The 72,089-nt window shown below is 44.1% G+C and overlaps 1 pseudogene; it reads left to right on the forward strand.

Annotated features, from left to right (window-relative positions):
- Positions 1-26,248: 26,248 nt before the first annotated feature.
- Positions 26,249-55,254, forward strand: LOC146188423 (uncharacterized; annotated as a pseudogene).
- The last annotated feature ends 16,835 nt before the right edge of the window (positions 55,255-72,089 follow it).

Consider the following 72,089-nt stretch of genomic DNA (forward strand, 5'->3'; position numbering starts at 1 on the left):
CTACTGTATCTGTACACATTGTTTCCAAGAATACTAAGCAAGGGTTGAGGGTGAGCCTCAGTCCAGAAGCCAACATTTCAATAAAAGTACTTGTCCTCATCTTGGCAAGTGTGGTCATCAATTGTGGAGCTTCCATATGCTTTTGTTTTACAAAAAGAAGGCAGAGGAGTGAAGGAGAATAAAGCTAAGGGTTAAGAGAATGTTATCGTAAATAGCTTTCACTGAGCTGGGCTAAAGCAGCAGCAGCAGAGTACTTTTGAAAGCTTACCGGAGGTGGCGAATTATATACCAGCGTTAGGTGTTCAGAAATGTAGTGATAAAAAAAGAGTTATATGTCGCACGTGAATAGTGAAAAATTATCAAGAAGCAAAAATATAAAGACAGTACTTTGGGTAAACACATGGAGTCTTGCATTGGAAAAAGTATTCATTACCTACTGTCTAGATAAACAAACATTGGAGAAACGGGGCAATGAATGAGCATCACATGAAATAATCGTCAAGCAGGCACAATCAAAACCTTCCTGAATGCAGTCTATAGCCTTTAAATGAGATTTTTTGATGAAATTAGGGTGTTTATCTCGAGTCAACTTTAATTCTACAAAAACCAAATATAGGGAACCATTTCTAATCCATGAATTTAGAGCAGTGGAAAATAAATATCCCGAAAGGAACATTTTAATCCCTTAAATACAATCCCCCCGCACCATAAGTAGTTGGCAAGGCAGTCACATGCACCATGAATGGTGCAATTTATTTATAGTAAGTGTACCTCCAGTAGCATAAGCTCAACGTGTTTAGTAAACATTTCCTCTTTATCACTGGTGATTTTGTTTACCCCTTGAATCTTTTCCGTCTGATAATGCCTTTTGTGGCAGGTACGGCTTAAAAGTGTATCCTTATAGAAGGGTGCAACAATTGCACCCTCTAAAATTTTAAGCTGGGCACCCTTCTTTAAGGGTGCGGTATCTGCACCCTATTTTTTGCACCCTTTAGGTAAGAAAGGGTGAGCGTCTGGGGACAAGCCAGTTTGCACCCTTTGCAGATACCGCACCTTTAAAGAAGGGTGCGCAGCTTAAAATTTTAGAGGGTGAAATTGTTGCACCCTTCTCTAAGGGTGCACTTTTTTCTTTGCACCCTTACGAAATAGGTGGTAAAGGGTGCACCGCATAGATTTCCTCTGAAGCAGTAGCCTGGGACTGATATGCGCAGGAATTGTAAGTATAAATAAGTTAAATTGGTTCACAGGAAGGGAAAAGGCGCAGTAACTGTCACACTTGCTCTGTGGACACCCGAACCGCGCCGTAAGGGAAGGGAGGAAGGTGGGAATGAAAGTGGAAAGAGAGAAAGAGGAGCCGTAGTGGAGGGCTACGGAGTAATTTCGACCACCTGGGGATCTTTAACGTGCGCTGACATCGCACAGCACACGACGCCTCTTCGTTTCGCCTCCATCGAAACGCAGCCGCCGTGGTCGGGTTCGAACCCGGGAACTCCGGCACAGTAGTCGGGCGTCTTACCACTGCACCACCCCGGCGGGGCGGAATTGTAAGTATAAATATAGAACTCTGTCAGCCCATATTCTTAGTTTGCATCGTTTTCGCTGTCAACAGATTGGTACAAACACAGGGAATCCTTGTCAATGCTGACTGGCAACCCAACAGACATCTTTGAAATGCTTTAACTATTGCAAGAGAAAGTGAAAATGACACTTCGGACAGGTCAAGGGTGCATGAAAACTCATATTCAAAAGGTTTCATGCACTCGTGATCTGTCCGAAGTGTCATTTTCACTTGCTCCTGCACTGGTTAAAGCATTGCAGAGAAGTCTGCTCGGTTGCTAGTCAGCATTGACGAGGAGTTCCTGTGTTTCTATCAATACGTTGAGGGCAAAAACAATGCAACTAAGAATATGGGGCCACAGAATTCTATATTTTTGCATGCATTTCCTGCCACACATCAATCCCAGGCTTCTGCTTCAGGGCGAGTCTATGAAGAACATCTTATAAGCATCTAACAAAAATACTTTCCATGTTTAGGCATATGTAATTTTGATGAGACATGTATACAGCTCGATTTGAAGGTCTATCTGTGCATGTCACGGAGATGCTTGGCAACTGTTCAGACAAGTATGCTGAGCAAAAACATACCAAAAATAGGGCATGGAGATTCTTGAAACAATAATGGGAAAAAGTGTGTGCTGCAAAGTTACTCAGTGGCAGCTTTACAATCATATACAAGTGACACCTACAGTTTTGGTAGCAAAGTTTATTCACACTATCAGCAAATTATTTGGCTGGTTTATAGGGTTGGACAACTCAAAATTACTTAGGCTTGAGGAATGTCTACAATTTATTACAGTGTAGTGTCACATCATAATGACAAGTTAGAACAAGAGCAAAATATTGCATCACTTATTTAGTGCATGGCATCCTCTCCTACACAAATGGCTAAGAAATGTGCAGATATACATAAAAATTCGTGTATATTTATGACAAGACAGCAGAACATACAACTCCTAGCACATGAAAATTGAGATACTTTAGGTGACTGTTCAAGAACTTGGCAGCCACCACTCTAGGTACAATGCATAATGAAAGAAGAGTCACCTAGAACATGTGTTGAATAGCTTGCGGTCATACTGAATGTTGAAGACCATGTTGGCGGACAGAGCCGCTTCCAGTCACTCCACCCACTTGTCGCAGAGAACAGCTTTTCACGGTCCACGTGGATGCGCAGCAGGTCGACATCTTCAATATTTTCCCCAGAGTATATGCTGACAGGAGTAGCTGGTACACAAGTCCTGCAGCGGCAATAAAATATTGCACCAGTGCCGATTGCTGAAGAGGTATTCTTGCAACACAAGTTGAAAGTGCACAGGAAGACACACTTGAGTAAAGACGACACAGGACACGCACAGTCCCGTGTGTTCTGTGTCGTCTTCTCTTGGGTTTGTTTCTTTCTGTGCGCTTTTACCTTTCGCCAAGTTGCAATGCATCATCTAGCCTATCTTCAAGATTTGATAAAGTATTTCTTCAAAACCAATTCTTTTATAGCTACTCAAATGCTACAAATTATCTCACTATAATACAAAGAATGTTAACAATACAAACGGCTTGTTTGATATTTATGTACACAAAAGTTGCTTAAGCCAAATGTAAGTTTGTGGCCAAAGGCCAGCAAACCTACAGTGTCTCAATTGGCAACTTTCGTTCTTTTGTAATTATTCCAAATTTACGCATGTCAATATGTTTGTAATTCAATTAAACACTGATGAAAATACACACGACACAATTTCTTTGCCAACTGTAATATGCAAGTTATTTACAGATGTCATAAAAATTCGTTATGAAACAGATAAAAAGTGGCACGAGTGCAGGTGGAATGCTGACAATAAGTATGTGCGTGAAGACTGCACATTTTAAAATTTAGCCTTTAGTTGAAAGCAGCATTTGTTTTTTTTTTTGTTTTTCATGTTCTATGATTGGGAAACTGCTCTACGTGAAGATAAAATTTGCCACCTGCTCTTGCTCACAGTTCTAGGGCTTTTTGATGCTTCTGATGCTATTTACCGTCATAGCTCTAAAGGAATTATTTTTTTCTCAACAATACAATTTTAAATGTTACATGGTAAAGCTTATAACAAATCCTGAAGACAGTAAGCTATGGAATCAAAATGACATTCAGCAGCTCTTCATAATATTGTTACGGGGCACGTCGAAATGTTAGGAGGCGATGGTACGTCGTAGCCGCAACAGTTCACCGTCAGGGACACACTCACAGGAGAACCAGACGTAGCTGCAGCGTCGTCTTTCTCCACTAGCCCAGCACTTCGTCATCGTCTCTATCACGGCGTACCGTGACAATACCCCTCCCCCCCCCTGCGGAAGAAGCACAGTCCCGGTGCGTAGACTACACAGGTGAGCGCGAGATATAAGGTATGAGACGGGCGACATGCACGACTTCTGGATGATGGTTTGCAGGAGAGTGGCGGTTCACAGGGATAATCTCGTACGTGACGTCGGTACGTTGCTGCAAGACCTGGTAAGGGCCCACGTAGCGGGGCAGAAGTTTCTCGCACATGCCTACACGCCGAGCAGGGAGCTAGAGGAGTACGAGGGAGCCAGGAGGGTAGTAGGCGTCACGGTGCTGGAGATCATAACGGTCCTTTTGAGAACGCTGGGACGCACGAAGCCGGTCTCGAGCAATATGACGGGCGGCATCAGCGCGGGCGATGGCATCAGAAGCGTAACTGCAGGAGGAATCATCAAGATGCAGTAAGGTGTCGAAGGGAAGTAGAGGGTCGCGGCCGAAGAGTAGATAAAAGGGAGAGTTTCCGGCGGTATCATGCCGTGAGGAGTTATAAGCGAATGTTATGAGAGGTAAAGAGATGTCCCAGTCACGGTGATGGTCAGAAACATACATTGACATCATATCGGTCAGGGTACGATTAAGGCGCTCAGTAAGACCGTTCGTTTGTGGATGGTAGGCCGTTGTGAAGTTTTGGCGCGTAGCGCATGAGCGCAGAAGGTCATTAACAACTTTAGAAATGAAGCAGCGACCGCGATCGGTGAGCAGTTGACGAGGAGCACCAAGAAGCAGGGTGACGTCATGCAAAAGAAAGTCTGCAACGTCGGAGGCACAGCTGGTGGGGATAGCTCTGGTTATGGCATACAGGGTGGCGTAATCGGTCGCTACAGCAATCCATTTGTTCGCTGAAGTGGATGTGGGAAATGGCCCAAGCAGGTCGAGACCAACTCGAGAAAAGGGCTCAGTTGAAACGGCGAGTGGTCGCAGGGGCCCACTAGGGTGAAGAGACGGGGTCTTCCTGCGCTGGCACAGCTCACAGGCGGTGACGTAGCGACGAACAGAGTGGTAGAGGCCAGGCCAGTAGAATCGCCGTCGAACATTGTCGTATGTGCGGGACACTCCTAGGTGCCCTGCTGTAGGAGCATCATGAAGGTGCGCAAGAACAGCAGAGCGTAGATGTGTCGGGACAACAAGCAAAAGGTATACACCATCTGGACGCATATTGCATCGGTATAATGTGTTATTAAGCAGCACAAACATGCTGATGGGCGGATCGGTGCTGTCGTTGCGCAGGTGACCAATAATGGGGCGCAGGGAAGGATCATGACTCTGTTCGACGCCAATGTGGAGAAAGTTCGAAATGGACAAAGCGCTGTCGTCAGCAGTATTGTCGGGAAGTTCAGGAGGATCAACGGGGTGGCGGGACAAGCAGTCGGCGTCTTGATGTAGGCGGCCTGACTTGTACACAACAATAAACGTGTATTCTTGTAATCGCAAGGCCCAGCGACCTAAGCGGCCAGTAGGGTCCTTAAGTGATGACAACCAACACAAGGCATGATGGTCCGTCACTACGCTGAAGGGCCGCCCAAACAAATAAGGGCGGAATTTGGTCAACGCCTAAACAAGCGCAAGGCATTCGTGCTCCGTAATGGAATAATTGCGCTCGGACTGAGATAGAAGGCGGCTGGTATAGGCAAACACACGAGAGTGGCCGTGCTGGTACTGGGCAAGGATGGCGTCATTACCATGTCCGCTAGCGTCGGTGCGCAGTTCTGCAGGCGCAGACGGGTCGAAGTGTGCCAGTACAGAAGGCGCGGTGAGCGCGGAAATGAGCGTTGTGAAAGCCTGAGCTTGTTCACGGCTCCACAAGAAATTTACGTTTTTCTGCAAAAGGGAGTAAGGGGACGTACTAGATCAGCGAAGTACCGAATGAAGTGACGGAAGTAGGAGCAGAGCCCGAGAAAACTTCGCACATCACTTGTATTACGTGGTGTAGGGAACTCGCGGACTGCACGAACTTTATCAGGGTCGGGCTGCACACCATTTTCGTCAAGCAAATGTCACAGGATTTTGATCTGGCGGCGGCCGAAGCAGCATTTTTTTGCGTTGAGTTGAAGACCGGCGCGGCGAAAGACTGCCAGTATCGTAGAAAGCCGTTGAAGGTGACTCGTGAACGTGGGAGAGAAAACGACAACGTCATCTAAGTAGCATAAGCACGTTGTCCACTTGAAGCCACGGAGAAGCGAGTCCATCATGCGCTCGAAGGTCGCAGGAACGTTACAGAGGCCAAATGACATGACCTTGAATTGGTATAGTCCGTCAGGGGTGACAGATGCGGTTTTCTTTCGATCCCGTTTGTCGACAGCTCTTTGCCAGTATCCGGAACGCATGTCGATCGAGGAAAAATAGCTGGCACCATGCAAGCAGTCGAGGGCGTCGTCAATTCTCGGGAGCGGATAAACGTCTTTTTTAGTGATCTGATTGAGGTGGCGGTAATCTACACAGTTTCTCCAAGTTTGATCTTTCTTTTTGACTAAAACGACAGGAGACGCCCAGGGACTGCAGGCAGGCTCAATAATAATATTTGTCAACATCTTGTCGACCTCCTTTTGTATCACATGGCGCTCAGCAAGAGAGACTCGATACGGCATTCTGTGAATAGGGCTGGCATCACCAGTATTGATGCGATGGGTAACGATAGATGTCTGGGCCAAAGGTCGGTCGCCAAAATCAAAAATATCACTGTACGAAAACAAAAGGTCGGAGAGAGCACTGGCTTACTGAGGTGTCGAATCCGGTGGTATCATGGGAGTACAAAGGGTCGAACGAGAACTGATACGGGGGGTTCAGACAGAGGCACAGGCTTGAGGGCAGAAACTGCGCAGTCAGCCAACGGAAGCAAGTCAGCGAGTGCAATGCCATGGGGCAAAACTTGGTCAGAGCGGCTAAAGTTAAGGACGGGAAAATAGGTTCTGTTATCCGTGACGGTCAGGACAGTGCGAGGGAGTATGACGTTACGGTGGATAACAACATCGGTGATTGGACAAGTGACGTATTTACCATCAGGAATAGCAGGAAACGGGGCCAAAGGAATATGGCAGCTTCGGGCGGTAGGCGAACAAACTCGACGTAGCAGAGGCGTGGCTTGGTATCTGTGCGGTCGGGGCAGAAAGGCAGGTCTAAGCGACGGAGGCCACTTGAATAATCAATCAGGGCAGAGTGCGCCGTTAAAAAGTCGATGCCGAGGATCACATCGTGAGGGCAGCGGACGATTACAGTGAAGAGCACAGGGGTAGTTCGACCACAAATGCTCACGGGCGCAGTGCGAAGTCCCACGACGGCAGCGACACCTCCATCGGCGACACGAACGGCTGATGAAGAGGCGGGTGTGACAGCTTTTTTGAGTCGGCGGCGAAACGAAGAGCTGAGGACGGAAATTTGGGCACCAGTGTCAATGAAGGCGGTAACAGGCACACCATCTACACAGATATCTAGAAGATTGCGGCGATGAGCGAGGGTCAGCAGAGGATTTTCGGGCCGGCTCGTCAATGCAGCTTCACCTCCGGGTGCTGCATTGATCAGTTTTCCGGAAGTGGGCCAGATAAGTGAGATAGCGGCGAGCGGTAAGGTAGGGGCGAGCGGGAACGGCGGGTCTGGGGAGACGGCGATCGGTTGGACATGCGCGGGGATGGCGAGTTAAAGTCACGAGAGGGCGTATCACGGAGAGAGGTTGGGTGTGGTCCGTAGGCGGTGCTGGGATCATGATAGTACGAGGTCGAGGTGGCGGAACCCAACGGCTGCGGCAATGGCGAGAAATGTGGCCGGCACGTGAGGAGTTGAAGCAGATGGGTCGGTTGTCCAAGGTCCGCCATTCTTCTGGGTTGCGGTAGCGTCGGGTAGGTTCGGGGTATCGCGTCGGGAAGGGCGCAGTCGGAGCCGCAGCAACTACCACCGGAACGGTGGGCTGGACAAATGGCTGTGCGGATGGCTGACCAGAGCTTAGGCTTGCGCTCACATTAGGGCCCACGTTCGCGAATTCTTGGCGAACGACAGCTTGGATCAGTGCTATAGTAGCATCCGCTGGCTGAGGTGTGAATGCGACGGGGGCCATTGCCTGCAGCTCTCTGCGAAAGATCCTGGTCAAGTTTGGCTCATGGGACGGTTGCTGCAGTGTTGGAAGATCGCACGAAGACGTAGCAACTGTGTTTGGCAAGCGGTCGAAGCGGGGAGCAATACGACGATGTTTAGCTTGCTCAAACCGTCGGAATACCTCGAGGACAGAGTTGACCGTCGTACAATCTCTACAAAATAGAAGGTTAAAAGCGTCGTCAGCAATGCCCTTTAAGATGTGGCCCACCTTGTCACACTCGGGCATGGCGCTGTTCACTTTGCGGCATAGAGCTAGTACGTCTTGCATGTACGACAGATATGATTCGGTCGACGACTGTGCTCGCGATGCCAGGTCCCTTTTAGCGCCGAGCTTGCGTCCAATCGGCTTGCCAAAGAGATCCCGAAGCATCTCTTTTCCAGGATGTTAGATCTTCGTGCGTCTCGAACCAGACGCGCTGTACCAGGCAGGTAGAAAATGACATTTGCAAGCATCAACGTTGCGTCCCATCAGGTTGTGCTCACTGACTCGCTCGTACATAGGGAGCCAGTCTTCGACGTCGATGTCATCGGTGCCGCAAAATGTTCCCGGATCACGAGGCTGTGCAACGACGACAGTGGGCACTGGTTGTGCCGCTGTAGAGGTAGCTGCGTCGGACTGCATAGTGCTAGCATCACGTTGGCGGCCACTACGGAGATCCAGCTTGTGGCATTGGTGTCTTACCCAGCAGCTCCACCAAGATGTTACGAGGCACGTCGAGATGTTAGGAGGCGGTGGTACGTCGTAGCCGCAACAGTTTACCTTCACGGAACACTCACAGGAGAACCAGACGTAGCTGCAGCGTCGTCTTTCTCCACTAGCCCAGCACTTCGTCATCGTCTCTTTCACCGCGTACCGTAACAATATGTTTTTAGGCCTTTAGATCACCTTTTATTTATGGTTTTACTTTGCATGTAGATTGACAGGACTACTGTTAGTCTTTCAGATTATAGACTCCCTTTTGGGCGGTAGAGGCCCATAGAAGTGTGGCCATTACCTGCACATAAACATACTACTTGTTATAAAATGATCCAGGATAGAACAAGAGCAAGGTGACTACATAGCATAAAAGAGAATTGAAGGGTAGCAGAAAAGCTTCAGTTTGCAAGCCAAGCCAAAAGTTTTAAAAGGCGCTTGTCTAGCTGGGCACCATGGGCATCACTGGCAGGGAAGAACCTTTTACTTGCCAAGAAGACAACTGAGAAAGGGAGGGAGGGGGAGAAAGAGGGGCAGAGCGAGAAGTGAAATTATGTTTGCCGGAGTATTAACTTCTATGACTTTGGTCTGGGTGGTCGATCACGAGAAAAACAAAATAAAAAGATGGAAGTAGCAGGGAAACCTACAGTATGGGGTAGAAAAGTCAGCATCTAAAGCAAGCTCAACACTGGCACGTGTTTCTTGAAAGGAACAGGCAATGCAGCTGCAGTTAAATAGTTGTTAAGAGCTATTTGGAAATGGTTAAGTACTAGCATAGGCTAAGAATGCCATGCAAAACATAAATGAAATGCTGAGGAGAAAGGACAACTGAAAAAATAAATTTGACTAAGCCTTACCTGCCAAAAAAGGCATTATCAGACGAAAGATTCAAGGGGTAACCAAAGTCGCCAGTGATGAAGAGGAAATGTTTAAAAAACACGTTGAGCTTGTGCTAGTCGAGATACACTTGCTGTAAATAAATTGCACCATTCATGGTGCATGTGACTTCCTTGCCAACTACTTATGGTGTGGGGGGATTGTATTTAAGGGATTGAAAAGTTCCTTTTGGAATCTTTATTTTCCACTGCCCTAAATTGATGGATTAAAAATGCTCCCTATAGATCGTTTTTGTAGAATTAAAGCTTACTCGAGATAAATACCCTAATTTCATTAAAATTATGGCCAATTTCATTTAAAGGCTATAGACTGCATTCAGGAATGTTTTGCTTGTGCCTGCCCGACGACTATTTCATGTTATGCTCATTCATTGCCCTGTCTCTCCAATTTTTGTCTATCTAGACAGTAGGTAATGAATACTTTTTCCAATGCATGACTCAACGTGTTTACCCAAAGTTCTGTTTTATATTTTTTCTTCTTGATAATGTTTCACCATGCACGTGCGACATATATTTTTTTTTATCACTACACTGCTGAACACCTAACGCTGGTATATAATTCGCCACCTCCGGAATGCTTTTCACGAGTACTCTGCTGCTGCTGCGTAGAGCCCAGCTCAGAGAAAGCTATTTAAAATATAACATTCTCTTAACCCTCAGCTCTATTCTCCTTCCTTCCTCTGCTTTCTTCTTGTAAAACAAAAGCATATGCAAGCTCCACAACTGATGACCACACTGCCAAGAGGAGGAGAAGTACCTTTATTGAAATGCTGGCTTCTGAACTGAGACTCACCATCAACCCTTGCTTAGTATTCTTGGAAACAATGTGTACAGGTAATGGAAAATACAAAGGATAATCATTATTTTATTGTCTTTTAAGGTCTTCTAGTTGAAGAGAGGTAACTTTGAAGAGTGGCTGTAGCCTTAGTTTAGATACTGCAGGCACCAAGAAAGCAAAGCCATATACACCTTTAATACACTTGAAAAATACAAATAAAAGGAAATGAAAGGCAAAATTAGCATGTGCTCATTGTGAGGTTCTTTTCTTTAAATCTTCTGGCCACCTTGTTCTGTGGCTTATTCAGAGACAGCAATCTAAATAGATGACCAGACCGGCCAAGCTAACGACGAATAATTTATGTACACACATGGACGGGACGAGAGTAGGACAAGCAAGTAGGACGAAGACTAAACACTAAATTGTCTACAGTCACCAGTTCGTTGGGTAAGGAAGCCGGTGCAGACGCTCCGGGTGGTCAGAGTTTTGCAGGGTCGGTGAAGTAGGGCCTCGGTAAGCCCAGCGGAAGGCTAGGCCACAAGACGGGGCCAAGTAGAGGCAAGAGGCCTCGGGTTGCCTTTCCACAGCCGATGCGTCAGGCCTCCCCGACGTGCCTGGGCCCAGCGCGGCGCCGAACGCTCGTGCCAGTGAAGAGCTAGCGCTGTGGCACTCCCGGGCCCGACCACCGTTCCGAGCTTCGTGGACAACAGGAGAACAGGACAGGATACGGCCGGCAGGCCCCAGGTCTGGATCCCCGGGTCAGGACTGGCAGAAGACGCACCGCTCCGAGCTCCTTGGACAGCCGATCGGCTACGCTGCTCGCCTGTTCTGCCCTGCTCGTGCCTCGCGCTCCTCGAGCCAACCTCCACGTTTTCCTCTTCTTCTTTCTCCAAACGTGGTTTTCTTTCTTCGTCTTTTATCAAATTATCACATGTTCTTCACACTCATGCTCCAACTGAAATATAAGCTGCCGACTAAACTTGGAAGGGTCGCATTTAATGAGAGAGTGGTCCAATATAATGAATTCTTTTCATCAGTGATAACAGGAGAACTCCATGTGAGAGCTGCAATGATGCTCATAGGTGGCAGTAGAATTATGTCCCAAACAGCAGAAAAAAATGGTTATAAAATACCTTTAAGTGAGAGATTTCTCTTCGACGCACTGTTGTGAGCAAAATTAAGATGATTTATTGATCTTATTTCTGCACTGTTTGCCAGGCATGGGTAAAAAAGTGGTAGTAGTAACATTCCGAAAAGCGGGCAAGGTAACCTTACAAAGTGAAATAAAAGTTGTGGTTCCGGTTACAGGTATAAGCCTAATGCATAATGGCCTTAGCAGCCTCTGTGCCATAATGCCCAATACACCACAACATTGAAGCCGGTTAAGCAGCTTCATGATTTACTGAAATGTGAAATAGCTGTCATTGAAAAAAGCAATCTACAATATCTTATCGGCATGTTCAGATAAAACTGTAATTGAGGTCCCATGACCATTTTTTGTTTTCAGTGAAATTGTTATATGTGGTGGGCAATTGTCTCTGCACAAATATGGGTTTAGTTTTGCAAGGTGTGGTGTAGTTTCTGCGGGAAAAAGTCGTATATCTCTGCAGGTGAAAAATGCAGATTTGCTATTTAAAAATGTTGAAAGTTTGGAGACCTGCTGCTAATGTACTAAAAGCTTGTCAGCTATTCCTTTTATCCACGAAATCTATGCAAATTTTACTTTTATCGGACTTATTAAAAACATGTTTTGTTGTTGCAGTTGATGTAGTAAAAAATCGGGAACTTTGCTCCAGAGGCACCACGCTATAAAAAATTCATTTTCAACCTTAAATAGGGGCATGATGATCATATTTTTATGAAGCCTTTTTTCGTTTACAAATCCGATAATTTCATTATTTTCAGGCAAAACAGGGAGCTCTAGACTGCCCTGCATGTTCTCGCCAATGGTTCAAATCTGCCCAAGATTTGAAAACCGAAAAATGCAAAAATTTGATTTCAACTTTTTTTAAAAATTGATGTTTATGAAAATCCCTCTCAAGAATCCTCAGTACTTATTGAATATTACAGCTTGAAGAAGGGTTGCATTATATTGTTTAACATTATAAAAAAAAGTTCAAAATTGAGCACTGGTTTTGAAGCTTGTTAATATTCAACCCTACATTCTGGCAGAACTAAATAAAGTGCTGCCACTAAACCTCTTGCTGCATATTATCCTCGCCTAGTTCTCTATTTCTCAAAAAAATTGGAAGTTCTAGACTTGCTTGTTCTTCCTCCATATTATTTGCAATTGGCAAAAATTTGAAACTACAGAAAAAAAATACAGACAACTGTGACTTGAATTTAAAAAACTACAGCATCTTCTTTTTCATTGAACTCCCATAAAAACAATCCTTGGTAATTTATAAACTTCTAGTACTAAAATGTGTTCCGCTATGTAAGCTAACGGTATAAAAATGAATTTAAAACTGAACGCATGTTGTCTCTGTAGAAATGCTTATGGCTACCTCTTAAGAAGTAGGAGTCAAAAGTCCAATTTATTATTTGCTGAATTCAGTTTGATTCTAACATATGCAATATCCAAAGCCTTCTCAACGCCTATAAAGTCACTTTCTGCTTGGTGGCAGTGTTGATTGCTTGAAATGGATTGAATTCGCTATTGCTTAAAATTTCATGGAAGAACGCCAGAACAGTTTCACTTTTTTCTATATCATATTTTATTTTATGAGCTCCCAATTTTGCATGAAATATGGAAATAAGCAAAGAATCTGAATAATAAACAGAAAAAGATTTTAATGCTAACGACATAATACATCATGCCCATATATAAGTTTGAAAATTGACTGTTTTGTAGCGCGCTGTTTCTGGAGTAATGTTTCCGATCTTTTACTAACTCAAGTGCAACAGAAAAGCAGGTTTTTAATCATTCTCATAGAGGTAAAGGTTGCATAGATTCAGTGGTTAAAAAGGGATGGATGACAAAATTTCTGTACGCTAGCAGCAGGTCTCCAAAGTTGCAACTTTCTGAAAGGGCAAAAATGGCATTTTCCACCTGTAGTGATTGACGATTTTGTTTGCCAGAGAAAACTACACCATATCATTCAAAGCTAAGGTTCATTTTTTTGTATCGAGACATTTGCCCGCCACATATAAAGATTTCATTGAAGACAAAAAAATGGCCATGGGACCTTGATTACCGTTCTTATGTGAGCACACCCTTATCCTCATCATATGTGTGCATTTCCTATGCTTCTCATCAGTGTGCGGAATAAAACAGGTATTCAATTTGCCCAGCCTTTTTTAGTGCGCCAGCACAAAATGGCCAACAAGAAATTGTACCTTCAATGTTTCATAGAGTAGGAAATAAAAGTGAGTTAAGCGAGGATATTGTATTCCGTAAGTTAGAACTACAATAAAGCTTTTCAGATAAATTGTACGGAATGCAGGCAGGCTGCTATGTGTGGTCTAGGGTTTAGTTCCACGTCTCCTGATAGGCGATGTAGGTGTATGAATTATGCTAATCAGCAACAAATGTCAAAGGAGGTGATATATAAAAATTAAGAATTGTTTACCAGTCTCGTAACTAACCTGAGTTGAAAACGTGACTGCATGACTCCATTCTCTCTAGTTGCAGGCGGGTGATGGCTTGAATAAATATACTAGAGCTCAGAGGGCGTGCAGCAGGGAAGTCGACAGACAAAAAATGGTCTGAAGCTAGATCCACAGAATGCACTGCAGCTTGAGCCACCTTGTCCTTGTCAGTGATGAGTGGTCACATAGAAGAGGGTTCCAAAGTAGCTGCAGGTAAAGTAGACAAGCCTGTATTAAAAAAGACTGATCAGCAGTAATAATGGCATTGGAATGCCCTAAAGTGCAATCAGATTTGGCAAAAAAGTATTTTGAAAAATGTAAAAGTTAAATATGCAGTTATATAACCATATACTCCACAAGAGTGCGGAAAGAAACTGAAGCACATTATGCAAATGTTGATGCACCATTCTGCAAAATATTGCTCCCTTTACTAAAATACTACAAGAGATAGCTTTTTGATTCCCAGAAAAAAAAATCAGAAATAGTATTGGGCAGAAATTCTGCTAACATTTAGCAGGCATTTTGCAGCTACATGAGTGCCAGTACAACAGATTCATTTCCAGAGTTCTAAAACATGCAGATCTTTCTATACTGGCTCAGAGAAGGAATGAAAAAAAAAAGCCTATTGAATAAATGGTGTTTCGGAAAGTTGTTTTTAAATATCTTGGCAGAAACTGTGGAAGGAAACCAAGTGATGAGATGTCATCCATTCGGTTCAAAAACCAATAATGACAGCATAAAATTCAAATGTGAAACCTTCCTTAAGGCATAAAAAAAAATAAAGATGTGAATATCGGACGGTATGAATGTGATTCAAAGGAAATTTAGCAAGGGTCACTTATCAATGGGGCTTAGTATATTTCCTTTAGGAATCCGGTGTGTACATATTTTTGAAAAAAATAATTGTTCTTTATTGCAAGGCATACTATCACACGAAAGGAAGAAAAAAGAATGCGAGCCATAAAACCGAGGAGGTTAAGTTTTCAAAATTCAGTGACTGAACAAAAATAAAAAAATGTAGAGAATATGCAATCTTTTTTTTTTCCGCTTCTAGAGCGGTTTGTCAATTGTAATCTCATTTTGCTCGCAAGACTCATAAAGCAATGTTTTACTAACTACGAAATCAATAGCTTGTGTCGTGCAAGAACAGCTCCAGGAAGAGGCCAATTTGAAGCCATGACTGCAATCGATCGGCCTGTGCCCAAAGCAAGCACAGTATGAAAACAAAACAAAAAGAAAATGCTGATTCAACCAAACGCAGAAACTGGAAACCAATAAACTAGCTGACTTACATAATGGCAATTGTAACAGGCAAATAGAACTGCTCCAAACAGTAGATTTTAGGAAAAGAGCGAAGAAAGTGAACATTTGGTCAGAACAAAAAACATAGCAACACTGTTACAGCAACTTACTGCACGCTTTTTGGCTTAGAATCGAAGCTGTCCGCTTCTACTTGAATGCAGAAGCATCACCTGCAAATATTCATTCATTGTAATGCCCACTACTGGCAACACAAAATATAAAGGACTGTAGGAAGCAAGTGTAAAAACCACAAGAAAAGCATCACAAACCAAAAGCAAGACTTTACTCTCCAGGCAAGCGGATACAAGACCCTCACGATAAAACCAGCTCATATTGCGATTAAAAATGTAAATCCTGTTGGGGAAAATTCACATCGGTTGGGCATAGTAGCCTCTCAAAAATGTGCTTTGTAAATTATGCGGTTTAACGTCCCGCAAAGGCAAATGAGATATGACCATACAGGATGGCTAAAGAATATTTTTAGACCTCAGTAATTCCGCTACACGCACTCACAAGGCACCATACCATGCGCTTCTCTATTTCACCTCTATTTAACCTGCTACCTAGGGATGATCAGGGGAGCGGAAAAGCCGCGATGACTGATGGGAAAGTGGTTTGAGTTCCTACGTCCGCAATGTTCTAGCGTTATCTCGAAAGTCAGCTAAACATTTTATGTACCAACATAGTGCGTTTCCTTTACTTTGCCCCATGATGAGAATTAGCACTAATAGAAACGAGTAGAACGAGGCCGAGACTGACAAGTCAGCGCTCATCACCCAACTTCCATTCGTGAACCTCCTGCGCCTAAGGCAAGAAAGCCCAGCATGTGTTTTTTTTTTTAAAAAAAGGAGTCCTATTTTCTTGCAGCAAATCTGCGAAAATAATCACCGCGACATCCAACTTCGTGAGCGTTATTTTTGCAGCCAGCTGAAAACAAGTGCGTTCCGTTCCAGCCCGTTCTGTCACGTTCCCAAACAAACGACAAACAGTGTAGCAATGTGGTAGGCCATTGTTACTGTTCCCGCACTGCCTGCCTCGGAATGTGATTTAATATGCTTACCTTTACAGACGATTGCGTAAGCCGTCCAGAAAGCTGTTCGCCTTCGCACCACCGGTGTTGAATCAACAAGTGGGTTCAGTTGGTCACGCAGAAAAACGTTTTCACGCATTCTTCCTTCGAACTTCTCAAACTTGACAAGATGAACCGACAAATACGCTTGAGCAAAGCAGAGAGCACGAACACTGAAAACTAGCCGGCATGATTAATGCCCGTTTGCCCGAAACATCATCTATCGACGGCACTTCACAGGCGTGCACACTTCTGCAACAATTATACACGCGAAATGCAGCACATTTCTCGACTATTCGCAATCGATGCTGCAGATTAACGATCGTCGAAACGTGGTCAAGTCCGCAGCGTGCAAGCAGCCATGTTGGCGATAGGAAGTTAGCCTGGGTAGCTACCGGCGGCCGCCTGGCGGTGAAAGGGTGAATGCATAGAGTATAGTTCGTTTCTGTTTCAGTTTCGTTACAAAAAGGAAGCTTGAGTGTTTTCTTTTTTTTTAGTGTTATTTCTAGTGCCTTATTTTGGCTAAAGCATATAGACGGCAGCAGAAATCGGAGCAATACCCAGGAAATTTCCAGTTGGGGGCAATGTGAAATAACGACCTGTTGCTTGCTTGCTTTGCATTGAGTTTGAAAAGTGCACGTGCCAGTTCAGATGACATCATTAATACGATTCTCATTTTCCGGTCGTAGATCAGCGAAGCCGAACAAAGTGCTCATGAAATTTTCTTTTAGAAAATCCGTAGTTTCGAAAACGAGGCTAATGTCTAAGATATATAATCGGCAGCACAGCAAATGAAGCAGCAGAATTGGAACCCGAGTAGGAAGTCTGTTGCCTATTGTGCACACATATATCTCGCTATGCGTGCAGATAATACGGTGCTGAACAAAGCTGCCTGGTAGATGTGCCTACAAAGATCAGACGACGCAGATAACTTTCCCTTTTTCTCCTTTCTAATTAGCGCTGCGCATCGTTTCCTACGCATTTTAAAGGAGTAAAGACAGTTCATTTTTGAATTCGTGCTTTATTTTTTGTAATAATGATTAAGACATTACTCTATATGAATCGTGTTATGATATTCGCTTACACTCGCTGTATAATTTATAATGGAATTTCTTTTATCAACAGTTTTGGTTTCGCTTTCAACCGTCGATTGATTGATTGATTAAAACTTTTATTTCCATCCATTTAGGAGGCCCCCTACTCCGCGCTCCTGGCACGCAGGTCTGAGGAACGGGGGCTGGAACCTCCGCTACTAAGGACTAAGGCCTCGAGCTATGTCTATGACGTCACAGTCAAGTCTAGGTCACGTGAGGCATGAACAAAACAGCGATAAAATTGCTCCAGTGTTGTTTTAATTCAGCATAAAACTAAAGCTGTCTTTCTTGGAGGACAAGAATTACAAAAGATGAAGAGTGTGCAATTATATTGCTGTTTTTTCAGGCCGAGCGTCGCTTAGATTTGATTGTGATATCACAGCCATCTCTCAGCTGCTGAAACCAAAACTAGCAAGAAACGAATAAAAAAAAACTACTGAGTGGCCTTAGGCAAAGGCCGATCAGTAATCCATATATAGGAATGTCTTGCGCACTTAAAAAAAAAAGAAAAATGACACCAACATTTAGTGTCTATTGTACTTTAAAAGTGCTTTATTCTATGTGGTGTAAAGAAATCAAAAGCAGCCTTTTTTAAACATCTATGCAGTGCGTAATTCGAAGAGGTGCCGTACTAAGGTGCAAAGGCTGCAAACTCTCCACGTGTACGCAGTCAATGTGTTGATGAAATGTAGGCATTCTCGGCGGCGAACGTGTGTTACCGAGAACTTCGCAGAATGACCATACTCAGTTGAATCTCTGCAATATAAAATCATGTTTGGAAGTGGGGGCTCGGTGCTCACATTCGCTTGACAGCTTCAACAGAAACAGCTGACTTGTTTTTAAGAGTACCTTCACCCATTATTTCGCCTCACCCTTTAAAATTTGGTTCAATCATTTTTCATTGTCATCCAACTCTAACAACCCAAAAATCCCAAATTTTCTTACATGAACCCAACATCCCTCCAATATGACTTAATATTTCTATTCTCCCAAACACATTTCCGACACTGCCATCAATTTTATAATCATTACAATTTTTCATGCACTCTCTAAACCAGTACTGATTGTATTTTGCTGATGGAAAGGTCGCGTGAGTGATATGTGCATGCTAACTGCAATACATTTGAAAAAAAAAGAAATTGAACTAATCAACTTTCCAGTCAAACGTTCAATATTTTTCTGTGGTTACCGTCGCTCAATTCCACTTCATTTTTCGTGATTCATATTAACCACGACGCTTTGTGACGAGTACACCATTCGAATATATACTGTACTTGCAGCACTCATTTGTTGCCGCTCCCTTTCAGCGCCGTCGTTTGCACCCTTTTGGTAAATGCCCCATTCTGCACCCTTAATATAGGGCGCGTCGGCCCAAATAAGATGCAGTTTGTAGCGCACCCTTTTTCTCACCCTTAAAGGTGAGATAATGCCAAAAAGGGTGTTTCAAGGGTGCGCTATGGGGTGCAAATATGCGGCGCATCCTTTTTTCCACCCTTAAGGGTCAGAAATTGTTTAGTGTGTGTACCATCAACCAGGGGATAGAAAAATGCTCGTGATATAACTAGCTCTTATACATAGCATTCATTGATTATGAAAAAGCATTTGATTCAGTAGAAACCTCGGCGGTGATTTAGGGATTGCGAAGTCAGGGGGTAGACGAGCCGTACGTGAAAGCGCTGGAAGATATATATAGTGGCTGCACAGTAACCATAGTTGTGCATAAAGAAAGTAACAAAATTCCCATAAAGAAAGCTGTTAGGCAAGGAGACACAATTTCCCCCGTACTATTCACAGCTTGCTTAGAGGAAGTATTCCGAGGCTTGGAATGGGAACAGTTAGGAATAAGGGTAGATGGAGAATACCTCAGTAATCTGCGATTTGCTGACGACATTGCCTTGTTAAGCAACTCCGGGGATGAACTGCAAATGATTGATGACCTAGACAGGAAACGTAGAAAGGTGGGCTTGAAAATCAATATGCAGAAGACTAAAGTAATGTTCAACAGCCTCGGGAAGGAACTGCTGTTTACATTAGGTAGCGAAGTACTGGAAGTAGTAGGCGAATATATCTACTTAGGACAGGTAGTACCCGCAGATGCAGACATTTAAAATGAATTAACAAGAAGAATAAGATTGGGATGGAGCGCATTTGTCAAGCTCTCGCAGATTATGACTAGCACCTTACCGGTATCGCTCGAGGAAAGTTTACAACAGCTGCATCTTGACTGTACTCTCCTATGGGGCTGAAACGTGGAGGCTAACCAAGAGAGTTCGACTTATGTTGAGGACAACCCAGAGGTCTATGGAACGAAAATTGGTAGGGGTAGGGGGAAATATGGTAGGGTAGGGGTGACAAGAGATAGGAAGCGTGCAGAGTGGGTCAGAGAAATAACTCAAGTTACCGACATTCTAGTGGAAATTAAGAAGAAGAAATGGGCATGGGCAGGCCATGTGGTACGAAGAGAGGATAGCCGATGGTCGCTTAGGGTACCAAACTGGATTCCAAGGGAAAAAAAGCATAGCAGGGGGAGGCAGAAATTTAGGTGGGTGGAAGAGGTTAAGTTCGCAGGGGTCAAGTGGATGCAGCTAGCACAGAACCGGGTCAAGTGGAGAAATATGGGAGAGGCCTTCGCCCAGCAGTGGGTATAATCAGGCTGATGATGATGATGATGAAAGAGAGGGTGGCACTGACAAATGAGACTTTGCTGACCGGCTTCTGGACTACGCCGGCGCTGTCGTAAGACGTCAGATGTGGCTTGCCTTTTCGCTTGCCAGAACCACGGCCGAACTTAAGACTCGACTCGTCCAAACACACGTGCGCGCCGCCTCCATGCAGAATACGAACAGCTCACCTCGAGCAAGCAAATATACTTGTCGCGCTGGTTGTCAGGAAGGCTACCAGACCAGACTCATTGCCTATTGTACTCAACTGCTCGAGCGTACCCCAACTAGGAAGCACGCGTAAAGAGAAGGTATGCAGCTGAAACATGTGTTGAAGGATGAGGAGAAAGGGAATAAGCCACGTGCAGCGCAATCAGGCGAGAGGGAGAACAGGTTCGAGCAGGCGAGTTAAAAAAACAGGACAAAAACACCTTGCTCGGGAAGAGGAGTGGGGCGCTCTTTTGGGAATAAAGGGGCAAGCCAGTAGAAGAGCTGCGAAGGTGAGTCTCGGAGGAGGCGAACCTATAAAACATATAAAAACAGGAAAAAATGCAGGGAAAATGCCTTGTGGGTCGTTCATGGTCCGACGTCAAGTAGTGAAAGATCCTCTTGCGAGTTTTGCAGCGAAAAGCGCGGCTTTGACAGTTGGCGCTTAGGCACCTCCAAACACTCCCGTAATCTGTGCAACCCGGTGCTGTGATCTTTGTTGGTTAAATGTGGCATAAACGTGTCGCCATAAAATTAAGGAACAATTTTTTAAAGTATACTAATCGGAATTGAGCAAAATGCATGCTAATACACTGTTTTCTTTAGGATACATGTGGCAAACAAGCTAAGATGCTAAAGCAAAAAAAAAAAAAAAACGAAAATACGGTGGGCAATTTATTCTTTTCGTAGTATAGCAATCTACTACATTGTTTTACTGTGAAAAAAACTTGCGGGTCGGCTAGAAACATGATTGTGTGGCCCGTACGTGCCTCCCTAAGCTTTCTTGAAGGGAAGAGAATTCTGGCGTTATCGAATTGCAGCTTTATGAAAAAACAAATGCACAAAAAACGATTATATCTAAAGTGGGTAACTACTTCGGATGCATCTTTTCAGTAAATACAACATCTAAAGCAAAAACGTCGGAAAATAAATATGCACAAATAAATATGCACATGCACAAAGCAGCAATAAAGATACTACTAGAATGCCAAACAATTATGATAAGGATTTGCTGCATTCTAAAAGGAAGGAAAAGAAAAACAAAACACGAAATTAAGGAATGCAGGGACATGTGCTAATCACACAACGTACGGAAGCCTAGAATCCCCTCTGCAATTTCTGATTTTAAAACACTGCGTGATCATTTTCATTCTAGTATTTGCTAAAGCTGGCCCAAAAGCCGCTCAGCCAATACACTTCTAAAAACTATGGTGCAGCTGTTCTAATACACGGACGCAGGCTCTGGACTATGGAAGTCAATGTTTTATGTTAGACCGCGTTCGGGCTGTAATCCAGAAACCGCAGGAAACATAATAAGAATGCCATTCACTCCTTACGAAATAAGCGCGCTTTACCACATGTAATTCGGGCAAGCGCCTTTCCGGAAATGCTGCACCTAGCCCATCTAAGACATAGTAAGAGCTAATCATACTCGCCGCTTTCCTTAACTACTTGATACGCTAAAGCTTTCCGAATAAGTATTTTACGGCTCAGATTTCACTGCGGCTAGTTGTGTTCGTTTTCGTTATATAATTTGTTTTCCCCTAAAATTGCATATGTGAAAGTGCATGTATATATTACGCAATTATTGCTCACAACAAAAGAGAACATTGAAGGATCAGTGACCGGTCGTACACTTCCCCATTTTAAAAATCGCACCGGTAATGTAGGCAAAGTAGCAGACAAGAGCCATTGTGGTCAATGTTTTGGCATGGTACCGGCAATATGGGCAGAGTAAGGGACAATTAGGGCTAACGTTGAAAGTTTAACACAGGGGCATTGCTCGTATGGGTAGAACAGGGGACAAATAGAGCCATCATTGGAAGTGTAACGCAGTGGCAAGTGCCGATATGGGTAGAACAGAAGAGAAACAGGGCCATCATTGGAAGTGTAAGGCAGTGGCAATGCCTGTATGAGTGAAACAGAGGACAAGCAGAGCCTGTTTATATTGGGAAGCTAATGGCAACACGGGTACATTGTAGGGCGTGATTGGCTGATACTTTGCCATCGCTTTCCCAATATTGGGCCTCTCATTTCTGCTGCCTGGGATGCTGATGAAAACCGACAGATTATGTGCGGTATGGATCTCAAACCATACGGATCCAGTATCGACATGCTACCGGACAAGCAGATCAGGAATGAAGCTCATATACTAAACAGACCATCTCCGGCTCGCAAGTCAAACCATCACGTACGGCCCCTATAAGGATTTGGTACCGGACATAGTATCTGTTTCGCCACAAAAAAGGACCAAACAATGATGAATAAAAACAGTCGCTAAGGCGAAGCATAGCAGCGTGATAATAAGAGTGAACACAAAACAGTATACAATTCAACATTTATAAAAATGCGCTTTGTACGCATTGTTCACAAATACCACAAGCCATCGAAGTGTACCCTGACTAACACTTCACCTGATCCAATCTTTTGTGGCGTGTTCCGTGCGCTCGTATGCATATGTTAAAATGCACATTTGCAGCAATCTGCCTGAGCTTATGTGAACACAGCGTCCTCAGCTGAACAAGAGTATTCAAGACAAAAGTGCAAAAAAAAAATCACTTATCGCTAGCTACCACCAATATATCCTCTAATATAAAGCAACACATCGCTTACTCCTGAAATGAGCACAGGTATTAGTGTATCAGGATACGCTTTCTTTAATGTTTACGTAGGCAAAAGGCTTAGTGGGAACACCGTTATTGACGTCGCTGCTCGATTAGCTATATGTGAAACTAAGAGATCTATGAATCGCAGAAATTCGCCAGCTATTTTTTATGCAGCGAAACTACAAGACGTTCAAATGTGTTAAAGTACAGGCACACTAATAAGTTAGGATATTCGGCTATATTCACTCAAAACAATTCGTAAAAAGACGTGACCATTGTGTATTTAGTTGTACCAGAGAGGCCATACCAGGCACGCAGATAAAAACCGACAGACTATGTGCGGTATGGGCCTCAAACCGTACGGATTCAGCATGGATACCTTACCGAACAGGTAGGCCCGGAATGAAGGTCATTTAATGAACAGAGCATCCGGTTCGCAAATCAAACCACACATACTGGACCCATAAGAAGTTTTTACTGGACAGTATCTTGGACAGTTAAAGAAATTAGGCTTCCATAGAGGGCAATCGGTCAACTAAAACAACAATTCCTACTCTTAAGAGAAAGATGTGAAGTTGGAAACAGCGAAGTCACACTTGGCGAGAAAGATGTGACATTTCTAAGGATAAAATCTCGGTAAATATGTCTTCTAAATTGTGTCCTGTTGCAATATATAAACATGAACGCCACTGCGGGAAATTATTTAGGGGAATGCGAAAGCATTAGGCTTGCTTTGACGTTGATGACTTCTATCGACACCTATCTGCATCCATTACAAAAACCCATTAAGGTGCAACGGTACCTCCTCCGCCGTCGATGTTGCTCCTCTGAGATACGTATATACAATCATGTACAAAATTTTGCGAGTTACCAGAGCACCGTTTTAAAACAGCGTTGGCGTCATTAGACGGTTGTATTACAGCATCCAGGTTATGCTTGGTGATGACCATGCGCATTCGCGTATTATATTCGCCGGCTTGCCTGCCTCATAGCTCGCTTCACGTGGGAAGCTGATTTTGCTGAGCTTGGCCATGGGCGGCCGCTTTTCGTCGTTTGTATTCGTCAGCCGCCATTTGGTCGACGTACAAGGCGCGTGACCCGGTGCCAATGGCGACAGGAGCATCCATGGCAGCCCGTCACATTTAAGTCGGTTTTTCAAGGCGATAATAAAGCGTTCTTTTTATTTCCTGATCATAACCCTAATCAATGACAAAGCAGACTGATAGTAGATGACAGCGAACTGTTTGCGAAAACCCGCCGTCACAGGGAAGAACTTAACCTTGACTAGCGAAAGGGAAAAAATGATGTGATTTCTTCATCATCATCATCATCATCATCAGCCTGACTATACCCACTGCAGGGCGAAGGCCTCTCCCATATTTCTCCACTTAACCCGGTTCTGTGCTAGCTGCATCCATCTGACCCCTGCGAACTTCTTGATCTCATCCGCCCACCTAAATTTCTGCCGCCCCCTGCTACGCTTTTATTCCCTTGGAATCTAGTTTGTTACCCTCAGCGACCATCGGTTATCCTCTCTTCGCACTACATGTCCTGCCCATGTCCATTTCTTCTTCTTAATTTCTAGTAGAATGTCGGTAGAATGTCGGATGTGATTTAGCTTGTGGTTATATCTGGAGTAATGTGAGATCAATCATAATGGCTACGCTTAGGTTAGGCTAGAAAGTAAAGGCATGTCTTTCGTACATATTTTAGTAGTTTACACTATGATATTTGCTTTATTTCTGCCATAGCGGAATGACTTCACATATAAGAACCTCTTGTCTCTCGTCATTTACCATTCTTATTTGTGTGTAGAAGACGTCTAGTGGTGTGGCATCGTCTCTACGCCCAACTCCCGGGCACACCCCCGTCGCAACGTTCGAACGAATCTCCTGTCCTAGTAACAAGCTGTTGTCGTTCGCCTCTACTAACTACCGAGTTAGCTGTATTCTTCTTGCTTAGGCACCGGACCCGCACGGCGAAATGGCGAGACTGTGGACAATGTAGCTCTGGCTACAAAAAACGTCAGCGCCTTATTTCCTTAAAACAAAAACAGGACTGAATGCGACCAACGCCGTGATTGTCTTGGTCTTCGCAGTCGTCGGGCCGCGCTCCGAGTAGGGCAGCCAAATGACGCCTGACGAGTACGAGCGCCGAAAAGCGGCTACCTGCTGTTAAGATCCGAAAACGTTTTCAGGCTGGAAAGCGGATGAGTATAGGACGCGTACGCGTTGAATTAGCACCCAGCACCCAGCGTCTAATTAGTACCCAGCGTAAACTGCACAATGCTTCGACGCTAACATATCGCCGCCTAGTGTTAAAAAGGTGTTCCGGCATCAGGATTGTCCATGACTGAACTTGTGACATCAGGTAGAAAGTTCTAGAATTTTACCAAAACCTGAAGCAGCGGTGGCGTAGCGGTAGAACATCCGCCTCGCATGCAAGAGGACCGGGGTTCAAATCCCGGTGCCGCGCAATTCTCCACTGGATGAAAATAAAAAAATCCGCGTGTCGATGGAATTGCATAAACAGGTTTGGGGTGCGACCTGATGCCGGTGAGCACCTCCGGCAACACACTCCCTTACCAGAACAGGAGTTGGCCACCCTGCTGCCGTAATTGGCCGCAACCTATCAGGATAAGCTCCTCAAAACCCCGGCTCTCAGTCACCGGCGGCTGCGGAACAACTGACCACGGCGGCGGTAAGACCTGTGACGCAGCAGGGGGTGCTAAGAAAGCCTGGCTCCGCTGGACAGGCCGCCATTGGAAACTGACCCTGGCAACGTTTAATGCTAGAACCCTAGCTAGTGATGCTAGTTTAGCAGTGCTGTTACAGGAACCAGAAGGCATCAAATGGGATGTCATAGGGCTTAGTGAGGTTAGGAGGCCGAATGAGGCATATACTGCACTGAAGGATGGGCATGTACTGGGTTATCGAGGTTTACCAGAGAGGCGACAACTAGGAGTAGGTTTCCTTGTCAATAAGTACATAGCGGGTAATATAGATGAATTCTATAGTATTAATGAGAGGGTGGCAGGTATCGTAATTAGGCTTAATAAGCGGTATAAACTGAAGGTTGTACAGGCCTATGCACATTCATGTAGGTATGATGACCAGGCAGTTGAAAGCTTCTACGAAGATGTAGAATCGGCAATGCGAAAAGTAAAGACGCAGTATACAGTACTTCAATGCCAAGGTAGGGAAAAAGCAGGAAGTAAGTAGACAAGGCAGTAGGTGACTATGGCATTGGTTCTAGGAATAGCAGGGCGGCGTTACTAGTTGAGTTTGCAGAGCGCAATAACTTACGAACCATGAATACCTTATTCAGCAAACGGAATAACCGTAAACGGACAGGTAAAAGTCGTAACGGGGAGATTAAAAATGAAATTGACGTCATAATGTGTTCAACCCCCGCCATTATGCGAGATGTAGAGGTAATCGGGAAAGTGCGATGCAGTGACCGCAGGATGGTGAGGTCCCGAATTAGCCTAAATCTGAAGAAGGAACATAACAGATTTTTAAGAAAGAAACCCATCAACGAATTAGTAGTGAGGGGGAGTGCAGAAGAGTTCAGGATCTCGCTACAGAATATGTGTACAGCTCTAACTGAGGATGGCGACATTACCCTAGAGGCAAGGAACAATAATTTCAGAGATATCATTACTGAGTGCGCGGTAAAAGTAGGCGGTAGGATCGTAAGAGAGGATACCGGTAAGCTGTCTAAGGAGACGAAAGATTTGATTACGAAACGCCAGAGTATGAAAGCTTCCAATCCAACAGACCAGATCGAATTGGGCGAGATATCAAAACTAATCAATAAGCGCAAGGTGGCCGATGTAAGGAAGTAAAACATGGAGAAAATTGAGCATGCCGTAAAGAACGGGGGAAGCCTTAAAGCGGTGGAGAAGAAATTGGGCATAGGCAAAAACCAGATGTATGCGATAAGGGACAAGGCGAGCAACGTCATCACTAATATGGATAAGATAGTCAAAGTAGCCGAGGAGTTCTATACAGATCTCTACAGCAGCCAAAGAAGTCAGGACCGTAATGAGATTGGCGGTAGGTAAAAACAGTCAGACGTTCCACCAGTGGCGAAGGACGAGGTCAAGAAAGCACTAGAAACTATGAAAAGGGGGAAATCAACTGGAGAGGATCAGATAACTACAGATTTGCTGAAGGACGGGAGGGGTATCGTTCTAGAGAAACTTGTCACGCTGTATACGCAGTTCCTGGTGGCATCGACGGTACCGGAACCATGAAAGAATGCAAACATTATCCTCATTCACAAGAAAGGGGACTCTAAGGACCTTAAAAATTACAGACCAATCAGCTTACTGTCTGTTACGTATAAGGCATTTACTACGGTAATCGCTAATAGAATCAGGACAACCTTAGACTGCAATCAAGCAAAGGATCAAGCAGGGTTTTGGAAATGGTACTGTACTATCGATCACATCCATACCATCAATCAGGTGATAGAAAAATGGTCGGAATATAACCAGCCCTTATACATATCATTCATTGATTACAAAAAAGCATTTGACTCAGTTGAAACCTCGGCGGGGATGCAGGCATTGCGAGATAAGGGGGTAGAGGAGCCGTACGTGAAAGTGCTGGAAGATATATAGTGGCTGCACAGCAACCATAGTTCTGCATAAAGAAAGTAATAAAATTCTCATAAATAAAGGTGTTAGGCAAGGAAACACGATCTCCCCAGTACTTGTTATAACTTGCTCAGAGGGGGTATTTAGAAGCTTGGAAAGGCAGCAGTTAGGGATGAGGGTAGATGGAGAATACCTCAGTAATCTGCAATTTCTTGATGACATTGCCTTGCTAAGCAACTCGGGGGATAAACTGCAAATAATGATTGATGACCTAGACAGGAAAAGTAGAAAGGTAAGCTTGAAAATCAATATGCAGAAGACTAAGGTAATGTTCAACAGCCTCGGGAAGGAATAGCAGTTTACATTAGGTAGCGAAATACTGGAAGTAGTAGGCGAATATGTCTACTTAGGACAGGTAGTAACCGCAGATCCGGACCATGAAAAGGAAATAACAAGAATAAGATTGAGAAGGAGCGCATTTGGCAAGCACTCGCAGATTATGACTAGCAGCTTACCGGTATCGCTCAAGAGGAAAGTATACAACAGTCTCATCTTGCCTGTACTCACCAATGGGGCTGAAACGTGGAGGCTAACCAAAAGAGTTCTACTTAATTTGAGGACAATCCAGAGGGCTATGGAACGAAAAATGGTAGGGGTAACATTAAGAGATAGGAAGCGTGAACAGTGGGTCAGATAAATAACTCAGGTTACTGACATTCTAGTGAAAATTAAGAAGAAGGAATGGACATGGGCAGGATATGTAGTGCGAAGCGAGGATAGCCGATGGTCGCTGAGGGTAACAAACTGGATTCCAAGGGAAGGAAAGCGTAGCAGGGGGCGGCAGAATGTTACGTGGGCGAATGAGATTAAGAAGCTCGCAGTAGTCAACTGGATGAAGTTAGCACAGAACCGGGTTAAGTGGAGAAATATGGGAGATGCCTTCGCCCTGCAGTGGGTATAGTCAGGCTGATGATGATGATGATGATGATGATTTTTGGTATAAAAAAAAGGTACACCGGATGGGCTTTTCCCGCGCAAAGCCGACTTATCGTTGGCCGTATCGTAATGGATCACTGCCCTCTCGGCGCTATTATTCGGAACAATGACCCGTATTTTTGTCGAAATAATTTTGTTACCAGCACATAGGTTGTATTGTGCCTTGAATTTCCTCTATATTTTCAGGGAGTCCGTGTACGGCTATGTTGAAAAATGCAGGCGATAGCACCGCTCCGTGTGATGTGCCCCTGCTTCGAAGTTCGAATATATAAGATTCTATTCCGCGATATCAGAATTTCGCTTTTCTGCCTAATAGAAAGTTTTTTTTTATATATTCATACATTGCTTTCCCTATGTTTAGTTGCGTCGGATGCTCGTGTTTTAAACTGTCAAATGCCTTCTTCTAGTCCAGTCATACGATAACCTTTTCTTCTTGGACCTTAATTTTGCAATATTATGGTGTATTCTGAGCATAATATCTTGCGTACTAAAATGTGGCCTGAAACCTATGAACTTCCGGGGCTCCTCCATTCTCCTTTCATTCTCCGAGGCTCTCATTCTCTCTCATGTACTTGTTCAGTCTCCTTTGAATCACGTTATCGAGTATTTTTTCTACACATGATATGAGTGAGATTGTTTTCAAGTAATCAGCCTTCGGAGGTTTTCAGGTTTGAGTATTAACACTATCTCAGCGAGTATTCATTGCTCTCGTGTTTCGCCTATTTCCCAGCATCTCTAGAAAAGGTTATTTACACTATCGAGTCGTTATCCAAGATGCTTAGAATCTTATTCATTCTCCCATCCGGCCCTGTTATCGATTTTATGTTCAGTTTACGAATTTCCGCCACAACTCCAGTTGCTCTTTTTGGGGACTTCTAGAGGCTTGCTTGGGTGTCCTTTTTAGTTCTTTAGTTTATCTTTACTTCTTTCTACAATATATTTGTCTTTGGGATCTTTAATTAACTCCAGATCGGTGCCTACATAATGAATCCTTGCCTGTATCAAATATAAAAAAGTTTGGGTTTTACTTCTCTCTGGGTCTAGCAGGTGTCGCTTTATGCTCCATGTATTATGTATGCCTATTTCGTTTTCCATTTGATTGCATCTGTCTCCTCTTGTTTGCTTGAAACGTTTTGTGCGTGGTCTTCTGTTTCTGTGTTGAGCTTCGCCATCCTCCTTCTAATACATCAATTACATTTTTTTTTCTATACTACGTGGCTGCCACTTGTACAGAAGCCTGCTGTCGACCTCCTCTGGAGCATCCTCTCCCTGTATAAATTTGGTGTGCTTCTGAACGTTGGTTTTAAACCTGCCACATCACTCCTCGACGTTGTTTATGGGTGGAATTTCCCGCCCAGTTCTCTAGTCTCTAAACTTGTCCCGCTCAGTGATTATGCTTTGCTTCCTCTTTTCTGCTTTCAGCCCTCATGTTATAATAATTACAACAATATAGGTAATAGTGTCATCAAGGACATATCGCCAGACCTCACACTTTACAAGAACAAGGAAGCCCTAGAATGGTGCAACCAAGAATAAAATTATGCAGCGACCTGATGGGATGTAGGTGTCCACTATCCGTGGTGTATCCCTTTCCTCGAAGCCTAACTTAAATAAAATTTTTAAAATAACCGCGGATTGCAAAGGCGCTGTCATGGAGGCTCTCGCTACAGCCCTCACAGCGTTCGCACTATCACAAGTTTCAAACCATGCTTAAAAGCCAGCATGTTTTACAAACATGCCGCGAACACGATTCAGTCTTAAATCTGCTCCCAATGTATACGACATTGCAACTTTGCATAAATGAAAAATCTTATAGTGCTAGCGCGGTGTTGAAGGTGTTCGAAATGCCACTGTGTACTCCATTTAGCATGCGCTTTGAAATTTCTGGTGTAGCGTGTCCCTCAGGCTTATTCTGATGCCATGCCATTTACAATCTTTTCCAAAGCATTAATGTCAAGAGGATCTATTTGTAAGGCCCCTAGTCATGCTGCTTTAGTTATTCTGGAAATTGTAATGTGGGAGAGGGTAGGTCCAGACATCCTTTCACCTTCTTAAGGTGTACAACGCTGGGAATGCATTATTAGCGAAACAGTGTTGCTTCGAAATAAACATCCTGTACTCTAATCGTGTAAACCTCTCCGCCAGCTTTCCTGAGATACACCGAAGCTTCTCGAACAACAGAACATATCTTTCTTAGTCTTGTATTATAGATTTTAGTGCTCCAAATCGAGCTAGGTTGTAAATACAGCGGCTTCGAAAGACTGCGGATATTGTGTACTTATGGATCCTTTTGCTACTGAGATCGAAATGAAACAAAATATACGAAGACGTTAAAGTCTTTATCGTATCAACTATTAAAACAAAGCCTCAGCCTCCCCGAATTGTGGGTAGCTTCTTTGTGAAAAATAATTAATCCCATCGAACATGCTTTTAGTTGTACCCAAGTGCTGTTAGGCCAGCACTAATAAAGATATTTTCGTTATATATCAGTGTTCTATTATCAGCACCGTGGCAGTGCTTCAAATCTTGTACCAATCGTTCAATGAATAGCATTTCCGTTCGGCTCTGAAAGCTGACTGTCCACCGCAGGGAAGCTCCCCTTTTGTGAAAATAAGCAGTCAAAATATCTCATGCTATCCAGGCACACTACTTCTGTTTATTATCTTGTTCCGCATGAAATGAAAACTACTTAATGAGAAAAGATGCTGCCAAGATTTGCGTTGATATCGGCCTATATTTTGACTCAGTACTTTTGAGTGTTAAAGTGTCAGGCTGAAAATTGATGACAGTTTGCACACGCCATACCCACAAATTGTCATCATCAGCCGGAATTTACCAACTGCAAGGCGTAGGCATCTCCCATATTACTAAAACTAGCCCGGTCTTGTGTTAGCTGCTTTCACTTTACCCCTGTAATCTTCTTAACCACGTCCGCTAGCCAAACTTTCAGCCTCCGCCTGCTATGCTTTAATTCCACCGGAATCCAATTTGTTACCCTTCTCGAACATCGGGTATCTTCTCCGAGCGTACATGCTGTCGTCATGCTCCTTTCGTCTTCACTTTCACTAGGATGTCAATCAATCGAGTTATTTTTTTGACTCACTCTGCGCGGTTCTTATTTCCTAACGTTAGGCTTCTGCATCCCTTTCCACAGCTCTCTGTTATGTCAACAGCTTAAGTAAAACCCTTTTCGGTAGCCTCCACGTTTGTGCCCCATACTTGACAACAAATATGCGCGCTTAAAATGCCAGGGACTAATGCCTCTATATAATTTTCACTTCTATGAAGCTCGTTATTACTGGAGAAATATGGAATGTGCGTTAAATTTATTTTTTATTATTATAGTACTGTATTCATTATATTTCATAAACGGCTATCATTCGAGTGCTGATATACAGAATACATGCTCCGCATGCCTCGGTGCTTTCTGGCAATCTGATTAGTTTTTTCCTCTACAGATAGTAGCTCGATTTCTGCCACTCCAAAAATACATCCTGCTGTTTCAACCCTTTTGTATTTTTATTTCTCGTTTGTGAAATTGGCCCCAAAAGCCAGACTCTTTTTGCACAGAGTTGCCTTCACCAGTTTGATGTCCAGATCGTATATTCAGCGGGATAGACTTCAGGGAAGAGTCAATCTAGTAAGAAAAGTTATTTTATTTACGCAAGCCATGCACAGTGACCCAGAGGGACTTCTAAAACCTTACCGGAAGCATGAAATTTCCAATTTATTGCGCATTGAACATGACTGTTTCTTAAATGACAAATCTAATAACTGTTGAAGGCTCTGCAGTCGAGCCAGGAAGGCGATTATAGGAAGGACTCAATCTGTGATGATGCAGGAGTTTATAGAAAATTGTTTTGATAGCACAATAAAAAAGCGCTGTTTTTTCGAAAGGCAGTGCGCCATTTTGTTAATACGGTTTGTATTGGTCAATACACAGCACAGAACTAGTGAGAAACGAAGGAGTGTGCATGTCTGTGAACGCAACAACATGCCAACTAAACAATACAAGATTGTAGCTGCCCCCATAGCTTTACTGCGGTTGACAGGAATGCTGGCTCTCAGTCTTTCTGGACGTAAGCTAAATTCCCGCGTGCCTAGGTTTATTATTGCAGCGTGTAACGAGCAAAGAGTTTGTGAAACAGTTGCAGGACGCTGAAAGCTAGAATGGTCAAGAAGTTTTCGCTTTCGATAGGCGTGTTGTTGGCCTGAGCTTCAAGAAGCCTAACCTCAGTATCGTTGTTTTCTTGCCACTACTTCATTCGATGAAGCGGCGTCCGTGTAGCGAACATTCGATCAGACTCCTATGGGGCTATGGTGAAAAAGGTAGAAACGCTGTGAAAAAAAAAAAAATATAAACGCAAAATATCAGGGTTTACGGTAAATAACTAATCATTATATTTATGTTTGCACAATATAGTTCATCACAAATACAGAACGTTAAACAGTATCTTGTTAAAATATCGCTTGGTGGGCTCAGCTAAGTTCCAAGCTTGCTCATGTAGGTTGTGGTGTGAGCTCAGGACACTCCCGTGGCAGTCGCAGTGGGTGGAATATGACCTATGATCCTTTTCCTGGTACACTTTAGGACGATACAATTTTTAGGCAAAAAAACGGGTCAACTGCAAATTGGCAATGATGTACAGTTTACAACTTTTTTTCTTGTTAGCTGTCTCCTACCTTCCTAATTGCTCTCGACTATCAGCACCCCGCAAAATTGACTTTAATATACCTTTGCTTTGTGAACCATGAAAGAAAAGTGCTCAGACAAATGAAACAAAAATATGAAATGAGGAGAGTAAAAAGAAAATCCCAAATCACTGCCTGACTTTCGATGATGTTTTGTTATCGCTACGTCGCAGGAGTTAAATTAGGGAGCTACAAATGAAATTAAAAACCTACATTGACCCCTACATTTGTGATAAGAGAGCGTGTTCTTGGAAATTCCGTCATTCAAGCAAGCAAAGAACCATTCATTCTTTGCTTGCTTGACAATCCGTAATTTCTTTACATGTTGATTAATCTATTTTTTGCTGTGGCTCAAAAAAAAAAAGCCGCAGAATATTTTTCCAAAGTTTTGGCGTGCGTAAATAGTTTATTGTGATTCGACCACTTTCACTGGCAACAGCGCTCCCGACATCATTCTGACAGCGCTTACTACGCACCACCAGCAGATGACAGTGCAAGTATATGGTACGAGTTCTCAATTCGTCAACGGGGCGAAAATTGCATTTCAAAAACAATATTCTTAGCGAAACGTCCGCATAGGCCGCAACATTTGCAAAGCAGGCGATAAGCATAACCGGTTTTCTCATTGCAAATCTTCTTAAGACTGGTTTGCTATGCCATCGGAGGCTGAAATATTTTTGTGCTTCACAATCACTGCTAGTTGCTGTTTGTTTGCTGCCATAGAGCATTTAGAGTGACTGAAATAATTCTGCACATTTTCATGCTGTCTTCTCCATTTATTCGGGCCTGCTCTTTATTTTAATACTTCCGGTTGTAAATTGTTATACGCTTTCTTGCGAGTGGCGTCCTCTGCTAAGGACCTTATTTGTTGAGGTTCAGACATTTGTTCACCTTCCGCAAAGGTAAAACTGTGGTTGTAGCTCCGAAAAATACGTGTATTTTGAATGCACTAGCCCCTCTAAATACGGCCTTTCAGAAATCAAAAGAATATACCGTCGTCACGATACCTTACATAGCTACGTCCATGCAGTTCAACAAATCACCTTCAAAATCGTCAACTTTTCGCGGACACAAGTGTAGGGCCGTCCATTCATAACTTCGTTGCATTCAAAAATGGGAACGGTAATCGTCCGACGATTGGAGAGAGGCAGGGGAAGAATTCTAGAAAGAGATGAGACCGACTACAGCAGCTGGTAAGTACCAAAGGCATCTTCATTCAGATCAGCTAAAGAGGCAGAGTTGACTATGTAGAGATAAAGACACAATTGAGAAAAAAAGACAGTAGGATGAAAAAGTTCCGCATTAAGAGCAGATGCGAAAGAGCCTTTGACATGTTTCCATCGCGGTAATGATTGGCATTAAGGGACTGGTACAGAGTTTGAGAAAATGTGTAAAACCCTCTTTAGATTAGATTCTTGGGGGGTTGATATTAGTGTGCACTATCTTTTGCACTTATCGGTGGGTACGTACTTTGGAAAAAAGGCATAACGTTGCAGGTGCACACAATGTGATCTATGAAGGTGAACAAAACATATAGAAATGGTGTTTTTGAGCAAACGAGAAAGGTTTTGATACATAGTGATACTAGAGTTGGCGGGCATAAAAAAAAAAAAAAAACAGGTCAAGCCTGTCAAGGAATAACATTTTTATTTCCGTTCTAATAGTTAGCCTTTAACATTGACGAATGACACCTGAATGCAATTGAAATTTTTAGCTAGATAATAAATAATCATACAATTCGGAAACCGAGATTACTCCCGCCGCAGTGGCTTAACAATCATGAGCCATTTGTCGCACAGTTCGAAAATCACGTTCCGGCGGTAGGGCCAAAAAGCGATACCAGTCAAAACGCGTAACTATAAAAAGCCGTCTGCACTGTCCCACTCCGGCAACTTGATATGTGCGCATTAGCAAGAGAGCGCTCCGCCGATTATAAATGATAAGGTGATAAGACGGCACCCGCGCCGATTATAGGCATTGCTGATGCTTAACGAGAGTAAAAACCTAGAAAAGCCGAAAGCGCATGCAACACAATCTAGAACAGCGCATAGTATTCAGATACGGAACAAGAATAAAAGCAACGGACAACGCTTGGGAAATGCCTTGGAGTGATCACAAGGTCATTGCAACGGGCCAAGTTAATTAGAGGAAATTACATGCCGAATGCTATTTCCAAGCGGCAGCAACTCGACAATAATGGTGAACCACGCAGTTTTCCTGCGAGCGGTGATGCTAAATATTAACTCCCCAAAAATAACTGCACACCAAGAAACTAGAATGTAAACATACTTTTCGCGGGCAGAAATGAATGCAGTTACTTTTTCGCCCAAGAAAAAAACGCAGCACATTGGCAACAATACTTTAACTTGTTTTCAGCCTCCTTTCTCGTTCATTTAGTATCCGCTGCTTCGATGCCCTAGGTTCTGAGCACAGTTTTGTGTTTTTCTTGTTTTTTTTTATGCGGACTTGGTTCGCCAGCGGCCCTTGTTCCACATTGTTATCTGCCTTTTGCAATAGAGTGCCGGCTGTCCCAGTTGCAGCCGTAACTGCCGGTACCGGGCAATGCTGGATGTACTACAAAAGCGTGTTACTCCGGACTGAGTAGCGGCGTGTCGATCGCACATCCGCAAATTTGGACTTTCTCGTATAGCCTCAGTCGCTCCTCGGCCTTTACACACAGGAGATGCGCATGCGCGGTGCTGCTTCGACATCGGCTCCGAGTCACTCAACAGGTAGCTCGATAATAAGAACCACTGCAGATGATGTGAAGATAGCTTAGAACGAGGCTACGCCGCGCTTTGTATTAGCGTCGCTATGTATGAAGCCGGACATTCTGGTAGTGCGGGGCAGATTCACCGGCCTTGAAGTCATTAACAAGAACAGTTACGACGACAGCACGAACGTGAATATAGAGATTCTGGTGTTACGGCTAAACGGCAGAAGAACCTAGAAGCACGAAGAAAGAGGAAACATGCGAGGCGCTGTCGGGAAACCTCCAAAACAATGGGCTGCACGCTTGGAAGAGATGGCTTCTGCCCGAAAATATGGCGCAGCTGAGCGCCTCGCGAAGAATCAGTCTGCAACTGGGATATTTTACCGGGCCTTACTTGGCAACCAGTTTTGCTATGTCTGCTAAGTATGTGATAGACTAAGACAGGGAATTCTTGGCGCGTGTGACAATCAGCACGTGTGTAGTGATAAACGTAGTTTACTGGTACTCAAATCACAAAACTCTTTTCGTTCACATGCATGTAAATGTAACAAAGGAAAATAAACAATAATGAACCCGGTACAGATACTTTAGCAATTGCATAACAACCTTTTATACTAGGAGGAGGAAGATGAGGAGGAAAGGCAGGGAGGTTAACCGGTAAAGGAACTGGTTTGCTACCCTGCACTGGGGAGAGGGGTAAGTGGGTATAAAAGTTGTCGGTGAGAGAAGGATGGATGATGACAGTACAATGATAGCACAGACATGTCACATCAAATCACGTCACAGTTATATCACGTAACATAAAAAATCATAGACTTTCAATCAGTCTTGTGCTTTTCATAAAGCGGAGTAGTGCCTGGGAGGCCTTCACCGCAGACGCTCGCCGTGGCCAGGGACCTAGGATCTTAATTTCAGTCAGTAGGCGTCCATCTAGACACTCCATCGCACGGCATAGACACTGTCTCTCCTCGCTGTATATGGGGCACTCACAAAGAATGTGGCCTATAGTCTCGTCGCACCCGCAGTTTGTACATGCAGGGCTGTTCGCCATACCTATACCAAAACGTACAAAGTGTAAAGGTGCTTATGGCACTATAGTAGGCGAAAGCAGTTCTACGCACTTACTCCGCATTTGATTACCTGTGCAAATCAGCTGCCATTTTTTGTGCCGAATGAGCTTCATGCTGTTCTTGTTGAAAAGGGAATCGAGTTGTATAGATGCATTGGATTAGAATTTCCAGTTTTTATTATAACACGTGTTCAGTATGTGGGTAGGCTGTGGCATATAAAAGGCGGTATGTGCTAAAAACAACATGTCTGTATAGTACTTTCGCCTTCTACACGCCTGCACCTTTTCAGGGGAAGGGAGAGGCTCTTACAATAACAAATCAAAACGCTTCTCTTCTTTGTCACGTATGAAACAAAATGTATGTGCATTCGGAGAGGTTGACATAGTGGACATGTTTTTTATGCAAAAACATACAAATATGACGAAAAAGAACCACAGCCCGAGAGCACTGATGGCATCATGGGTAGAGTTGCTAATAGAGAATAAATGTTCTTGTATAACGCGGAAATTGGGGCCTAGATGAGCGGCTTGGCCGGAACCCAGGAATGAATGCACAACGTCAAAATAATCGCGCCAGTAATCTTGCTTGTGCCAACAGCCTCTCTCTTCTACAGCACTGGTCTGTACATGTGTACGCAACGCTGTCTCATAGAAGGCTGGCATTAGGTCCAGCACTGTGTACCGACACTCAGTTGTTTCCGGTGAGTTTTCAGTGAACCGTCTTAGGGTGCATATTTAATATATGTGCAAAAAAATTCATGAGCCCTTTCTATAATGAGAGGTTATAATGTTGGTTCAGCGCTTCAGGCAATAAAAGTAAAATTGCCAGTACTGCGAAAGGAAGCGTATTCAAAAACATCAAGAGGAGGCTCAAGAATCGCTTTATGAGCACACGCGAAGCGCTTTCAGGACCATCTTTTTGTTCATTGAAATCTTTTTTGTTTGTTTAGATTGACTTTTTAAAATCTAAAGCGCAATGCATAATTTCTCAGTACGTTTTGGGGAAAACGAAGCCGCAGCACCTTTCTTCTCTGTTCACCACAGTTGTCACAAACGGAACAAAAGACACTCTTTAATAAATAAGCAAGACATTTAGCTGGTGTTTCCGCTTTGGTGACCTGCTATTCGGCGTAGGAAAGGTAATTCGGAAACACATTATAGAAAGAGAGGTATGCCGAGAAGAAAACAGAGTAAGGGGAAAATGCTCTCATTAAATACATGCAAGAGAGCATCGTCGAGTAATGTTATGAGAGGAAATGATGAAATGCGTGATCTGGTACTTGTTTGACAAATTTCACACCGTGCAAAATTTCTGATGTTGTCATGCTTGTGCAAAGTAGAACATATCGGGGCGCCCAGTGTCATTAAAATAGGCCTATAAAACGTTGATTGCATGTCGGTGTTGTCCAGAGGAGGCTAAGGTATCTAAAGCATTGTTCATTGTTAGAGGAACTATCGGAAGTTTCTTTACGCAGCGTTCACATTACTCATACCCGTAGTATACGCCATGCACTCAAGTAGTATGTGTTACATAGTTTCAATCAATCGCCATTTTTTACAGTACGGACTGTAGACGCTACGAAGCGGTATATGAAGCCGTCTGTAAATACAGAGTTCAGGCAACGTCGATGATAAAATGATTATAGATGGCGGCGAATGTTAAATATCCTCGCAAAAGAAAAAGCAGACCAAGCGGATCCAAACAACAAGAATATCAGTGATACATTCCAAATTTTTCTCAATACCTAATGCTTCCAATCGGCCTAAAAGATTGGCTCCCGAAAAAACCTATCGCTGTGGAGCTTGGTGGCCCATCAATACACTTGTCAGAGGTTGACTCACTGACATTCAGATACCTAAATTATATTAGACTCAAACTTGACTTGAAGACTATTGGTAAATGGGAAGTTAAATTGCATAGCAACAACCTGAACACTCCGCAAAGTACGTTTGGTTGAAACGTCTGATATTCAATTACACGCGCCTCTTTTCTAGCGTAGATTTTTTTTTAATTTTCTCAATGACGATGATGGCTCTTCTGCAAAGCGAGTGGTATATACTTCGCGTAAAGCACTGCGCAAGGTTAGTGCTCTTAATTCAACTTGAATATCTGACGCAGTTCCTTCCATATTGTAGCCTCCACATTCATGGCAACTTTGCAACTTATTTGGAGATTTATAAGAGGTTTGACCTCAAAAAGTTATACCCCTTGTGAGTACCGAATTCAAGATAGCGTCGTAAGGTAAGATGTCCTCCAATAATCTAGACAGTTTTGCACCATACCATTTTCTCAAAGCTAATTTATGTCAGCCTTCATATTTGCATTGAATCCGGAGTGTCCACCGAGAATTGAGGTAATTGTATTCGTCGCCGCGTGGGCTGCCTTTCTTATCGCTATGGGTTACTACGCAGCAAGGTTTAGACCACGCCGCAGATCCAAAGGTGATAGCAGCTTCAAATACCGCTCGTCATAATGGGCGTCGAGAGCAAGCTGGTACGGCTGAAGATGCGGAGCGGACCCACAAGAACTACATGCATCCTAATGAGTCGTAGGCGTTCTGGGAAAGCAGAATTGCAAAACCGAGGAATCCCTCCCGCACGTGCTAATTGAACCGCCTTCAGGGATGAACACCCCTAGCCATGCTGGGTGGCAGAGTGAGCTGGGTGGGCAGAGGTGTCTCACGTGGGCAACCATTATGGAGATAATCAAGTTTTAGTACCGCGCAGACTGTTCTACGTACACACAGCCCATGATTTTACAGTACGCTACGGCATGACCGCTTACATGCCGCACAAACACCTTTAGGATTATAGAAGTGCATATGTACGCAGGAGTCTAAAAGCTCACGTAGGAAGCACAGTTGCCTGTGTAGCGCTATTTCGCGCCCTTCCAGAAAATGAATTTCTTTTCCTACAGGCGTAGGATGGCGCTAGTGCTGCAAAAGTGCTACTTTGGTTCATCTTGTTGCAGAGAATGAGGGTATAAGGAATAACTGAGGGAATTGGGCAACTACTCCACACATGATAGAAAACAAAAATCAACAATTGATGCATCGTCTCTGCATATTTCAATCCGAAGAAGCAAACCTTTGACCCGAGAGAAATTTCTAAACATTCTGAGCAACGCACCTGTCCGTATTAAACGAAGCTAACAGCATATATATATAAATAACCTGGTAGGTAATTTCGATACGCAGCTTTGAAAGCAAACATTATTATGGGTAGTTATAGAAGTTAGAAATAAAAGAAACTCTGTAATTACTGTCTAAGATTTTAGAGATCCTGGCGACGAAGTACAACAGCAAGAATTTGTAATGTTCCCGCAGTGCCTTCATAGTAAACTATATGTGCGTCGCATAAGGCACATAGTGTGCGATTCCCGCCCTCTACGGCGAAACAACAAATGAAGAGCGAGTGGTTACTTATAGCGAAATGTCAAAAAGTCTGCAATAAAAATAGATGAAATTGAACGTGCGGTGTGTTTGCTGCTTAGAATGCGACCATAGCTAAACGCGTCTGGCGCTTTCTCATAACTAACACGCAGAGCAGCACGCAAAAGGTTTTAACGAATGCACACAGAGGTTGGAAATTCTGGGTACGCTCACAGCGTATATGAAATACTCGACTCGAGCTGCGTATGACACATTGGCAGTACGTAGCTCGCCGACCGCCACGTATGCAAATCTGCGTTTGCTTACGTGCGTAGTTCTACATCTCTCTAATACTAAGGCAGCGCAGCAAAGCGACTGCAAAGTAAACGAAATACTGCGATACCCCCATCATGCAGTGACTGTATTTGTTTTGTGGAGGGCTTGAAAAAGGGAAACCTGAGTGGCCATCTCTACTATGCCTGGACAGGAATTACGACGCGTTTTTTGCGTGTCATAAGTGTGGGACTTTTCTTAGTAGGGAGAAAACGCATAATCTTGCAGATTAGCAGAAAATGCAAAACAAACTTCAACACCAGATTCGCATAACATCCAATGAGGTTTTCGCCTTCGCAGGCTTAGAAAGTTGAAAGGTTCCACCGTCATTTTAATTTACGCTTAATATTTATTGTACTACAACGCGTTTATCACAGACCTAATAGAGAACAGCATTTCCAGAACTAATACATCCACACAGTTTATCACAGACCTAATAGAACAGCATTTCCAGAATTCATGAAATATTAGTATTGAGATGTTCCTTTCGTTTTCTGCGACAGGTGAAAATTGTATTCATTGATCATCATTAATCACAAATGCGGGGAACTTACTTTGGCTGCTACGTGACCTATGTATTGTATTTCCTGTACTTGGGAAAACTGTATGGATGATTAGGAGCTGTCTACCGTGAAGTCTTGCAGACAAAATCCGGAAATATTTTAAGACATTGTTTTCAACAAATAAATTTCGCTTATAAAACGCATGGTTTTGTTTTCAACATTAATCTGAATATTTACAGCTTTAACGAAGCACTCAAGTTCATTTGGACCGCTCCAAAATCCTCCAGTTCTTATCGTGTTCTCATGTTAAATGTGCAGAGTTAGATGAGGCTTTGTACCTACCGATGATAAGTTAGTAGACACGGTTCGGTGGTATACTGCTCGGCAGTGTGGGTTAAATTCGAAATAAATTGCTTTTTATTCTTATACTCTGTAGACAACGTATGCATTCTGATAAAGGATACGTAGGCCAAAGCTGCACGTAACGCCACGGATACCATGTTCAGAATCCATTATTTCTGCTATACGAGAGAATGTAATAGAAAGCTTCTTGGGTATTCATACTTCTGAGCTGGTTTTAAAATCTGTGGTACTAATCGTTCTGTATGCCAACTTCCCTTCCAAAATCCCGCCAAGGTAAGCAGTCATCACGATTTAAAGACGGATCTTGAGCAGACAGGTGACTACTTTGTGAATGAAAGTGAAATGAATCATGTTTTGTCGTTGTGCAGTGCATTATATAATGACGAAATGGTTAGCTTACATGGCAAGTTGCTATTCAGTATCAAAGAAGCTTTACACGCAGAGTGCTCCCAAGAGCACAGGTGAGAAGAGTCTTAGGTTAACGCACATTACAAAAAACCTTTTGTGCTTTCAGAGCATCATTTCAGCCCTCGGTAAAAAGGTGCTAGCCAATGCTGACGTAGAAATAGAAGCGACCTGCAATACTAATACCGTCATGAATGTTCTGTATTGTTTAGCAGCCTTCACCCACCATTCCAAGCGTAATATACCTGCCCTGTTTCCTTTCCTGTAGGAAAGTGGTGCCCTTCCGGTGAAGACCACCAGGACTGTGGAAGTAGCGACTGCACGGAGCTCACCTGCAGCAGGATGACTCGGCCTGAAAACTGCACCATAGAATGCATTTCCCGTTGTTTCTGCTCTAAAGGATTTTATCGTAACAAGCGCGGGCAATGCGTGTCATTTGAAGACTGTTCCCTTGACGGCTGAAAATGAAGGATGAAAGATCGAATAATGCGATGCTTCAATACCATGAAATTAAAGTTCGATTGTTTTTGCAATGAAGAGAAGTTTCGACAAGATTTCGCTTTCAACGCACGGCTGGTCATCTACAGCAATGATGTGAATATTACGCATTTGATGACAAATGGCAGGCTGATAATTATTATTGGCCTGATGCGAAGATTGACCGAGCGGCAAATATATGTAACTTCCTATTTATATTGCAATGTCAGGGAACAGGAAGACTCATTTTTACGGTCATTCAGTATATCAATGCCACACGAAGCAGAACTGCGTTTGATGTCGAACCTCAGTTCGTTACTGATTGTTTTCTTAAGGGCAATTGCATATCGTAGGTATGCATTCCAAACTTTAGTTGGCAATCTGAGGGTACACATCAGACTTTTTCCTAATTCCTGTATCTCCCTGCACCAATCCACTTCGAGTAGCTCTACGATGGGCATTAAACAGCCGCACGGCTCTTTGATATTCATCCTTGATGGCGCCTTTCTTAATGCACTATGACATCAACTTTGGCGGTGAGCTCAAACTGTGGATTGTGAGCTATAAATGTAAACTTAAAGCCAGCAGTCAAGTTTGGATATTTAAGCGTTTTGGAAATACTGTTCGCCATCAGACACGTCAACAAGATTCGTCATCGCAAATGGTTTAAATTTGCATTGATATGTCTATTATTAAACTAGCGGCAAATCAGCGCTAAAATCAGTGAGCTACTGCGCCTTTGCTGGCTTTGTGGGTCCACCTCAGAGTATTCAGTGGGATAATAAAAATAGCAGTACTATTTATATCAAGGTGCGTGGAGCCTTGGATTTTACTATAAGCAGTGAAACGTATACGGGGTTTTATTCAGAAAAGACACCCTTGTTGATATTTCAAAAAAACAGAAACAATTCTGCTAGTTGAGGGACGTATCTCGCACTAAAGGTAGTTATGCTTTATCAATGACAGCTGTGTTTCATATCTTTCAGAATCGATGAATATAAATGCGATAAACATTCACCAGATATTCAACATTTGCTAGTTTGTTGCTGGCAATAAATGAGTCAATTGAAGCTCTTTTCACTACGTCTTTAAAGAGATTGCGCAAAGCTAGATTTCACAGCGCCTTTGTCAACTCTCTAGTACAACTATATTTTCGCGAACATTAGGAAGCGCTCAGGTTCGTGGTCTGAAATTAAGTAATATATTACCATAATGCACCTACAAACCACAACTCCATAAACTCTGTGCCCGCTCATTTGACATTCCTATCACATGAGCCAGATCGTATGCATTTATACCTATTCAACCGACCAAAAGTTTCAGCACAGTTCAAGAACATCAATGAATGGTCGTGCACAAATATTCGAGCTGCAATTCGGCGGTGGCAGTCGCAAATATCATCAGGCTATGCTTCTAATATCAATGCATCCCTCGACACTGTGCAAAGACTGAGCCTTCGCTAGCCCGCATAGTTTTACACAACAGAACAATGGCCGCACTTAGCGATGTAAACCGCCTTACTCCCGCGTGTACATGCATAAATATCCCCACTATGTCCATCTAGAGTGAAGGCTCTTTGTCACCACTAGGATCGACAAGAGCCATGGAGATACCCCCTCTGCAGAGAAGTCGCTAATTCATTTTGGCGCACCCCGCCGAGGTAGCGCAGTGGTTACGGCACTGGACTACTCTTCCTAAGAGCGCGGGATCGAATATCGGCCTCGGCGGCCGCTTTTCCAGTGAGGCTAAAAGCAAGGCGCCCGTGTGCTGCGCGATGTCAGTGCACGTTAAAGAAACCCAGGTGGTCGAAAATTGCGGAGTCCTCCACTACGGCCTCTCTCATAGCCTGAGTTGCTTTGGGGCGTTCAACCCCGCAAACCAACCATCGTTTTGGCGCATTATTTTCACAAGTCATTTATCGGTGTTCACAAAAGCAAGCATTTATTATGAGATTTAAGAAGATGCCTCTTCGTAACAACGCTTGGCGTGGGAGTTGCTAAGCTCTCTAAGCTGACCGCCCATTGCTCGCTTTCTGAGGGACAGAGGTATTGAATAGAAATTGTGAACGGAGTATGAGTGCTGAGCAATTTAGATAGCCTAAACAACTCGCTGGGTATCACTACTCTTTTCCTTTTTTCGTCTTTCGCAATGTACAGTAGAAGACCAGACAATTATCACTCCGGTTGACATTGCTGGTTTTCACTAAACAAACGGATCTTTATCTCTTCGGGTATCACAGCGAAAGTGTTGTAGGAACTCTTTCAGTAGAGCCGTCTTTATTGAAAAGGTAGAAATTTCCCCTCATGGGACACAAACTAACCTCAACACCTTATCGTGAAGTAGAAATCTGATGCTCGAGCATGTTTCGCTAATTATCGTTGTTGAGAACAATATCTGCATTTCTCAGAAAGCGGTGCGGTATCAAGTCTGTTATCCCGTCTGGCTCGTAACCTTGCGTCAAATATGAATGCAGGATAGCCTGTAACAAAAAAAAAATCACAATGCATTCCGCCCAACTGCACCCTGTCTCCTACGGGCTTTAGTTCTCGGCTATGAAATATAGGCACTGCAATGAGGTATCAATAGCTTGAAGATTTTTTCACAATGTATTTGCATTGTTAAGATCCACCACATAATTCATGCAGGAATCCTCGTGCTGCTAAATGTTTTCTTTATACTGCAAAATAGCAGGTTATGCTGCAGGTGTGTGATATTATGAGATTTTGTCAGCACATGTCAAAGAATATTCACTTCCACACTTCGCTAAAAATACGAATACAACGCGGCCGCGTGACACATTACAAGGTGATAACGTTCATGAACACCTTTTTTAGTCTTCGCTCATCCAAAATAAAGCGAAACTACTATTTACAAACACCCCGCAATTTTTGAAGCCTGCAGCCTGGTTTAGATCACCGATTCGAAGGAGTGTATAGACATCAAAAGCGCTTTATTCTCAGAGTATGAACCTGAATGTCGTACAGCATGTGTGGTTCAGTTTTGCCTACTTAGGCCGGTAATGTGTCGATAGAATCTGTTTTCCTGTTTCAGTGTGCTTTGCCTCCGTCATGAAAGCTGCCCTGTTGTTATTATGAGGTTTCGCATCATTATCGCCAACCGCCGTGTTGTATTTATTCGTTCGGTATTTAAGGAAAGTGGCAAATGGGAGTGCGAGGTATCTCGTGAATGCGTAATCCATTTACTGTGCTTACTCAGCCCTGGTGTTAAGGCAGGTTTTTTGCTTTTAAGCAAGTTTCTTGTTAATAGAAAGTAAGATTCCTCTAAAAATTGTACTTTAATATTCTATGATGCCAAGCTGTCAGGAAATCTTGGCGCACAGATTCTCTTCATAGTTTCTTAACCTGCACAGATAACATCTTCTCTTGTTTGTTTCTTGATTGACCTCTGTATTAATCATTGCAGCTCGTGGACTTACAGATACCCTAGGTCTGTGTAGGTCTCTTGTAATTATTTCCCTCCACGCTATAATATATTAAACACTTGATAAGTCATTCAAGTGGTGTTTTTCGCTAATCTCACTTATTTTATTTTTTCCTACCGTAATAATAACCTTTGTCTCCACATTGCTGGTGCTTTACATTTGAATTCCACGATTTAAATGTATTTGAATGCTCTTGTGCAATAATTATCTTGCAGGACTGTTCTTTTTACTCACTTAACATGCTACAAACTTTTATCGGCGCCTCCCATCCGTTTTTTATTCATGTTTGATCATTCACCTTCTACACCCAATAATTACCTGCTATTTTTTCACCTTGTCTAGGTCTAGGGATGCCTGACTTTATTTCCAAATTCATTAGTCCCAGTGCGATCTCTAAATGTTGAAAGTACTCCACAATGTAACCGCTGCCTTACACACAGAATGACACTTCATTAGAACTATTATTCACACTCCAGTTAACTGTTGCCGCACACGCGAGGTTTGAATCTTTAACTTACCTTGAAACCTAACTATTTTAAGAAAAATGAAGTAAGAAACTATTCTAAAAAAGGATCTCCACTGCGCCTAACAACAAACCTGTAGAGAAAAGCAAATGAATGAGTTTTTAAACTAGGCTGCTTTAAAGGTCTCGCTCTCCAGAAATATGGAGTGTTTTCGAAGCGCCCGTTGTCAGCGCTGCGACAAAAATTGCAACAATACACCTCGTGGTAGCTGACAGGTAGAATTTCCGTTCACTGACTGTTCAGCTGGAGTTTTGGCGTCCCTAGACTACGTAAGCAGAACACATTCTAGGAAATTGCCAACTAGAACATTTGCTTTGAGATCTGGGAGAGGGAGGAAGAGGAAACGCAGCACACCCTGAACCATTATATTACTCGGACAGAGTACTCAGACCATACTCCGAAAAATTTGAAAGACACAAATAATGCGAACCTTGCTTCGAACTTGAAAGCCCTTTGAACGGTCTTATTCTATCGAAAGAATTCGCTACTAATCTAATTGCAATAAATTGTAAAGTGCGTCTCTGTAAATTAAATTCATAATCCCGAAATTTATTGTCATCCTTACAACATGATGCTTATGACTGTATATTAAGCTATAATTCTGAGAAGATACACATGTTAAATATTGCTGATAAAGGATAACTGCATGGCAAGGAGGATCAACAAGCACAGCTGTCGACGGAAAACGCTGACTACTTCGACTCTTATCCCTAAAGCGGAGTTTGAAATTCTTCACAAATCTTAACTATTCATGGGTTCTCCTAAAACTGCGCACTTGAGTTATTTCAGATTACTTCCTTTGATGCTTAACGGGCTCCGCCTTGCGGCTTTGCGAACATGAGTGGACTTCCGAAGGACATACAGCCACTGTCCCTATACCAGAATTCCTTAAATAAGAAGTAGCGCACAATGCAAAAGAGTTAAGCCGACACATATACAGTGAAGAAAAGTGTCACTAACGCAAGCCTGCTCGTCCATGTCTTCTATATCTCGCCAAGCTATCGGGCCAATGTATTTACATGAAAATGAAACAATAACATTCCCGACATCTTGAAATACTTGAGCATTGGAATGCTTTTTTATTTACAGATATATGGCTGTCCACATTCGTAAGAAAAGTGCTAATAACAGCATTGCGGGCCTGAAAGCGCGACAAATATATATAATGCTCCCTTGGGCAAAGGTATGGGCGAGATTGGCATTGTACGAGTCAAAACGCTTTTTAAATAAAGAAATTTATGCCTCTCTTTGTTATTTAGCTGCGAGAAATTCGCACCAAAATATTATCTGCTTAATACATTGTTTTATTCTATCGGGCTTTAACCGACCCATATAATAGTTATTTCCTAGCCAACAGGTGTTTGAGGCAACATGCCTACCTGCTTCATTCACGGTGGCAGAGATAGATAAGGCGGAAAAAAAAGAAAAAAGAGAGACGTTTCGGACCATTATGTATTTCGGAACCTTCTAAAGAAGAGAATCGTGACATTATTCGTTAATGAAGATAAAGCTATTACAAAATTTGCACGTGACGTTTTCAGCCTTCTCCACCTGCCTTCGTCTATGTGTTTGTCACCCTCGCTATCATGTATGAGAGGACACTGAACAAGAGCAGGAAAGGGAACCTCAGCTCGCAAACGAGCAAGCGTTTCGGCAATTAGTCTTCGTGTCGGCAGCGCGATAATCACTTGCGGTGTTTAAATACGCATTTTCTTCAAAACTTATCGCAGAAACGGTGATCCCGTCAGCTGAAAACGAAAATTACAAGCGGCACCAGCCGGAAAAAGTCAACAACGTGATGTGGATGATGAGTTAGCGCCGCAGTTTAGATGTTGGGACATCTTTCTTGAAAGGGCTCAGGTATTTCAAAGGGATGTGATAGGCTATAAGCGAAAAGGGTATAGTTGCCATGAGATCTCCGTAGATAGGAGGGAATAAAAAAACAGAAATAAAAAACATATCAGAAATAAAAACATAGCTGCCAAGCCTCACATTATCTGAAGAAAGGGATTCAGACCATTCAGCTTGTTTTACCCTGTCTTTTAGATATATTTTTAAGGAAGCAGGAGCATTCTAGAAATTAGATAACGTTTGACGATGTGAAAGTAAATCCTAATTTTATGTGAAAAGTAAAATTACTTGCAGCTCTTTTAATCATGGTGTCTTTTCGTAAATGATCGCAAGTAATACATATGGTTGATAACAAGGATGCGTCTGGGAAGGCTACTTTTTGAAAAGTTTAGAATGAATTAGAAATATAAGTGGGGTTTGTGTTACGTTTGTAAGCTACCCTTGGTGCCCACGGCAATTTTTCTTCAGGCGTTCGTTATATGATAGCACGAAGTAGTATTACCGCAGGTTATATATAATGTTTGGAAGGGCATAATTAAGAGTCTCTTGGTACATAAGAAGGCTGGCGTTTGGTATTATTGTTGTCCTTTATCGAGCACACCTTTCAAATTTAAAGTGGCTGCTTCTCGAGGGCTATATTTTGGAAGTTTCTGGAATAGTTTATTTGAATTCGTGTCCCTTACAATGATTCTATCTCGTTCATTTAGCCACTGTCATCGCTATAATATTCATCGTAGCTGCCTAGCCTGCAATACAAAATATTCCTTACTTATAATGCAGCGGATGATGACTGCTGAGAGCAATGTTTTTGTTGCTGATCCGCTGGCTTTCTTTACAAGCAACGCATAACTTTTCTTTTCGAGGACATTGTGATGTCGAGAAAATAGTTTTCCGTCGCAAAGACTGCCAAGTATATTTAATGTTTTTTTTTTTTTTTTTCATAGCTATAAGGATGAGAGACGAGCGATTGCATGTCTTCTTATGTATTTTGCCATGTCATGAATATGTCGTCAATGTAGCGAAGGTAACGAGTGGTGTTTCCGGGAATTAATTTAGTGTGTTCTGTTCTAAACTCCCGGGAATATATTTGCCGATGTCAGGGCGAATGGTTTTGCTACTGGTTTTGCATCTGCAGATAATAAGATGATCAAGCCTGAAATAATATAAAGTGCGCCTCGTGTGTAGGTGTCGCTGATTAATACTTGACAAAGAAAATCGACACTTTCGTCGATAGGATTAGTGTTGTAAAGTGCCGTGACATCATGTCTGGCAAGTCAACATTTATATTGAAAGGCTGACGGCTTATTAATAAGCTCAATATTACGGAGCTCAATATTAATAAGCTCAATATTATATGCGTCTGGTTTGAATAAAGGAAGCTGTGTTGGGATGATTGCTGAGTGGTGATTCAAAACTATTGATGAGTTCTCTGTGGGCGTATTTAGGAACAGTGAGTTTTACCGGTTTATCTGTGGTAAAGAATAATTCGGCGGAAATATTCTCAATTGTGGAGAGTAACTGAAGTTTACCTGCTTGTTGGTTTCATGGCTTGAGAAATTTGTAACCAACCTCGCTGCTCAGCTCTCTGCCTAATAAATCTCCCATTTTAATCAGGATGTCTTCACGGAACTGTTTTCGCACGTCTGTATTTAATTTGTAATTGTGGCAAGTTTATTAATTGTCTATAGGCCTGTTTTGTATTTTTAACTTGAAGAATAACTACACTCTCACCACTCTCTGCATGCTTGATAACTATGCCAGTTATGGAAACAAGGTTTTCAACAGTGACTACAGTGCCTGAAGAGAATTTTTAGTTATTAAGTAGTGCCTGGCTTGTTGGTTCATCATGCTTAGGACTACAGCGCCGTAGCGATGTAGTCCTCAGTACAATGGCAGGGAAAAAACAAGAGAGACGGTCGCAAACACGGGCGGATTGCTGGGCTTTCCAGCGAATTTTATTTGCTAAAACATTCCTTCTGTGGGATTTAATATTGAGGCCCAGTTCAGAAGATTATTTGCTCGTTGCTCTGATTTTGTTAGAGGCGTCTGGTTTAATATTTGCCCTTTCAGCGAAGAATTCTATATGCGCATTCTTCTCGCGAATTCACTTATATCCTGGTCACATACGCATTGATTACAGCTAATGTTCGTTGGGGAGAAGGTTCCTCTTAACCTTTTTTAATCACTATAGTTTAAAGAATAAAAATTGTCAATGACGCTGCTGTGGCCTATGTGCTGTATCGTAGGTGAAACCCGTCTTGTTGTTACTGATCTCAACATTCGAGTTTAGAAAGTGCATCTGTGACCCGGAAATGTTAAGAAGATTTTGTGAACAATTCGTTTGGACACGTGTAGTGTGTGCGAGAGACTGTGGCACCAAATGCACTTGATACCGGTGAGTTATCCAATGCGTGATACTACGTTTGGAGTTTCTGCAAAATCTAAATACTGTATAGTGTAAACACTACACTTATCGTGGACTTCGTGTACTTCCGTCATTAATCATTATCACCCTTAGTTTCATGAAACTTCACTCTCATTTGTGACTCATCATCATTAAAGTGCTGTGTGCTGGTTCCTCGACGCCACTGATGGTTGTGCATAAAAGCTCGGTCTCCGTGCTCACAAGTAGTGGAGGTTCTGTTGACCCCCCGCGGCTCAACCGAAACCCTTCAGCTACGCCCCGCCCGAATTATGCTAGGCCACTTTGCCAGGATGAAATGTCACGACCAGTACCCCTATTCAGGCAAAGCGAGCGCGATGAACAAACACGGAAGAAAAGACAGCACGACACAAGCGCTTGTGCCGCGCTGTCCTTTCTTCCGTGTTAGTTCTTCGCGCTCATTAAGCAAGAATAGCTACCAACTCGCTCACCCTCTCACTTTAGCGTAGCACCCTCATGTCCGGATGCCGTCCCCCCAGCTGCTGCTTTTCCCTAACTGGTGTGCTTACCGGACCAGAGGCTTCTACCGGCACTGCTCACACTAACGAGTCCCAGGCTACGCTATCAGGTCAGCCAACCTGGACTATAACCACCCGGCAAAGTGATCCTCCCGTTTTTCCTGGCCTTCCGGCAACGACGTTGATAAGTGATTTTAGCAGTACGAGGATGCTGTCGCCTACAACCGTTGGAACGCTTCGACAAAACTTTTATGTATTGAGTTCTTGAGCCATATAGCGGAGACATGGTTTGACAGTTATCGGGCCGCCATTCCTGACTGGACCTAATTTAATATTCAGCTTCAGCAGATCTTTGGAACTGTAGACAGCGGACTTGCAGCTAACTAATAGAAATTGGGCACCCGCATGCCGCTTCCAGAGAAAAGTAATACGTCATATGTTGAGGACGTACTCACCATTTCTCAGCGTCCGGATCCACCACGTTGTGAAAAGAGTAGACGGCTTCAAATTTAGCAAAAGTGAAACCGCTGCATGCTTCTTCATAGATCATTGGGCAGTCATCGTCTGTCAAGAAAAATGAATAAAAGATGCGAATACACAATGTCTCGAATTGCTAAACATACATGACCACAACAAGCTCAGCCATGAAAACGTACCTCTCGATACGTGATCCCGGCGGAGCTGAGATCCCGGCGTAGCTGAGACTGCCATTTTTCATCCTTTATTTGCCTCCTGGCATTGTGATGTTGATGATGCCAACTAAAGAATAACATGTCGTCGTTGATTGCTGGCTTATCAAGCTGCAAGCAATTTTCTTCTTCCTTAGTGGTTTGTTTATTTCAATCTTAATGAGCTCATCAAAACTTCGAAACATTAAGGCAGCCTATCTGTTTGCTTTGGTTTGGTTTTGAGGTTTAACGTCCGTTAAAAAAAAGAGACGCCGTGGTGGAGTACTGAGGACATTTCACCACCTGGGTTCTGTAACCTGCACTAACACTGCACAGCGCACGGGCGCCTAGTTTTTTGCGGCCAGGAAAAGGCGGCAGCCGAGGCTAGGATTCAATCCCGCACCTTCGGCGCAGTAGTCGAGCGCCCTGGCCACAGCGCCACAATGGCGGGGCGGGGTGCAGCCTTTCTGTATTATATATATTTTTACGAATGTCTTAGACAAAAAGTTAAAAAAGGATATGACCATTCGTCTAGGATATCCTTCAAAGTTTTTTCTTAGAAGACGCTCGGCTAATCTCGATCCCTATTTACACAATCGACACACCACGTCCAGACAGACACGGTCGATCTTTGGGGATCATAAATTTCTTGTACCAAACCTGGCCGCAAACGAAATGCGCCTATAGCTGCTGGTCTCATGCTAGCAGACATAGATATGATTCTAGTAGAGTAGATGAAAACCTCTGAAACTGCCTTGAGTACTGCTAGCTGACCTATGTTATTTCCTTTAATGAAATGCTAGGTCGGAACCTATGGTCTGAAGCATATAACATCTGTAAATCCGAAATCATGCCTGAGCACATCATTTGGTATTTATGAAAAAACCATGCTTACCAGCCTTCACCGGAGATTTGAACATAGAACTTCTCTAATTGAAGGCGGATATTTGACCGCAACGACATGATGTAAGCCTAGCAAGGACAAAGGTATATCTTACCTCAAGATTCGAGTTTATGCTGCATGACGAGAGGTTTTCTGACGGTTTAACGCTATATTTTTTCATACGCTCTTTTACCCAAGCAGCTTTCTGACCTCAGAAAAACGATCTGTACTACCAGCGACTCTCGGAAAAGGTGTAGCGCCTTCAGATTTCGAGAGGAATTTTTGGCCACATGATATCCATCTTTGTTTAACTCGCTGATTACTACTGCGCTCGGCTGAAACGCTGTCAGGAGTGTTGCTAAACTCGCATGTTCCAGTGGTATATGTTAGGCAACGTCGTGCTTCTCTGGAAGCAGAAGGCTTCGCGGTCGTAGAACGCCTCTATAAGCTGCTCTCAGGCGCCTGATGCTCAGCGCCTGCTTAGGGTATAACGCGATAACGCTAAAGGCCCCGTTGCTAAACCTGCTGGTAAGGGTGGATGTGGTTTTGGACTATAAATCTTTGGTATGTTTAATGTGGCAAATTGGCCGTGTTACATTGTTTTTAATAGAGGGCTATGCTCTCAAAGGTCCTTAAAAAGCAATTGTAACGTCATGCTTGAAGAACGCGCTCCGCAAATCTCGCCCGCATTTCATCATCGAAGAGTTCGGCCATAACGGCGAAAGGCTGCGTATTGCCATTGATCCTCACGACCTGCTCAATCTTGATCTTTGAAGGCCTCCTCAAAAAGATAAGCACTAAGGTGCAAAAGTATCACTTTCACCACGATTGCAGGCGAAAGGTAGCCGTGAAACATTAGGTTCACTCTTTGACACGCAACCTGAAAAGACTAGCTTAGCTGTATGATGCGAAAATCGTGTTTGGTGCTTCGTACAAACTGTCAAAGTACTGCAGAATGACCAATCCAGAGACAACTTAGCAGCGGAACTGCGGTAAGAAGCACAGGCCGCCTTTCCTAGAACTCGCAGAAGGCGTGGTATACCGAACTCACTTAAGCAGCGGAAAAAACACTTTGCACGAATTGAGAGTAGCGTTTAAATGTTTCAGAGAACACGCCAAATACCTCACAAATGCCCGTGAATGAAACGAGTTTAAAAGTTTTCTGGTGACTCACTACCTCACTTTCAAGTACTGTTCCTGTGAAATTCCAATTATCTCAATTAGAAAAAGAACAAAGAATATGTGGCAGAAGACATCGCCGAATCAAAACTGAAGGAGCTTACCTATTTGCGCATGAAATGTCGATGACATCGCATAATGCAAAGTGTATATGTGTGCGGGATTCACTTGTAATAACGGTTATTGGGAGTTATGCGCCATCGCTGTTATGTAGTTGAACGTCCGTAGCTGGCCGCTGGCAAAGCAGAAAGCTGAATTTTCTATTATTTGCGTGGTTTAATGAGACCTCATGATATCAGAAATTTGGGAGGAGCTCCGAACTCCGGTTGCTCCCTTGAGATGCGAAGGTACAACAACAGTCAACGTATTATTACGTTTGGATGCTGAATCAGGAACCGTACACCTACGTTGCGAAGGCACATACATAAAGCACGTTAAACCTAGGCTTTGCGAGTATTGTTACGGTATAGAAGATGAGGAAGTGTGGCGCTAGCGTGTCGAAGGGATTGAGTGATGAAGTATGGAGCCGGTGTTCGGCGAGTGACTGTGCCAATCCCCCTTTGTGGGTATGGAATTTGGGCCGCCTGTCTCTGTGACTGTGTATGTGTGCTCCTGCTCCATATGCGTGTCTCCTGAGTGTCATCTCTACTCTGTAACATTTTCGTGGCAGCGGTGGTGGTATGGCGCTCACTCCCGCGCAGTGCCGAGCGTCATTCGAGGCTGTCGGTAGATTTCCGCTACTCGGGCAACAATAACAGCCCCCGTGTGCGCACCGGCAGGGTCACGGGAAAAGGCGGCAGGACCTCGGCGCTGATATCGAGCTGTTGGCGTTGCAGTCCCTCCCGGGGGCCTCAGAACGCCATGGCTTTGATCGGTAGCGAGGCCTTTCTTGACGCCATCGGGGATCCCGAGGTCCAGCGCCAAGCACATTTCGGGCATCCGGATTCGGTCCCCGACGCTTTGAGTCTCGTCATCGAGGTGACCGGCAAGAGGCACAAGCGGCGCTTCGATCATGACTGCGGAACTGCGGTAAGAAGCACAGGCCGCCTTTCGTAGAACTCGCAGAAGACGTGGTACATAGAACTCACTTAAGCAGCGGAAAAAAACACTTGCACGAATTGAGAGTTTCAGAGAACACGAAATGTTTCAGAGAACACGCCAAATACCTCACAAATGCCCGTGAATGAAACGAGTTTGAAAGTTTTCTGGTCACTCACTACCTCACTGACCGACCCGGGGAACTCTAGGAGCGCAACGACATCCTTGAGGAGATTGAGCATTCCCGCAAGCAGGTGCAGCTGGAGCTGGAAGAACTGGTCAACGCCCAAGTCAAAGCAAACCAAAACGTGTATGAATTGGAGAAGACAAAGCACTACGTGGATAACCAGCTAGTTGCGAAGGAGACCCGCCTGGAGGTGCTGGAGGATTAGCTGCAGCTGGACGTCACCCTGAAGGCACTCAAGGCCCAGCACGAGCGCGACCTGCAGGCGCGTGACGAGCAGGCCGTGGAGAAGCGGCGCTACTTCGCCAAGCAGCTGCGGGATCTCGAGGCGGAGTTGTATGAGGAACGGAATTAGTGGTCGGCAGCCCTGACTCTTCACAAGAACCTCGAGGGAGAACTCCAGGAGGCCGGCCGGCATATGAGGTAAGCGAACAAGTCTAAGGAAGAGGTCATGGGGGCACACAAACGAAAAGCTAAAGCTGAAGTCAAGGTGTTTAGCACGGAAAAGGAGACGCTAAAGACCAGGCACGAGAAAGAAGTCAATATCCTAAAAGAGGGGTTGTTGGCTGAGTGTTAGTGGAGATAGCGGGAACAGCTGGAGTGTTTGTTACCTGTAGTCAAGGTGGATGGTGGTCTGGCTCACTCGGAGTAGCTGGTGTGCTTTGAGAGGTAGCTGTGGGAATAGCTTAAGAAGTAGCAGCTACACCATGGTACAGGCGACAAATCTGCTCAAGAGGACGGTTCCTCTACTGCAGATTTGGAGCGCCTGCAGCAGCTTACCGAGATCAACATTCGGCTAGTCAGATGTGTGCCTGGAGAGCGAAGATTGGAACGAATCGATGTACTCATGTTGAAGGCTTCGTTCGCAGTTTTCGTTTTGGCATTCGAGGTTACAGGGAAGGTATCATGTGCTTACATAGACTTGGCGCTTAATGGGTGCACCCGGATAAAAGACCTGACTCTGGATGTAGGCAAATCCAACTCGGCGCCTGAGTTGCATGTAGAGAAGAAGGTGGGCGGAAGCCAAGTCCCCCTATGACCATCTTCAATCCCTGGCTGTCCACAGGACTCTCAATCTGCCCGCATAGTTTTTGCCTCTCTCGCGTTCCCAGTCAAAAACGTCTTCTACCTCATTGTTCCACTTGGAGATTTTTGCCTAATCTGCAACACTCTCCACTCCCTGAGATGAAACATAGCTCGAAGCTGAAACAGTGACCACTATTCACTTCACTTTAACGGCCACCATTATAAAATCATTACTGACAACTTGATGGTGACTCTCGTCAGTCAATGATGGCATGCTGCACTAAGACCGGTTTCCAACTTCAACAACCAGACACCAACACTGTACACAAGATAGATCCGTAGCGGCATGGCGGCACAGATTCAAATCACACTGTAGCCCACACAATGAGTACAAATGCTTCCGAGTATTCGTCTCCTATATGCCCTGCAATAGACTGTGCTCCTTCGTCGGCGCTGATGGGCCACAGTACATAAATCTCTTATCGCAGATCTGTTTGATTTGCAGTGAATACCTCAATGCCTACAGCCCTGATGCTTTCATCCAGTTCCCACTGGAAGTCTGGCTCTAGGCTCATTTTCTAGGACTTCAGCTTACTCCCCCACTTCTTTTTGGTGGCCCTCGTGTATGGCTCAATGACACCAAGGTGGTAAAGTTAGCGGTACAAGGGAATGGCGCAGAACCTAGATGACATCTACTTGCTGGAGGCTTGCTCCCCTGCGTGGCTTTGTAGTGGTTTCGTCCCACTTCACCGTAAGCATAATCGTCATTGATCCTGTTCATCTCAACACTGACGCATCTCACAAGTATGACACAACACCACAATCTAACATAATACTGTGTTTCCACCTCGTTCTTTTTTATGTGAACTGGCCTTTTTTTCTTTCTGGGCTTGTAAAACTGTCGCCACCACTTTTCTAGGCTCTCCAATGGTTTGTTGTCTTTCATCTCTCTTTCGCACTGCATACGTGCTTGTGGCATTGCCCGACCCTGTTCTTCCGTTTGTTCGAAAACACTGAAGAAAACCGTTTCGTTTGCACCTCGGCCTCTTTCGCAAGCTATACAGAAGTCAGTGTGCTTGTTAGAATCATTGTCAAGGCATCTTTCCTCCGCATGTTATTTTCAAAAGCTTCACTTCTGAGTTCTTCAAGGGAGGCTATCTGCTGTTGGCTTTGTCCTGCACAGAGTAATTTAATGCATTTCTGTCTTTCCCTATTTACTTCTGGATTCCTTTCGATGGTCTCTCTAAGCGTTTTACATCAAGTACATGATCAACATATTGCTCTCTTTCAGTCTTCTTCAAGAAGTGAATCCCCTAGTACGGCAGCCGCTCCTCTGTCACTACTGACATCGCTCTGGGGCCACTTAGAATCACCACTCTTTTTAATCACTCTCCGCGATGTTTCGGTGTACTGGGCCTTTAGAGCTGAGTCGTTAAAAGCAAAGTCAGGCATCAGTATCACAACAGTGGAACTTTCGAATTGTGTCTCTTTAACCACAATGTGAGAATCGGCGATTCCACTGATAGATGATTCGACGAACGATTTAGGCTTCAAAGGGCTTCTGAGGACTGCAGCTAGAAAAGGGTGGGTGGTTAAAGTCGTCTGGAATGATTCGAAGTCTCTCTTCGGGCCGTTACATAAATTCCATCTATGCGGCGTCAATCCTTTGAAGCTTTCCTTGCAGCTTCCTACCTGCCCAGATAATGGTTTCTTAACGTAAGCTTTGTTTTCCCTCAGTGAGCGGCACTTTTCTGTGATATTCCATTCGATCCTGCTTCTGCTTTCTTATAGCATGCGGATTCTGCAGTAAGCTCCACTCCTATCTTCATGAAACAACGATGCGGAAAGCAGGCGCCTGAAGGGCCTCGCTGTGGCGGCTGAGGAGCCTCTTTGTCGGTGTGGTAGTCTCCTCGTACTCTTGTGCAGCTATGGCATCTTCTGTACCGACATCGCCTTCAAGAGTATGCATTCTCGTTAAGTACACGTAGGCTGTGAGGTTCTTTTCTTTAAATCTTCTGGCCACCTTATTCTGTGGATTATTCAGAAACAGAAGTCTAAATAGACGACCAGACTGACCAAGCTAACAACGAATACTTTTATGTACAGACATGGACGGGACGAGAGTAGAACGAGCGAGTGGGACGATGGCAAAACACAAATTGTCAAAAAGTCACCAAGTTCTTGGATGCAGAAGCCGGTGCAGACGCCCCGGGTAGTCAGAGTTTTGAAGGGTCGGTGCAGTAGGGCCTCAGTAAGTCCAGCGGAAGGCTAGGCCACCGGACGGGGCCCAGTAGAGGCAAGAGGCCTCGAGTTGCCTTTCCACGGCCGATGCGTCAGGCCTCCCCGACGTGCCTGGGCTCAGCACGGCGCCGAACGCTCGTGCCAGTGAAGAGCTGTGGCAGTCCCGGGCCCGACAACCATTCCGAGCTTCGTGGACGACAGGAGAACAGGACAGGATACGGCCGGCAGGCCACAGGTCTGGATCCCCGGGTCAGGCCTGGCAGAAGACGCACCGCTCCGAGCTCCTTGGACAGCCGATCGGCTCCGCTGCTCGCCTGTTCTCCCCTGCTCGTCCCTCGCATTCCTCGAGCCGACCTTCCCGTTTTCCTCTTCTTCTTTCTCCAAACGTGGTTTTCTTCGTCTTGTATCAAATTATCATATGTTCTTCACATAGGCCACCCTTACACGTCCCCAGCCTCGCCTGAATTAGATTTAACGCGAGAATATCTACTGCGTTCGGGTTCAAAAGTTTGATTGCTTCATGTAATAGCTGGGTCAAAAAAGCTCGTTGGATATCGCGTTTTCTTCTGATGCGGTCCATGGTGTCTCTATGTCGCTCTCTTTTCTCTGTCCGGCGGGGTTGAACGACGTAGCTCCTGGCATCTTCCTGAAGGAGCGTTGACGTTAATTTTGCGAACTCCAGGAAGTATCGTTGAAGGAGCTCATATTGCCTCCCGGGTTTCGGCACCAAAATTGTAGAAGAAGGGTAAACATCAAGGTCGTCTCTCACTGCATTTAATCCCGACTGTTCCTTGACTATTGATATGCCAACATGGAGCTCTGTCTCTATCTCGCGCACCTCTTCCAGTCTCTTTTCTTCCTTCTCATCGTTCTTATTGCTAATTCCTTAGCGAATCTACAACAACATGAGCCCACGAAAACTCAAGACCCCGAGGGAGAGACCAAGGGCGAAACCAAGGCTACAGAGGGCATCAGTGGTGAAGGGGACAAGGGAGACCTATCCGTGAAAGTGGAAACCGAGGATGAGGACTTCTCATCGAGCAATAAGGGTGAAGATGGGTACGAGGACAATCTCAAGAAGCCAAAGGGCGAGCCGGACATGGAATCCAGGCTAACAGAGGTGTACTGCCGCCCTGATATTTAATAATACAGCGCGAGCGTCGACCAAACTGCTGGTCAGCGCCTTATAACGGCGATAAGCTTGCAACACAGCAAGAGCTCGCGCACGCTCAGGAAGAAAGGGCGTCGTCTGCTACGCTCTTCCGATCATGAGGACACACTCCCTGCCACAATACCACTTAGTAGAAACACGCCAGCCAGTACAGCACTTGCGCATGATTACAATGTGAGATGTGTTGCCGCCTCTTTTTTGCCTATTACGTTGGCCGCGCTGGCAAAGCAGAGCGAATATAAGAAAATATAAAAAGGAATCGCAGCAGTAGATGGAAAAGATTGCCTAGACTCGATAAAAGAGGCACCGACGAGCTGTTTAATCGATATTTCAGTGTCTAGACGGTATAACGGCGGTATAAAAATTGCACCGCAGCTTTCAAACGTGCCCTTCCGCGGTGAAAGCCTCCTTAAGAATCATCATTTTTTGGTTTTTGTGGCTCTGGATTAACGCCCTTTTGTCTTAATTCAGTAAGGCTTACTCGTTCACTCCTAAACTACGTGATGAGCAAGGACACAGAGCCACGAATAATTGCGCTTTCCTTTTTTTTGCAAGATCGTTGCCGCTTCTTGCATGCGTCAGCTAAGCTGGAAATGGTAGTCGCCAGGTTAGGAGCGATGAATGGATTGAGAAGCGTGGGGTGTACAACCACGTTCTTTTGCTTTTTTTTTAGGAGAGAAGGCGTATAGAAAGGCATAGCTGCATGTATCCGCAGAAGTTGAATATTTCTGCGTGTTTTCAACAAATACCCTTTATTAGCTTTGTGCATTTTATAACTGAAACAAGGCCTTAACTCAAGGCTCTCACAAATCAGACTTAGAAGTTAATAACGGTGAAATTCTCCTCCGGACTGAGCAACACCCGAGATGCACCTGGGAAGGGAGTCGAACATTGCGGGTACAAGGTCCACGTCATCCTTGAGGGCATCCCATTCACTCTTCACGGCTTCCCACAAATCGTCTGCCGATGCATCATAAAGACACATTTTAGACAAGTTGGACTTGAGGATACCCCAAACATTTTCAATTATATTGAGGTCCGCTCCCTGGGGAGGCCACGACAACGTAATGATGCCTAGTTGTTCCAGATGTTCTTTGACGGCGCGTGCAGCATGCACTGGTGACAGGTCATGCTTTAGGTAGAAGCAACCTGCCTTGAAAGGGCCGTCCAGAAGATGGGGAAGAAGCTCCTGGTTGATAACGTCCAGATAAGCTTCAGCACAGAAGCGGTCCGATATACGACAGAGTGGACCAAGGCAGTATGTGGTTATTACACCCCAAATGTTTACGTTCGTTCTGCCACTAGACTTGACCTTCATAACATAGTGTGGATCTAACCTGTAACATTGGAAAAACATTTATAAACACCATATATTGTGTGAATGGCTCCAAGACAATATTAAACGATACCCAAAGAAAATATTACAGCGGCAACACACCCCTTCTTTACATGGAAGTATAATCCACCCCCAATCTCAGCAAACATCTTTAAAATTTAACCAAGCACAAACAATTCTATTTAGGAACCATTTTATCCGCCTGTGCTGCATCATCTATTTCTAGAACAGACACAGCTGACATTGATAATCACATGTCACCCCGTGAAGCAAATGCCATATACTTTCGTAGATGTAAGCCAAACATTGCCAAATCGAAAAAATGGACATTTATAAATCACCAACCTCATGAGGTTTGGCCGGTAAACTTTCTGTTGCTGGTTCCATTTTGTGCAAACCGTGGACTCGTCTGTGAAAACAACATATCCCCAGTTTTCCACGGTTTATTCAATATGGTCGCGTGCAAACTGCAGCCTTTTCTCCTTGTTAGTCACCGAAAGCTCTGGCTTCTGGGCAGCAACTCGATTGCGAAGACCTGCTTCTCGAAGTCGGACACGCACCGAATTGTCATTCACGTCCACTCCAGCAACCTTTTCAATTGGCCAGCAGTCATGAAGGGCGCTATACAAGCCGCAGCAACAATGGCATGGTCCTCTTCTTCGGTTGTCGCGCTTCAAATGTCGAGGAGCGTCACGAATACGCCCTTCGTCGCTTTAAACCTGAACTATTCTGCCTACTGTAGCGTGAGTGACTCCAACGCTATTATCAATTTCATTTTGGGACTTGCTGCAAAGCGACATTGCAATGACGCGGTGGCGTTTTCCAGTGGCACACGTGGAGGCATTCTCCGCTGAAGAGGGCGTTTGAAAACTGCGATGCCTTTTTATGCCCTCGAGACACTGCAAGGCTGATTAAAGGGCTGGTTGAAACCCCGTTTATCGCGATCCAGGCAATAGTTTCAGTATGCTGCTATATTTCTTTCCTTTTATTTTTTCTTATACCTTTGCATCACCAGGCTGGCCTCCCGTAATGGGCAGAAAAAAAAATAGACAAAGAAATCACCGTCTCAGGCAGTCTCTCATAATAATCATGCGCATGCGCTCTACGGCTTGGCGGGATTTTGCGAACTGATATTGTAGCAGGGCGTGTGGCCTCTTTCTCGGAACAGTGCAGCAGACGACGCTCTGCGTTCGTGCGTGTGCGCGTGCTCTACCTTGTTGCACGCTTATCGCCGTTATAAGGTGCTGACCAGCAGTTCGGTCTACGCTCGCGCTATATTGTTAAAAATCAGGGCGGCTGGACATTGAGGTCATAGGTGTCATCGTCTAGCTGAACGTCTTCAAGCTCAATAAGTCCATTTTCGACCAGATTGTCAACAACGCGCGCGGCCCGCTCACCAACTTCTACGGGCCGTGGTGTCAGCAATGCGTGAAGCTGCAGCCAGAGTATGTCAACGCGGCCACCAAGTTTAGGCGGCGTGATCTGCAGGTACTGTTGGCCAATATGAACACCACGGTTGAACAAAATCTGGCCAATCGATTTTGGCATCAGCAAGTACCCTACGCTCTTCTACGGCCGCATCCTCCGCATTCACTCTCTCAAGCGCAACTTACCAACCATCCTTGCGGGCATCAACTTCCGAGAACCTGCTGAAGAAACCAGCCAGCATGCCTGATCAAATGGACCGCAAGAAAGTGGCGGCTATTCTATACATTCACGAAGTCTCGCATAATATTAAGAAGATCGGGGCTAGGGCCGGTGTTAGAGTGGTTTTTACCGCTCCAGAAAAAACTTTCCAGGATTTTCAAGAGAGTGAATGCGGAGGATGCGCCCATCGCTTGTTCGAAGCGTCACCAGCAGCGCTTCGCGGCCTGTAAAAAGAGCGTCGTGTACTCGATACCGCTTGCCTGTGGTAAGCAGTATATTGGCCAGAGTTGGAGTTGCCCTAATGAAAGGCTGAGGGAGCACGCAAGAGATGTCAGGAACAATTCAGGTAGTAAAATGATTGACCATATTCGGAATTGCCGCAACTGCACTCCCGCGCTCGAAAAAGCGTCAGTACTACGCCGATGCAAGACACAACTTGGAAGAGAGATAATTGAAGCTAATGAGATAGAAAAATCGGGTAACTCGTGTGTTAACTACCCTTCAATTTTGCTCTAAAAAAAAGAAGTCAGTTATCTTGCGCAGATTTAGAGCTCGAAGCATACATTCACTCGTGCGATGATGGAATCTGTGCTGATCTGATATGTATGTATGCGAAGTCTCTTTTTCCTTCTTCTTGCTGATCAGAACAGCTGATGTATTTAACCAAATGTTCCGTCAATAAATACCTGAGTTATTAGTAAGCGCTTGTCCTTTCTTCCTCGTTACTTTTGTGTCGTGTTTTTTTGCGCAAACAAAAAACAGAATGCTTAGGCACCAACTAGTCTGTAAAGCGTACTCGCAATAATGTAATGTGGTCGCCTAAGTGGTCGCACCATACCCGTAAAAGTGCCATTTACCGGTCGCACATTAAGCAACAGTGTTAAAAGCAGCGTTCACCGAAAATAAGGAGTCGATGGCCGGCATCGCCAGCCGTCCGCCGGTTTTGTCGTTTTGAGCGAGAAGTCAAGTGCATGCCGCTGGCAGGCGGTTGCTTGCAGGTGACATGGCAGAGCAATGAGTGGACAGAAGGTTGCTTGACATTACGTTTTGCGCGAGCTTGCCACTCAGGCCTCTCTTTTCATATATGGGAGAATAATTTCAAATTTATCCTGACATGGCTGTTGCATTCACGTTACGTGTAGTCAACTGTGGCACATTAGCACGTTTTGGTTAGAGTGCTGCTTTATATGTGAGCTGGTAGCCCACGCTGTCACAATATGTCCTTAAAGGCAGAACTTAGCTGTCCTCCATCATTTTTTCCTCTTTTATCGTGTAGAGAAATCGATCCATTTCACGTCAGTTATTTTGTGCGCTGATAACAAATCCCAGTAAATAAAAGAGTCCGCAGTTTGGTCCCGAATGTTTCCCTTCATATCACATGAGACAAAAACAAACACTGATAAATTGAGCAGCCTATTTTTAGATGCGATGTGGAGGTTAGCAGGACGAGTTCTCGACCTGCTAGCAGGACGAGTTATCAGTAGCAACCACTGCAGCTTGCAAGATTCTAGCCGTGGAAGTGTGAATAGCGTGCATGGGATTTCGTACTGCGATAACTGAGATAATTTGGAGGGTGTAGAAGAGATGTGCTTCCCATATTGCGATTGACGCTTGCCAATTATTCCAAGCGTTCGTGTGACCTGACTATGTCACCTGCAGGCGGAAACAGGTGGGTGGCACCGGATGGGAATCGGGATATAGCGGCAGCTAAGAAGAGAGGAGGGATACGGAGTGAGCAGCCAGGGGCGTATGACATTCCGTAAAAAAAGCGGATGTCAAGTAGAGAGGAGACGTGGGAGGCGATGGAACAAAAATGCCTAGAAAGACCCTACTACGCACCACTTCGAAGTAGTGGTAGAGAGAAGACAAATGAAGCTAGTAGAAACACAGGGAGAAAGGTGAATTCTTCATCTGAACAATAAAAATATTTTTTACCAAACGAGAGTCGAGGAGGAGATTTATGTTGAGCGCCCAGGAGGTATGTTTAATGCTACTGTGCCGCATGGAAATTTTTATTGGTCTTATTCATCTGTGTTCCACAATATGTTACACAATTCTTTGCTGTCATCTGGCGACGTCACCAGTCGTCATCATCGTCATACATTGGCAAGCACTCTTGCCACGAGAGGCAGCGCCCACCGCCTTCGAGGCGAACAATACCAAGCTCGCAGTAGCATCTTGTCATCACATTAATAGCACAATTGTGTGGTGGTTCATTGCCACAGCGGCATTTTTTGCAATCATTTGTGGTATTCGCTTCGGGCTCTGAAAAAGTTCACCAAAGAGAATAGTTTTTCTCAATTAAAAGATTCTTCATGGTGCGCTGCGAAAAAAGCAACCACGCCACATATTTCTCAATATTTGCGCGATGTTTACTCAAAACAGCAAGCACTACTTACTGCAACAAATCTTTACAGGCGTTCTTCTGCGTTTCAATTTATGGTTTCATGAAGATACCTACACCTGGAGATTTGTATCGAAAAATTAAACAGTGAACTTATAAGAGAAGCTGATCGAACTAGCTAAATATGCCTCCGCATATTTCTGAAAACTTCAATATTCTGCAGCAGTGCCGCCGGTGTACGCCGTTTTTCATTGGTTAAAAGCCTCTCCAGGTTTGGTGTTCAGCTGCTTTTGGGTGAAATGCTTCGAAAAGAGATCATGGTTTAAAACGTTGCGCCGTTGGGTCAGTGATTCGTTCCGCCTTCGGGCAACAATAATTAAGCCTCGTGCTGCAGAAATCCATATGTGGCTCTTTTAAACCGAAGCGGCCGCCTTGTCTTAGAGCATCAGCCTCGTATTCAGCAGGTACAAGGTTTGATCCTTGGAGCCGACGGGCAACGACCGGTTTTGAATGGGTACAAGAATATTCCCCGACGTGCGGATCGGTCCTTGTGGGGTGAAATACTTGGTCTTTCCCGCACACTCGCCCCTCCGGTATACTGCTTTTAGAAGCGATGGTTTTTTGTTGCGCTTATCAACCGTAGTGATATGCTGAAGACATAACTTCCAGCTGCAACAGCTCAGGAGGTTGCGTACATTTCCTATGGCAGTTCATCCTTGCACACGCTGCTCCCCGAAGATTGCTTAGAGACTGAATATTCATATCTCAAGTTATCCACGATCTAATTCTCGATTGTAATGGAATTTATTGGACTTATAGTGCTCACCGCCCTCAAAACAAGCTGCCCAACGAAACGTGTTTACCGCACTTTGGGTCGCATGTTGGCTTTGGCTTTTGGTTGGAACCATGCAAAACTGGTACCTTGTTCTCCAAAGTATTAAGTTGCGTAAATGCTGCTACGCAATTTGGCATTGGTTTTAATCCCCTCTTCCCTCTCTACGGCCGACCACATTTTATTTCTATCTAAAGAGCAGGACATTAGCCTGCCGACCAAGATCCGTATAACTCGTGCTATTGTCTTTCCAGTTCTGATGCACCGATGCGAGAGTTGGACTGTGAAAAAGTCTGACCGCCGAAGAATTGACGCGCTTGAATTGTGGTGCTGGCGGATACTCTTGAGAATTCCTTGGACTGTCAGAAGATCAAATCAGTCGATATTGTCGACCATAAATCCTGACTGCTCATTGAAGGGTCAAATTCTAAAGTTAAAGCTCAGCTACTTTGGTCATCTGATGAGAAGAGAGGAGTCGCTGGAGAAAGATTTGATGTTGGGAAAGGTTGAGGGTCGCCGGAGAAGGGGTAGGCAGCGAACGCGATGGTTAGATGGCATCCTCGAGGCACTGCAGATGAAGTTATGTGATGTTAGGAAGATAGTGAAAGACCGGAAAGCGTGGCGTGACATGGTCCATAGTGTCACGAAGAGTCGGACACGACTGAACGACTGAACTGACCACCTTCTACCCTAGCAGCCAGACACACCGGAGTGCAGGTTTTTGTTCACGCCGTCAGTTGCACCTAATTTTCAACAATCTGATGGTCTTTCCCAACCGCTACATGAGACCTCCAAAAAACTGCTCCGATGAACAAATGCTACAAGATATTTTGTCGCCCAGCTCTATTCTCTGGCTGTGAATAACTAGCAGTTCACCGAGCCTTTCTAGAACTCTCGCTCATCATCAAGTTCCCTATCAGAATTTGAAACAGACATTTCCTTTCAGATATTTTGCTCAGAGACTCACACCATCCAATATATCGAGCCCGTAGAACATTGTACGTCGAGCGCCTCAAACCTAACAGTGACATCGTTGCCTCGTCTACCGCTTTAGCGAGTCAGGAGAATGGCTCGTCTTCTATCCGAGGGCTAATGTTAAAAAGGCTCGCTTATGTTTGAGCCGGGAGTTCATCGCCTATTGCACGCGCCTGGCTGGCTCGCTGACTGCTGACTGCTTTCGTCCTGCGGGTATTTTGAAGCTCCCTGAAATAAACCCCCACCTTGGAGAAGTAATTCTTTATTGCAGGCTTCTGGACTAGAGAGCACGACTTTGATTTCAACATATTGCCTAGTTGGCGTTTTGATCTAACTTAATTCGCGTGTTAGAATTACTGGAGCAGCAGGTATTTGGCGAATGTGGTGAGAGTATTTGAGCTGTAATTTGAAAAATTCATTCGTAGACTGGGAAATAAAAGAAAAATAAACATGGAGTGTATTATTGAAGCCGAGGTTGTTTGATTTAAAAGTGAAAACACCAGCCACAAAAGTAACGCACTCACACCTAAACTGTTGCACTACTGTAGAATGCAAATTATTTAGTCTGGGATTTGCGTAACTTGGAAGTTTTTAAATTTTTCACAGTGCATGATAAAACAACATCAAGCAGCGCACTCTGATTACACGATTTATTTATTCGATTGATTTTTACAGTCGCGTCTTGCTATTTTATCAATTAGGGAGGAAAACTTACTTGGCGTTTCTAGAGCTTCAGAGGCGAAAGCTGTCAGCATAAGCATTAACAGCGGCAATATTAGCATGCCTTTTTGACTGGCTAGTAAGGATACACACTAGCACTGAACAGATTAAAACAAGTGCTCTAAATACCCTTTTGAATAAAACGTTCTTAAATCTGAGACAAAAGAGGGCGAGAAAAGCGGCTCGCGTGTAGGCAAGAACATTGATCGCGAAAACGCTTATTTCGGAAACACAAAAGGCAACACTGGTTCGGAGTTTGTGAAGATAAAATCGCGTTGAAAATTTATTTCTTCAAGCTTCAAGCGACTATGACTAATATAATGGCACATATGTCTTTCTGAAGAACACGATAGTTTTTTGAAGTGCAGTAATGGGTTTGCAAATAAACAAATTCTAACGCTGTGTCTAATAGTCATTATACTTTTTTATTTATGCATTTGCGCTCAAGTGCCTGTCTAAGAATGATTTTCATATTTGTTTATTTAGATTTTCTACAGGCTAATCTCGCGCTCTTGAAAAAGTGAGAATAGCAGTGTAAGATACGAAAGCGCGAATCGCTTAAGTTTTATTCCCTTTTCTCATTACTTGCAAAAAACGAAAAAATAATAATAGCAGCTCATACAAACGGACTACGCGATGTGGTGGTTCTGAATATTGGTGAGGATAATTTAAACCTGTCTAACGTAATTGTTTTCTCTGAGTGATTGCATTTAAGTTAAAAACATTTATTTATGGTAACGCAATTAAATATCGGTTGTTGTCTTATTATATGATTTTCGCCATAAGCACATGAAATCAACTTTTGATATTGACTTTGATTTAGCTTAACATCTATGCTAGATATTTTATATAAATGTTAATATGAATATAAGCCCGGGATGCGACGGAAATTGTGACTTTTCTTTCATTCCTATATTGGACACAATGCAGCGGCTGGTTCTTAGTCATTTACGCCTTGAATGTGCACGCACTCGCGTAGTGATCGAAAAAGAAAGTATGAAATAGAAATAAAAGTAAAATAATAAAAATATAAATCCCACAAGAATTTCACACCTCATTAAAATTACAACCGCTGGATAAGTGTAGAAGTACATATGACATATTCCAAGCTTAAGTGCGTCTCATATTCTGAGGAAACATCGCCTTGAGTGTTGCTTACAGCTTTGAAGGAAAGGCTTTAACCGCAGAAACTCTCCAATTCATGGCCAAATTCAGAGATTCTGCATCAATACTTGAAGCATTGAGCGAGGAAGTTAGAAGGACGCACTTTACTCTCAATTGCATCTAAACGTTTAGTAATTTATTATAAATGGATGTTATGCAGGGCTGATATTTAGGCGTCCATCTGAGCAGGTGAACAGTATTATTAGCTAGAAGAAGTGGGAGGAGTCATATTTTGCACATTCGGATGTGTAGTCAAATCTCAAACAGACGAAACTACTTTAATGGCTTACTAGATAGGATGCTAGAAACTCGCTTAAACCATATAAAGGACAGACATTATTGGGCCTTGCTTAAAATTAACAGCGGAAAACGATAAACGATGTCTAAAATAAGTAAAGAGATTAGGCTCTTCGCTGCCTCAGGATTTATTTTGACGAATCAGAGATTGCAAAAATGAAAGAGCACTGCAGAATCTAGATTGAGTAATGTGAAAGAACGGATACTGCTGTTGGATGCTTCTGGTTGCTTCATAGTAGCTTAATTCACTTCTTGTTTACCCATTTTAGTCTTTGGTACTTTCAAATTGCGCGCCAATCCCTTCCTATGTCCTTTTTCGGCTCTACTTCCGGTTCCGTGATGCACATCACATAATTTGCTTCTTGTTTACCCATTTTAGTCTTTGGTACTTTCAAATTGCGTGCCAATTCCTTCATATGCCCTTTTTTCGGCTCTACTTCCGGTTGCGTGACGTCACATTCTTGACGTCATATCCACTATGACACTCGTTTCTCTCTTTCCGCTTTCACTGCCGCCTTCCTACCTTACCATACGGCGCGGTTCAGGTGTCCGAAGAACAAATGTGCCAGATACTGTCCCTTTCCTTTCCTGTGAACCAGTTATTCTAATTAATTACCTAATTACTTAATGGCTTAATTATTTTTTGCAGCAACATTACGCCAGCCTCTATTGATTGACGCCATTCATTTAACTCTACCACTTTTCAATTACCCGCAACTGCTGCGGACACAATTTTGCGGACGCGGTCTGCGGACAGAAATCAATGAATGCATAGCGAAGTAACGCTTTCCCGTTAATAAGCCAGCAGTAGGGAAAGCACTTGAGGCAGCAAAATCTACAGGCAATATAATCAGCGACTGAAAATGTTAGTATTTAGTAAAAACGCTACTAACCCACAGAGGAAATTGTAAGATGAGCAACCGTTCTTGATACCAGCCTTTGAGAGAAGGGAGTTTTCGGTTTTTCATATAGAGGCGCTCAATGAATGAATAAATTTATTTCCATAAAGGCGGTGGGAACTCGATAAAAAGTAGAAACATTCTATTTGAATGTTTCTACTTTTTGTCGAATTCCCTCCGCCTTTATGAAAATAAATCGATTCAATAATCGCAAGAGGTGAGCGCATTCACAGTGTCAGCGGCCACTCGCTGACTCGGCTGCAACGCGCAATGATCCTTCGTGCACGCATTGGATGTGTGTCGCCTGGGAAACGACGGATGCGCCAGGGACTTGCCGCCACTGACTTGTGTGACGGCTGTGGCGCGGTAGAAGTTCTCAAACATCTTCTACTGCACTGCACTGCGCTAGCCGAACTACGACCTGAGTTGCTGGCGGCTTACAGAGCGCAGGGGTTAATCCGGACAGCTTAGCTGGGCTCCTATGGCCGCCGGGCAGTGCGCGCGTCCGCGAGTGAACACACGGGGCGAGCCTGTGTGAATATATCGAACAGGCGGGCTTGATGACCCTTCCTATTTCACTTCGCCAGATAGTGCACGCTGTGACCGAATGCTTTGCGTGTGCTATTTCGGACAATAACGGCCGATCGCCCCACGACGGCCGTCAGTGTTTTGTACACTGTGCACGTGCGTTTGTCGTGAACAGTTGCATGGACGCAGAGCCATTGCAGAGGCCCGCCCGATGTGCGCAGTGCTCAGTGACCTAAGATATTTGCACGTGGGCCTCAAGCAAAGTACTGTATACTGTATCATAGTGTATATATTTCTTTTATTTTACCTACCCTTTTCTTTCTCCCTCTAGCTCACCTCTCTGATTTCCTCTACCTCTTCCTTGCTATCCCTTTGTTTCCGCCGCCCCAGTACAGGTGCTTCAGATATCAGATAGCAGATACCGGGGCTGGCAAACATCTTTTCCTTTCTTTTGTATATGCAATAAATAACCACTACGACAACAACATTTAATAGGGTTCGAGCCACGTTTGTACAGAAGCAGACAAGGGGTATTGCACTTTTCATTTGTAATGTAGCGCCATCTATTATATTGCCCAGTGTTTCGTTTTAGCGTTCACCTCAGCGGCTCCAAATCTGAGTTCTGTGAGCCTTGAGCAACCAATCCATGTTGCTAAATAGGAGCCTGTCCCAAAGCTCCAAAAGCCAGCAGGTGGGCGGTAGGTGCCTGGCCCCTAATAGGCCCTGTAAACAAGAGATGAATGTTGCCAAAAACATTGTGCCGTTGCGTAAGCGCCTGCCTCATGAAGTCATGAAACTAAATAACAAGGTTTGAGAAGAAACCCAATCTGAAAGCGAATGTTTCAAGAAGCGTGCAGTCTTCCTGGCAAAGAGCCTATTAGTTGCGTCGGCTTAAATAGACTTTTCGCGACGAAAAGAAATTGTGGTTGTAGGAAACGTAAACTAGTAAGCTTCTTGCGCAGGCAGAGCTACTGCTTGGCGTGGAATGTTGCAGGAGACTAAAGTTTGACAACCAAGACTGCAAAAAATGAATATGCTATGCATTAGTTCCTTTTGATGGTGGACAATTGAAGTGATAGGGACCGAAAGGCTGTGTTCAGAATTTTTCGCTTGAGAGAGCAGGCCCTGATTAAACTTCTACATATAAATACTTACGTATTTGCCCAGACAAACATATTCTCTCAACGAAAGATGGGAAGTTCACTCGTTTCCCATTGTTAGATGAGATTCAAATGTGCAGTATTTTCTTCTCTCTTAAACAAATTTTCAATAGCTGTCTATTCAATGATTCGCTTGAAGGCGTCATCTTTGAGGTGTGCAGCCATCCATAAATCTTCCAAAAATACTTCGCACTTCCAGCACGATTGCTAGGTCTTGACGGAGTAAAATTCTCCCTCTTAATTTATTTAAGATATATATTGTTACTGGGTGGCGAACCGATGAACACAGGAAAAGCGAACAGAGGAAGAATAGGCGAAGACAATGGGACGACTTTTAAAATGAATGCTGGCTGGTCTAGAGTGAGAACTTCTGCTCGCGCCACTTCCTGCTTCTTCTTCGTCTGCAACATTACTGGGGCGACCGAGTGATCGTCCCGATCGTGGGCAAGGAAAACTGTGGACAGTGATGGGATTCATGGCTTGACAATAACCCTGACTGGGATGGTGAAGATAGAAAAAGAAGAGAAGAAGAAAAAGGCTTGCCGCTACGATTATCCCCACGTGAAGCCTGGTCTAAGACGATTTCGGGCACAGGGTAGCCAAGATCCGATGGCAGAGGCCCAAATACGCAACGCACAGAATTGGCACAGGTGTTGTCCTCCTGTGGGGCATGTTTAGAGTCGTTTGGTCACTGGTCGGCATC

This window comes from Amblyomma maculatum, chromosome 5, assembly GCF_055883805.1.
Source record: "Amblyomma maculatum isolate TAMU_Amacu chromosome 5, ASM5588380v1, whole genome shotgun sequence".
Taxonomy (NCBI): Eukaryota; Metazoa; Arthropoda; class Arachnida; order Ixodida; family Ixodidae; genus Amblyomma; species Amblyomma maculatum.